The sequence below is a fragment of the Salmo salar genome, chromosome ssa01 (assembly GCF_905237065.1).
Source record: "Salmo salar chromosome ssa01, Ssal_v3.1, whole genome shotgun sequence".
In the NCBI taxonomy this organism is placed as follows: domain Eukaryota; kingdom Metazoa; phylum Chordata; class Actinopteri; order Salmoniformes; family Salmonidae; genus Salmo; species Salmo salar.
Window position 1 is genome coordinate 22,288,231 of NC_059442.1, and position 72,089 is coordinate 22,360,319.

Consider the following 72,089-nt stretch of genomic DNA (forward strand, 5'->3'; position numbering starts at 1 on the left):
GACCAACGGTCCTCAGGTCAGCTGGTCCCAGAGGAGCCAGGACTTCACCAGGTCTTCACCTTTCTCCCTTTAAAATAACAGCAGTGGCCACCCGGCCATGCCTTTGTAAAAACCAGGATGTTCCTCAATGTGGATCACAGTGAGTAACAGCCCTTGTAAAAACCAGGCTGTTCCTCAAGGTGGATCACAGTGAGTAACAGCTGCTGGTAAAACTGTAAGCATAGTGTGTAGTAATGTTAAGATGTAAATATTTTAAACAGAGTAATTGAGGCTATTTCTTTCCCTTTTCATATTCAGAGGCATGGCTGAATATACACAGTAGTGCCTATACGACCAATATATGTTCTTAATGAGAGCATGGCATTGCCAGAAAGTACTGTATTCCAATATATGAACTACATGTTCCAATTGTTATGAGTTTTAAGTGTCCTTGTCCCTTGAAAATATGGCATTAGTATTTCTGAACCCAGAACTTTGAAGGATCTAGTATATAAAAGATACAGTAAGTATTGTATTTGGTTCCCGTAAAAAAAAAAAAAACACAATCCTGTCACTTTAAACATCCTATTTTCCCTAACCCTAACCCTAAACCTAACCTTAACCCTAACCCTAACCCTAAACCTAACCCTAACCTTAACCCTAACCCTAAACCTAACCCTAACCTTACCCTAACCCCAAAACCAAACCTTAACCCTAAACCTAACCCTAGCTCCTAACCCTAAAAGTAACCCTAGCTCCTAACACTAATTCTAACCCTAACACTAATTCTAACCTTAACCGTAAACGTCCTAGAAATAGCATTTGACCTTGTGGGGACTAACAAAATGTTCCCAGTTGGTCAAATCTTTGTTCATTTACTATTCTTGTGGGGATGTATGGTCCCATGCACGCATACACACACACACACACACACACACACACACACACACACACACACACACACACACACACACACACACACACACACACACACACACACACACACACACACACACACACACACACACACACACACTGTACATACACACACGCATGAACCAACACAGCCATGCACACTCGTGAACACAAATACACACACACAATCTCCAATGAACACACTCACACAATCTCACACATAGACAAACACACACACACTCTCCTTTTCTTATTTTTGGAGGCACAGAGAGGCCTTCTGCCCAATATACAGCTTGCTTCCAGCTTTATACTGCCTGGCCTCCAATCAAAATGGCTTTATAACAGTTAAAAAATCTCAAGGGCTGACAAAGTCCAAAAAGAAACAGGGGAAAAAGCGGCATTGGCAGCCAACCACACATATTCACTGAGCTCATCCCACCAAGCAGCAGTAAATCATTATGAAAGCAAAAGTCAGTGTGGTAAATACAATAATCTAAGACCAATCAAACACACATTTCTCAGAATGGGCTTCTCACATATAACTGTCACTAACTGTCATGTCAATGGCTATTGCTCTCGCCAGCTTTCACAGGCTGCTGATGTTTCAAACAGAGGACAAAGGTACTGTAAGGTTGAAAGAGTTCCCAATAAAAGAGAGAACCCGAGCCCCTTGGTCTCTTTAATCAGATTCACCCTGGTGGCGTGGAGCGGATTGACAGCCGTTTGTTCAGGGACTATTGTGGGCTCCGAGAGTCCGTAAATTCCCACTGGAAGCAGAGAGGAGATGATGAATTGGTTCTTAGCGAATGGGGAGTGGTAATCCCGATCCTTGACACACTGTATGGTAGTAATCAGCAGTATATGTTGTCAAAATGGAAATGGCCTGTTCCTGTTAGTAGAATACGAATGTGGTTCTTTCTTCAAAGGCCTGCTTCAAGAGGCCAGTTGGCTTGTTCTTTCCATGCCCCTGGGAAGTTTTTCCTGTATGACAAGTTTTATGTCTAAACAGGCTGATAAAAAGAGGAGACCACGTGATTTAGGGACTATAAAGTGTTTTGATATGGGGAACACAAGATATTTGGTTAACATCGGTTACGTTGAGGTCAGTATTAGTTCAGTCATTTGTTTCAGGGAACCTCACATTCCCTTTGTAAATTTGAAGAATGGTGATTGATCCAACAGTAGGACTGTGCATCTCGGCTGATCACATTTTCCCATGCTGAGTAAAGAATTGTTTAATCATGAAGCCAAAAAGTAACAAGCCACCAGTCAATAACAAACATAACACAATACTCCAAAGCCTGGCCTGCGCAGTGTGCCCAGAGAAATAAAGTGCATAGAAGCAGCAGGAGCGTGCTCTACTCTCCCAGAATGCACCCTGCTCTCTGGATAGTATTAGTAGTATTTGTGGTAGAATCTTTAGGGGCTCTGTCAGTGACACAGGCATCAGGAGGCACCTCGTTTCCTCTGGGCATTGATATTCCTTTGCCTCTGGCTCCAGAGGGGCTACTGGCTTGAGTGGTTAGTTAGCCTTCAGATGGAAGATGCAGCTCTCTGCCAAGTTTAGCCCAGCCCAACAAAACACATAACACTGGCTGCCATATTTCAGTTGGCTGGTTGGCTGACTAAACAGGAGGGAAAGGGAAAGGCACAGACTGTGGGATCACAGCGGGACAGGGCTGGGTAGACAGTGGCCATCTTCTCTGTTTCTGCCTCTGCCCTGTGATCTGGAGACCAACCCAGATACTGTATCAGAAACTGTTGAGTGCTGTTGACTCTGTGAGTAAGGGGACGTGTACATGCAACAGTATTTACTTCGTCACTGACTCACATTGGGTGGTCCTGCTCGCTGGATACAATGGCTCCACCAGACAGTATTCACTGTTCACTGAACACGCTCATAGCACAAGCCATAAAATATAAGTCAGTGAGGGCTTCCAAGATGTATACATTATTCATATATTTCCATACTGGAAAGTTTTTATTCATATGTCCATACTGATTTGCTGTTGTCTACAACCAAGTTCCATTAAAATCCACCCCCACCTCTTTATAGTAAAACAGATTTTATTTGTTGTGTAAGTTTATTCCTGATAATATCCCTTACTATCTCTGTTGATCTATTACCAGCTAATTTATTTCTGTCAAAACAGTCAAAAGTTTAATTGCATTATATATTTGCCCTAAGTGAAGTTCAAGTGCAGGATATTATTTTTAAGGAAACGATCTTTCATGTCCACTAATTGGTAGACAGATACTGTTTCTATATTGCCTCCACATAAGCCTCAGGATAGCTCACAGAAAATCCGCTTTGCCAAAGCTGCAGTGCTTTACCTGGCTGTAACCCTGAGGGGGAATGAGACTTGAAATAGACCAACTTTGTGTATGCCTTCACAAATGTCACTTCCTTTTTTCGTGCCTATTTTGAGATATAAATCAAGGTCAAATGATTTGTACAAAACATGTTTTCATAAATGTTTGAAATATCTATAAATGAGCCAATGTCATAACAGTTTATGTGTGCTGAATGTACAGTAAAAAAAAAAGGTTGTATAAATGTAACAGTATATATTATATTATGTTCATTCAACTTTTTAAAATTGCTGTAAATTATTTGCTAGCATATCAAACTCCCACCAACAAAAATCTGCTTCCCTCAGGGGCGAAAATCTGATATCAACTTTGGGGGGGACAATTACATGAAATTTTCTCAAGAGCAATTCCTGAGGGGGACACCAAAAGTAGTGCTGTAACACATAGCCTACATTGTAATATGGTAAATGTATATTGAGGAACCAAAGAAATAAGGTGTTTGCCGTACTCCTAACTACCGGTACCCAAAACTACACAACTACTCACAACAGCAATACCATTGCCTTTAACAAATCTTAGTTCAGTCACCAGTTTAAGTTGAGAGTGGGGGTATCCATGGCATTTTCCAATTATGTTCCTATTTTACAAGTCAAAAAAATGGAGAACCTTTCATAATGTTGCCAAACAAAGACTCAACAAACTTACCTGAGACTCCGTCTCTGCCAGTCTGTCCCTGCATATCTGTCCCCAACTCTGCTGTCTGTGTGCCATCTGTTGCCTGCTCTGCCTAATGACATCATTGTGAAACATTTCCATTAGAATTTCATTTCTTTCTTATGAACATTTTATCAACTAGTCTTTGAGATATTAGGCTACTAGGGTTCTTACTTTGCGTTTTGGTGTACTGAAAAATACTCTGATGTCCGTCTTTTATTTTTCTGCCATTTTTCTACCTGGCTGGCTGGCTACACACACACACAGTGTGTAGGTTATTTACAGTAGGAGATGGGCTTCTATCATCTTATCTTTTATCATTCTATTTGGGCTTCGATCTAAAAGGTAGCTAGCAAATGTGAAACGGATTAAAATGACAAGAGTTGACAGCTGTATGAGTTCACCATTTACACAACATATGCTGCAACCTTTTGTAATTTTAATAGTTTGTTTCATATTGGCTGGCTTACAACAATAGCTGAATTTGCAAAGCAAGCGAGCACCAATTCCGTTTCAGTGGTGTTTGCTATAATCTTTGCTACCCGGGTTAAATAAAATAAATAAATAAAAGTTCCCTTGCGACAATTTAGCTTTTGCAACGAGACCATTAAATATATTTAAGACAATGGTAGAAGAAGAGTGTAGTTCTGTTCAGTTTGGACTTCAGTTTATCGCTAACCTTATCACAGGGACTTTGAAGCACTAACTTACATCATCTGCATGCTGATCTCGGAATAAATTGACGATAGCAAAGATTCCATCTTTGACGAGGCCACATAAATGGAATAGGTACTAGCTAGCTTAATAGTTAATATTTGCACGCTAGCTCTGCATATTCAGCTAGTGTGTGTGCGCGATTGACTGGATTAACTTTACGTCAGTTACGTTCATTGAGTGCCTTTCAGACAGTAGACACAACCCCTCTGTTACCTTGCCAGTGGATCAAACCATTGTGAGGAAAAGGGTGGGGGGGTCGCAATCTTTTGAAACTTAAAAACGCGCTATTAAGTGTCTATAATCAGCACAATTGCTTTCATTGCGTATTATTAATATTATTTAAATTACATAGTTATGTTTCAGTGATATATTGGGGGGGACAAATCATATTTTTCCCAGGATGGGGGGGTCGTGTCCCCCCCATCCCCCCCGGGATTTCCGCCCCTGGCTTCCCTACTAAATTCTCTCCAACCCAACCTGTTCTCACAGGTTATTCTTCCTGATCTTTTACTGAATACAAGCAGGCACCCACACAAGCCCACAAACCCACACGCACACACCACACACACTCCAATGTAGATGTAACTAGAAGAGTTCCTGAAGCATATGGATGCCATTTGTAAGAAGCAGTGAGATGTATAGGTCAGTCTGCCCTTTGGTATCTCTCTATCCCTCTGTTTTCACATTACTTGTAAATTATAGTGTCCTCCAGAACCAAATGAACATAAATCAGCTCTGTGAATGTGAACAAGTTTTCCCATCTGTCATAAAACAATGATTTAAAGTCCAGGTTGTCAAAATACGGCACTGTGAATTCACCATGCGTCCCAGCAGTAGAAACACAAAGCACCGTCTCATTGGGATCATTTATGGCCTTAGAGGGAGCTGAGGGTGATTAGAGCTCTGGCCACCGACAGGCAGAAAAACAGTAGGTGCACCAATAAGGACGGCTGGAAAACAGTGTGGTCAAATTTATCAAGCAATTCAACAAAATCTTCTGTTTGAAGAGGGGAGCGAGATATTCTGCATGTTTAGTATACTAGTACATCTCTGGAACATTCGGTCATACAGTATTTGTGAGTTTTGGAGTTTCTACATTAAATACTCGTACCCAAGGACCTGTGATGTATTGGACGCTGTGCTTGTCTATGGCCAAATAAAATACACAACTGGAGTTTCCTGGATTTTAAGCAAGATATTTGTGTAAACGATGCCACTGTGTCTCTATGAAATTGTTTCTTTTGGAGGTGGAGTTTTGGGATGAAAGGTGTATTTGTATTTAATATGGATCCCCAGTAGTTGCTTCCAAAGCAGCAGCTACTCTTCCTGGGGTCCAGCAAAATGAAGGCAGTTATATACACTTAAAAACATTTCATTACATTTCACAACAGATTTCACAACACATTAAGTGTGTGCCCTCAGGCCCCTACTCTACTACCACATATCTGTGTGTGTCTAGTGCGTATGTTATCGTGTGTGTGTATGCGTGTGTCTGTGCCTGTGTGTTTCCCTTCACAGTCTTGTTGTTCCATAAGGTATATTTTTATTTGTTGTTTTTCTGTTTTTACTGCTTGCATTAGTTACTTGATGTGGAATAGAGTTCCATGTAGTCATGGCTCTGTGTAGTACTGTGCGCCTCCCATAGTCTGTTCTGGACTTTGGGACGGTTTGTCGGTGGGGGTTCACGTACTGTATCAACAAACAAATAGGTGCTGTGGAAATGCTGGACCTTACATTGAAGGGTATTGGGGATGCTTTTATGAGCCATGGGGCATTTTATATATTATGATTAACCTCTTTCTCTAGCAGAAAGGAAGAGGAAATGCAGGGGTTGGTCTCATGAAATTACAGTCAGTTACATTTATTGGAGAAGTGAGCTTGGTCTCTTCCAATCCTTTTACTTATTGACACATTCATGTGTATTGAAAACCCCCCACAGATTTCCAACATAACCGTTGGTGGTCGCAGCAGCATAGAGTAGCCAGCCACCAATCAATAGGAAATGTTTCTTTATCACCTTCCTTTTGATTCATGCTTCCTTTTTGGATTCCATCCTCATTCAGAGGCATTCATGCCTGCTAGGGCTAGAGGGGGCTGTTGGGCCAGTTTGTGTTTTGTCCACTGAGTATCTGTTCTGAGCGCTGAGAAGTCAGAACAATTGACAGTTCAACCTTAGAGCCTCTCAGTCCCTCTGTTCCAAAACCATGTTGTTAGGATTTCAATAGAAAATTAATAGGGGTTAACAGACCAGAGCGAAAATAGAAATGGATGATTTCATTTGTTTCGCTCGTGCCCAACTACATAGGTTTTCAGTAATGAAAAGCTTTGATCCATGCAGTGTTAAATGTTCACCCTTTGACAGAAATCTCTCATATCTGGACCCTCTCCCCTCCTGGTCTAAAGGAAGATACTTTGTCAGAGCAGGTGTTGTTTTTGCATCTATTTTTACAACTGCTTTTTAGGTCCCTGGCCAGTCATTGGCTGCGTGAGAGGGAACACTGTTCTGGCCCCCACATGAGTTTTAATGCCTTCCCATGGTCTGCTACAGGTGTTTTGTTAGTGAAGCTTCACACTGTAGTGAGGTGGAAAGGAGCTGTGATGTTTCCTGCCAAACCATCGCTCTGAATGACGACACACATGCTGTTTATTTCCTGGTTCATGTGTATATCATTCTATTGGGGGTTCATATAGATTGTGAATCGAACAAAGGATTAAAACATTTCAAATACATACAGTGTGAGCTCATCTAACAGCTCTCTGAAATTTCCTATGACCCAAAGTATACAATACTGTAACTTCCCTCTCTCTGTAGTCTACAGTGGATACTGCATTTCCCCTAATGTGCATTCTCTTCTAGGGCCTGACACACATTAAGTAATTCTCCACAAGCTTATTTGAGTTAATTGTGCAGCGGCCTGGCAATCTCCTGAACCATCCAAGCATCGGTTCCCCTGGGGATCCTCTCCACGTCCATCAGCCAATCAGAGGGGGTTCTGCATTGCTACTGGCGGTTCACTCCGGGATCCAAACGCTGTTCTGGACAAGTAGTTGCTTATTCCTCAGGAGAGACCCAATGTTCTCCCAGGGACTTTTAAATGTCAAGTGGAGAGAGGTTCCGTTCCTCTGCAGAGACGACTATATGGGCTCCTAGTATCTGTTTAAACAGCAGGTAGCCTAACTCTCCTCTGTTTGTGTCCATGGTTTCATTCTCCAGTTGGGGGATTTTCCCATAGTATCCATCTCACTAAAGGGCCTGGAAATATGTCTGGTTTTTAGGAGGCAGGCTGATGGAAATATAAACACACTTTTGAAAACCGTAAAATCCATATGAGAGCAGATACAATATGGGAAACAAATGTACCACATTGAGGAGTATCATAAATTAAAATTACCATGAATTTCTTGAGATATGGAGAAAACAAGAGGATCTATTCATACAAACTAACCATAACCCTAACCCTAACCCTAGATTCATGTCCACGCCCTGTTCAACCATAACCCTAACCCTAGATTCATGTCCACACACTGTTCAACCATAACCCTAACCCTAGATTCATGTCCACACTACGGATCAACCATAACCCTAACCCTAGATTCATGTCCACACCCTGTTCAACCATAACCCTAACCCTAGATTCATGTCCACGCCCGGTTCAACCATAACCCTAACCCTAGATTAATGTCCACGCCCTGTTCAACCATAACCCTAACCCTAGATTCATGTCCACGCCCTGTTCAACCATAACCCTAACCCTAGATTCATGTCCACGCCCTGTTCAACCATAACCCTAACCCTAGATTCATGTCCACGCCCTGTTCAACCATAACCCTAACCCTAGATTCATGTCCACGCCCTGTTCAACCATAACCCTAACCCTAGATTCATGTCCACGCCCTGTTCAACCATAACCCTAACCCTATATTCATGTCCACGCCCGGATCAACCATAACCCTAACCCTAGATTCATGTCCACACCCTGTTCAACCATAACCCTAACCCTAGATTCATGTCCACACTCCAGCTCAACCATAACCCTAACCCTAGATTCATGTCCACGCCCTGTTCAACCATAACCCTAACCCTAGATTCATGTCCACACTCCAGCTCAACCATAACCCTACCCCTAGATTCATGTCCACACTCTGTTCAACCATAACCCTAACCCTAGATTCATGTCCACACCCTGTTCAACCATAACCCTAACCCTAGATTCATGTCCACACCCTGTTCAACCATAACCCTAACCCTAGATTCATGTCCACGCCCTGTTCAACCATAACCCTAACCCCTAGATTCATGTCCACGCCCTGTTCAACCATAACCCTAACCCTAGATTCATGTCCACGCCCGGTTCAACCATAACCCTAACCCTAGATTCATGTCCACGCCCGGTTCAACCATAACCCTAACCCTAGATTCATGTCCACACCCGGTTCAACCATAACCATAACCCTAGATTCATGTCCACACCCTGTTCAAACATAACCCTAACCCTAGATTCATGTCCACGCCCTGTTCAACCATAACCCTAACCCTAGATTCATGTCCACACCCTGTTCAACCATAACCCTAACCCTAGATTCATGTCCACACTACGGATCAACCATAACCCTAACCCTAGATTCATGTCCACACCCTGTTCAACCATAACCCTAACCCTAGATTCATGTCCACACTACGGATCAACCATAACCCTAACCCTAGATTCATGTCCACGCCCTGTTCAACCATAACCATAACCCTAGATTCATGTCCACACTCCAGCTCAACCATAACTCTAACCCTAGATTCATGTCCACGCCCTGTTCAACCATAACCCTAACCCTAGATTCATGTCCACACTCTGTTCAACCATAACCCTAACCCTAGATTCATGTCCACACCCTGTTCAACCATAACCCTAACCCTAGATTCATGTCCACACCCTGTTCAACCATAACCCTAACCCCTAGATTCATGTCCACGCCCTGTTCAACCATAACCCTAACCCCTAGATTCATGTCCACGCCCTGTTCAACCATAACCCTAACCCTAGATTCATGTCCACACCCGGTTCAACCATAACCCTAACCCTAGATTCATGTCCACGCCCTGTTCAACCATAACCATAACCCTAGATTCATGTCCACACCCTGTTCAACCATAACCCTAACCCTAGATTCATGTCCACGCCCTGTTCAACCATAACCCTAACCCTAGATTCATGTCCACGCCCTGTTCAACCATAGCCCTAACCCTAGATTCATGTCCACACTACGGATCAACCATAACCCTAACCCTAGATTCATGTCCACACCATGTTCAACCATAACCCTAACCCTAGATTCATGTCCACGCCCTGTTCAACCATAACCCTAACCCTAGATTCATGTCCACACTACGGATCAACCATAACCCTAACCCTAGATTCATGTCCACACCCTGTTCAACCATAACCCTAACCCTATATTCATGCCCACACCCTGTTCAACCATAACCCTAACCCTAGATTCATGTCCACACCCTGTTCAACCATAACCCTAACCCTAGATTCATGTCCACGCACGGTTCAACCATAACCCTAACCCTAGATTCATGTCCACACTCCGGCTCAACCATAACCCTAACCCTAGATTCATGTCCACGCCCTGTTCAACCATAACCCTAACCCTAGATTCATGTCCACGGCTTGTTCAACCATAACCCTAACCCTAGATTCATGTCCACACCCTGTTCAACCATAACCCTACCCCTAGATTCATGTCCACACTACGGATCAACCATAACCCTAACCCTAGACTCATGTCCACACCCTGTTCAACCATAACCCTAACCCTAGATTCATGTCCACACTACGGATCAACCATAACCATAACCCTAGATTCATATCCACGCCCTGTTCAACCATAACCCTAACCCTAGATTCATGTCCACGCCCGGTTCAACCATAACCCTAACCCTAGATTCATGTCCACGCCCTGTTCAACCATAACCCTAACCCTAGATTCATGTCCACGCCCTGTTCAACCATAACCCTAACCCTAGATTCATGTCCACGCCCTGTTCAACCATAACCCTAACCCTAGATTCATGTCCACGCCCTGTTCAACCATAACCCTAACCCTAGATTCATGTCCACGCCCTGTTCAACCATAACCCTAACCCTAGATTCATGTCCACACCCTGTTCAACCATAACCCTAACCCTAGATTCATGTCCACGCCCGGTTCAACCATAACCCTAACCCTAGATTCATGTCCACGCCCGGTTCAACCATAACCCTAACCCTAGATTCATGTCCACACCCTGTTCAACCATAACCCTAACCCTAGATTCATGTCCACACTACGGATCAACCATAACCCTAACCCTAGATTCATGTCCACGCCCTGTTCAACCATAACCCTAACCCTAGATTCATGTCCTCACTCCAGCTCAACCATAACCCTAACCCTAGATTCATGTCCACGCCCTGTTCAACCATAACCCTAACCCTAGATTCATGTCCACACTCCAGCTCAACCATAACCATAACCCTAGATTCATGTCCACGCCCTGTTCAACCATAACCCTAACCCTAGATTCATGTCCACACTACGGATCAACCATAACCCTAACCCTAGATTCATGTCCACACCCTGTTCAACCATAACCCTAACCCTAGATTCATGTCCACGCCCTGTTCAACCATAACCCTAACCCTAGATTCATGTCCACACTACGGATCAACCATAACCCTAACCCTAGATTCATGTCCACACTACGGATCAACCATAACCCTAACCCTAGATTCATGTCCACACCCTGTTTAACCATAACCCTAACCCTAGATTCATGTCCACACCCTGTTCAACCATAACCCTAACCCTAGATTCATGCCCACACCCTGTTCAACCATAACCCTAACCCTAGATTCATGTCCACGCCCTGTTCAACCATAACCCTAGATTCATGTCCACACCCGGTTCAACCATAACCCTAACCCTAGATTCATGACCACGCCCTGTTCAACCATAACCCTAACCCTATATTCATGTCCACACCCTGTTCAACCATAACCCTAACCCTAGATTCATGTCCACACCCTGTTCAACCATAACCCTAACCCTAGATTCATGTCCACGCCCGGTTCAACCATAACCCTAACCCTAGATTCATGTCCACACTCCAGCTCAACCATAACCCTAACCCTAGATTCATGTCCACGCCCTGTTCAACCATAATCCTAACCCTAGATTCATGTCCACGCCCTGTTCAACCATAACCCTAACCCTAGATTCATGTCCACGCCCTGTTCAACCATAACCCTAACCCTAGATTCATGTCCACACTACGGATCAACCATAACCCTAACCCTAGATTCATGTCCACACCCTGTTCAACCATAACCCTAACCCTAGATTCATGCCCACACCCTGTTCAACCATAACCCTAACCCTAGATTCATGTCCACGCCCTCTTCAACCATAACCATAACCCTAGATTCATGTCCACACCCGGTTCAACCATAACCCTAACCCTAGATTCATGTCCACGCCCTGTTCAACCATAACCCTAACCCTAGATTCATGTCCACACCCTGTTCAACCATAACCCTAACCCTAGATTCATGTCCACACCCTGTTCAACCATAACCCTAACCCTAGATTCATGTCCACGTCCGGTTCAACCATAACCCTAACCCTAGATTCATGTCCACACTCCGGCTCAACCATAACCCTAACCCTAGATTCATGTCCACGCCCTGTTCAACCATAACCCTAACCCTAGATTCATGTCCACGCCCTGTTCAACCATAACCCTAACCCTAGATTCATGTCCACACCCTGTTCAACCATAACCCTACCCCTAGATTCATGTCCACACTACGGATCAACCATAACCCTAACCCTAGATTCATGTCCACACCCTGTTCAACCATAACCCTAACCCTAGATTCATGTCCACACTACGGATCAACCATAACCATAACCCTAGATTCATGTCCACGCCCTGTTCAACCATAACCCTAACCCTAGATTCATGTCCACGCCCGGTTCAACCATAACCCTAACCCTAGATTCATGTCCACGCCCTGTTCAACCATAACCCTAACCCTAGATTCATGTCCACACCCTGTTCAACCATAACCCTAACCCTAGATTCATGTCCACGCCCGGTTCAACCATAACCCTAACCCTAGATTCATGTCCACACCCTGTTCAACCATAACCCTAACCCTAGATTCATGTCCACACTACGGTTCAACCATAACCCTAACCCTAGATTCATGTCCACACCCTGTTCAACCATAACCCTAACCCTAGATTCATGTCCACACCCTGTTCAACCATAACCCTACCCCTAGATTCATGTCCACACTACGGATCAACCATAACCCTAACCCTAGATTCATGTCCACGCCCTGTTCAACCATAACCCTAACCCTAGATTCATGTCCACACTACGGATCAACCATAACCCTAACCCTAGATTCATGTCCACACTCCAGCTCAACCATAACCCTAACCCTAGATTCATGTCCACGCCCTGTTCAACAATAACCCTAACCCTAGATTCATGTCCACACTCCAGCTTAACCATAACCCTAACCCTAGATTCATGTCCACGCCCTGTTCAACCATAACCCCAACCCTAGATTCATGTCCACACTCCAGCTCAACCATAACCATAACCCTAGATTCAAGTCCACGCCCTGTTCAACCATAACCCTAACCCTAGATTCATGTCCACACTACGGATCAACCATAACCCTAACCCTAGATTCATGTCCACACCCTGTTCAACCATAACCCTAGATTCATGTCCACGCCCTGTTCAACCATAACCCTAACCCTAGATTCATGTCCACACTACAGATCAACCATAACCCTAACCCTAGATTCATGTCCACACCCTGTTCAACCATAACCCTAACCCTAGATTCATGCCCACACCCTGTTCAACCATAACCCTAACCCTAGATTCATGTCCACGCCCTGTTCAACCATAACCATAACCCTAGATTCATGTCCACACCCGGTTCAACCATAACTCTAACCCTAGATTCATGTCCACGCCCTGTTCAACCATAACCCTAACCCTAGATTCATGTCCACACCCTGTTCAACCATAACCCTAACCCTAGATTCATGTCCACACCCTGTTCAACCATAACCCTAACCCTAGATTAATGTCCACGCCCGGTTCAACCATAACCCTAACCCTAGATTCATGTCCACACTCCGGCTCAACCATAACCCTAACCCTAGATTCATTTCCACGCCCTGTTCAACCATAACCCTAACCCTAGATTCATGTCCACGCCCTGTTCAACCATAACCCTAACCCTAGATTCATGTCCACACTACGGATCAACCATAACCCTAACCCTAGATTCATGTCCCCACCCTGTTCAACCATAACCCTAACCCTAGATTCATGCCCACACCCTGTTCAACCATAACCCTAACCCTAGATTCATGTCCACGCCCTGTTCAACCATAACCATAACCCTAGATTCATGTCCACACCCGGTTCAACCATAACCCTAACCCTAGATTCATGTCCAAGCCCTGTTCAACCATAACCCTAACCCTAGATTCATGTCCACACCCTGTTCAACCATAACCCTAACCCTAGATTCATGTCCACGCCCTGTTCAACCATAACCCGAACCCTAGATTCATGTCCACGCCCTGTTCAACCATAACCCTAACCCTAGATTCATGTCCACACCCTGTTCAACCATAACCCTAACCCTAGATTCATGTCCACACTACGGATCAACCATAACCCTAACCCTAGATTCATGTCCACACCCTGTTCAACCATAACCCTAACCCTAGATTCATGTCCACACTACGGATCAACCATAACCATAACCCTAGATTCATGTCCACGCCCTGTTCAACCATAACCCTAACCCTAGATTCATGTCCACACTCCAGCTCAACCATAACCCTAACCCTAGATTCATGTCCACGCCCTGTTCAACCATAACCCTAACCCTAGATTCATGTCCACACTCCAGCTCAACCATAACCATAACCCTAGATTCATGTCCACGCCCTGTTCAACCATAACCCTAACCCTAGATTCATGTCCACGCCCTGTTCAACCATAACCCTAACCCTAGATTCATGTCCACGCCCTGTTCAACCATAACCCTAACCCTAGATTCATGTCCACGCCCTGTTCAACCATAACCCTAACCCTAGATTCATGTCCACGCCCTGTTCAACCATAACCCTAACCCTAGATTCATGTCCACGCCCTGTTCAACCATAACCCTAACCCTAGATTCATGTCCACACCCTGTTCAACCATAACCCTAACCCTAGATTCATGTCCACGCCCGGTTCAACCATAACCCTAACCCTAGATTCATGTCCACGCCCGGTTCAACCATAACCCTAACCCTAGATTCATGTCCACACCCTGTTCAACCATAACCCTAACCCTAGATTCATGTCCACACCACGGATCAACCATAACCCTAACCCTAGATTCATGTCCACGCCCTGTTCAACCATAACCCTAACCCTAGATTCATGTCCTCACTCCAGTTCAACCATAACCCTAACCCTAGATTCATGTCCACGCCCTGTTCAACCATAACCCTAACCCTAGATTCATGTCCACACTCCAGCTCAACCATAACCATAACCCTAGATTCATGTCCACGCCCTGTTCAACCATAACCCTAACCCTAGATTCATGTCCACACTACGGATCAACCATAACCCTAACCCTAGATTCATGTCCACACCCTGTTCAACCATAACCCTAACCCTAGATTCATGTCCACACCCTGTTCAACCATAACCCTAACCCTAGATTCATGTCCACACCACTGTTCAACCATAACCCTAACCCTAGATTCATGTCCACGCCCGGATCAACCATAACCCTAACCCTAGATTCATGTCCACACCCTGTTCAACCATAACCCTAACCCTAGATTCATGTCCACACCCTGTTCAACCATAACCCTAACCCTAGATTCATGTCCACACCCTGTTCAACCATAACCCTAACCCTAGATTCATGTCCACGCCCGGTTCAACCATAACCCTAACCCTAGATTCATGTCCACACCCTGTTCAACCATAACCCTAACCCTAGATTCATGTCCACACCCTGTTCAACCATAACCCTAACCCTAGATTCATGTCCACACCCTGTTCAACCATAACCCTAACCCTAGATTCATGTCCACGCCCGGTTCAACCATAACCCTAACCCTAGATTCATGTCCACACTCCGGCTCAACCATAACCCTAACCCTAGATTCATGTCCACGCCCTGTTCAACCATAATCCCTAACCCTAGATTCATGTCCACGCCCTGTTCAACCATAACCCTAACCCTAGATTCATGTCCACGCCCTGTTCAACCATAACCCTAACCCTAGATTCATGTCCACACTACGGTTCAACCATAACCCTAACCCTAGATTCATGTCCACACCCTGTTCAACCATAACCCTAACCCTAGATTCATGTCCACGCCCTGTTCAACCATAACCCTAACCCTAGATTCATGTCCACACCCGGTTCAACCATAACCCTAACCCTAGATTCATGTCCACGCCCTGTTCAACCATAACCCTAACCCTAGATTCATGTCCACACCCTGTTCAACCATAACCCTAACCCTAGATTCATGTCCACACCCTGTTCAACCATAACCCTAACCCTAGATTCATGTCCACGCCCGGTTCAACCATAACCCTAACCCTAGATTCATGTCCACACTCCGGCTCAACCATAACCCTAACCCTAGATTCATGTCCACGCCCTGTTCAACCATAACCCTAACCCTAGATTCATGTCCACGCCCTGTTCAACCATAACCCTAACCCTAGATTCATGTCCACACCCTGTTCAACCATAACCCTACCCCTAGATTCATGTCCACACCACGGATCAACCATAACCCTAACCCTAGATTCATGTCCACACCCTGTTCAACCATAACCCTAACCCTAGATTCATGTCCACACCACGGATCAACCATAACCCTAACCCTAGATTCATGTCCACGCCCTGTTCAACCATAACCCTAACCCTAGATTCATGTCCACGCCCGGTTCAACCATAACCCTAACCCTAGATTCATGTCCACGCCCTGTTCAACCATAACCCTAACCCTAGATTCATGTCCACACCCTGTTCAACCATAACCCTAACCCTAGATTCATGTCCACGCCCGGTTCAACCATAACCCTAACCCTAGATTCATGTCCACACCCTGTTCAACCATAACCCTAACCCTAGATTCATGTCCACACCACGGTTCAACCATAACCCTAACCCTAGATTCATGTCCACACCCTGTTCAACCATAACCCTAACCCTAGATTCATGTCCACACCCTGTTCAACCATAACCCTACCCCTAGATTCATGTCCACGCCACGGATCAACCATAACCCTAACCCTAGATTCATGTCCACGCCCTGTTCAACCATAACCCTAACCCTAGATTCATGTCCACGCCCTGTTCAACCATAACCCTAACCCTAGATTCATGTCCACACTCCAGCTCAACCATAACCCTAACCCTAGATTCATGTCCACGCCCTGTTCAACCATAACCCCAACCCTAGATTCATGTCCACACTCCAGCTCAACCATAACCCTAACCCTAGATTCATGTCCACGCCCTGTTCAACCATAACCCCTAACCCTAGATTCATGTCCACACCACGGATCAACCATAACCCTAACCCTAGATTCATGTCCACGCCCTGTTCAACCATAACCCTAACCGATTCATGTCCACGCCCTGTTCAACCATAACCCTAACCCTAGATTCATGTCCACACTACTGATCAACCATAACCCTAACCCTAGATTCATGTCCACACCCTGTTCAACCATAACCCTAACCCTAGATTCATGCCCACACCCTGTTCAACCATAACCCTAACCCTAGATTCATGTCCACGCCCTGTTCAACCATAACCATAACCCTAGATTCATGTCCACACCCGGTTCAACCATAACCCTAACCCTAGATTCATGTCCACGCCCTGTTCAACCATAACCCTAACCCTAGATTCATGTCCACACCCGGTTCAACCATAACCCTAACCCTAGATTCATGTCCACACCCTGTTCAACCATAACCCTAACCCTAGATTCATGTCCACGCCCGGTTCAACCATAACCCTAACCCTAGATTCATGTCCACACTCCGGCTCAACCATAACCCTAACCCTAGATTCATTTCCACACCCTGTTCAACCATAACCCTAACCCTAGATTCATGTCCACGCCCTGTTCAACCATAACCCTAACCCTAGATTCATGTCCACACCACGGATCAACCATAACCCTAACCCTAGATTCATGTCCCCGCCCTGTTCAACCATAACCCTAACCCTAGATTCATGCCCACACCCTGTTCAACCATAACCCTAACCCTAGATTCATGTCCACGCCCTGTTCAACCATAACCATAACCCTAGATTCATGTCCACACCCGGTTCAACCATAACCCTAACCCTAGATTCATGTCCACGCCCTGTTCAACCATAACCCTAACCCTAGATTCATGTCCACACCCTGTTCAACCATAACCCTAACCCTAGATTCATGTCCACGCCCTGTTCAACCATAACCCGAACCCTAGATTCATGTCCACGCCCTGTTCAACCATAACCCTAACCCTAGATTCATGTCCACACCCTGTTCAACCATAACCCTAACCCTAGATTCATGTCCACACTACGGATCAACCATAACCCTAACCCTAGATTCATGTCCACACCCTGTTCAACCATAACCCTAACCCTAGATTCATGTCCACACTACGGATCAACCATAACCATAACCCTAGATTCATGTCCACGCCCTGTTCAACCATAACCCTAACCCTAGATTCATGTCCACACTCCAGCTCAACCATAACCCTAACCCTAGATTCATGTCCACGCCCTGTTCAACCATAACCCTAACCCTAGATTCATGTCCACACTCCAGCTCAACCATAACCATAACCCTAGATTCATGTCCACGCCCTGTTCAACCATAACCCTAACCCTAGATTCATGTCCACACTACGGATCAACCATAACCCTAACCCTAGATTCATGTCCACACCCTGTTCAACCATAACCCTAACCCTAGATTCATGTCCACGCCCTGTTCAAGCATAACCCTAACCCTAGATTCATGTCCACACTACGGATCAACCATAACCCTAACCCTAGATTCATGTCCACACCCTGTTCAACCATAACCCTAACCCTAGATTCATGCCCACACCCTGTTCAACCATAACCCTAACCCTAGATTCATGTCCACGCCCTGTTCAACCATAACCATAACCCTAGATTCATGTCCACACCCGGTTCAACCATAACCCTAACCCTAGATTCATGTCCACGCCCTGTTCAACCATAACCCTAACCCTAGATTCATGTCCACACCCTGTTCAACCATAACCCTAACCCTAGATTCATGTCCACACCCTGTTCAACCATAACCCTAACCCTAGATTTATGTCCACGCCCGGTTCAACCATAACCCTAACCCTAGATTCATGTCCACACTCCGGCTCAACCATAACCCTAACCCTAGATTCATGTCCACGCCCTGTTCAACCATAACCCTAACCCTAGATTCATGTCCACGCCCTGTTCAACCATAACCCTAACCCTAGATTCATGTCCACACTACGGATCAACCATAACCCTAACCCTAGATTCATGTCCCCACCCTGTTCAACCATAACCCTAACCCTAGATTCATGTCCACACCCTGTTCAACCATAACCCTAACCCTAGATTCATGTCCACGCCCGGTTCAACCATAACCCTAACCCTAGATTCATGTCCACACTCCGGCTCAACCATAACCCTAACCCTAGATTCATGTCCACGCCCTGTTCAACCATAACCCTAACCCTAGATTCATGTCCACGCCCTGATCAACCATAACCCTAACCCCTAGATTCATGTCCACACCACGGATCAACCATAACCCTAACCCTAGATTCATGTCCACACCCTGTTCAACCATAACCCTAACCCTAGATTCATGTCCACACTACGGATCAACCATAACCATAACCCTAGATTCATGTCCACGCCCTGTTCAACCATAACCCTAACCCTAGATTCATGTCCACACTGCAGCTCAACCATAACTCTAACCCTAGATTCATGTCCACGCCCTGTTCAACCATAACCCTAACCCTAGATTCATGTCCACACTCCAGCTCAACCATAACCATAACCCTAGATTCATGTCCACGCCCTGTTCAACCATAACCCTAACCCTAGATTCATGTCCACACTACGGATCAACCATAACCCTAACCCTAGATTCATGTCCACACCCTGTTCAACCATAACCCTAACCCTAGATTCATGTCCACGCCCTGTTCAACCATAACCCTAACCCTAGATTCATGTCCACACTACGGATCAACCATAACCCTAACCCTAGATTCATGTCCACACCCTGTTCAACCATAACCCTAACCCTAGATTCATGCCCACAGCCTGTTCAACCATAACCCTAACCCTAGATTCATGTCCACGCCCTGTTCAACCATAACCATAACCCTAGATTCATGTCCACACCCGGTTCAACCATAACCCTAACCCTAGATTCATGTCCACGCCCTGTTCAACCATAACCCTAACCCTAGATTCATGTCCACACCCTGTTCAACCATAACCCTAACCCTAGATTCATGTCCACACCCTGTTCAACCATAACCCTAACCCTAGATTCATGTCCACGCCCGGTTCAACCATAACCCTAACCCTAGATTCATGTCCACACTCCGGCTCAACCATAACCCCAACCCTAGATTCATGTCCACGCCCTGTTCAACCATAACCCTAACCCTAGATTCATGTCCACGCCCTGTTCAACCATAACCCTAACCCTAGATTCATGTCCACACTACGGATCAACCATAACCCTAACCCTAGATTCATGTCCACACCCTGTTCAACCATAACCCTAACCCTAGATTCATGCCCACACCCTGTTCAACCATAACCCTAACCCTAGATTCATGTCCACGCCCTGTTCAACCATAACCATAACCCTAGATTCATGTCCACACCCGGTTCAACCATAACCCTAACCCTAGATTCATGTCCACGCCCTGTTCAACCATAACCCTAACCCTAGATTCATGTCCACACCCTGTTCAACCATAACCCTAACCCTAGATTCATGTCCACACCCTGTTCAACCATAACCCTAACCCTAGATTCATGTCCACACTCCGGCTCAACCATAACCCTAACCCTAGATTCATGTCCACGCCCTGTTCAACCATAACCCTAACCCTAGATTCATGTCCACGCCCTGTTCAACCATAACCCTAACCCTAGATTCATGTCCACACCCTGTTCAACCATAACCCTACCCCTAGATTCATGTCCACACTACGGATCAACCATAACCCTAACCCTAGATTCATGTCCACACCCTGTTCAACCATAACCCTAACCCTAGATTCATGTCCACACTACGGATCAACCATAACCATAACCCTAGATTCATGTCCACGCCCTGTTCAACCATAACCCTAACCCTAGATTCATGTCCACACTCCAGCTCAACCATAACCCTAACCCTAGATTCATGTCCACGCCCTGTTCAACCATAACCCTAACCCTAGATTCATGTCCACACTCCGGCTCAACCATAACCATAACCCTAGATTCATGTCCACGCCCTGTTCAACCATAACCCTAACCCTAGATTCATGTCCACACTCCGGATCAACCATAACCCTAACCCTAGATTCATGTCCACACCCTGTTCAACCATAACCCTAACCCTAGATTCATGTCCACGCCCTGTTCAACCATAACCCTAACCCTAGATTCATGTCCACACTACGGATCAACCATAACCCTAACCCTAGATTCATGTCCACACCCTGTTCAACCATAACCCTAACCCTAGATTCATGCCCACAGCCTGTTCAACCATAACCCTAACCCTAGATTCATGTCCACGCCCTGTTCAACCATAACCATAACCCTAGATTCATGTCCACACCCGGTTCAACCATAACCCTAACCCTAGATTCATGTCCACGCCCTGTTCAACCATAACCCTAACCCTAGATTCATGTCCACACCCTGTTCAACCATAACCCTAACCCTAGATTCATGTCCACACCCTGTTCAACCATAACCCTAACCCTAGATTCATGTCCACGCCCGGTTCAACCATAACCCTAACCCTAGATTCATGTCCACACTCCGGCTCAACCATAACCCCAACCCTAGATTCATGTCCACGCCCTGTTCAACCATAACCCTAACCCTAGATTCATGTCCACGCCCTGTTCAACCATAACCCTAACCCTAGATTCATGTCCACACTACGGATCAACCATAACCCTAACCCTAGATTCATGTCCACACCCTGTTCAACCATAACCCTAACCCTAGATTCATGCCCACACCCTGTTCAACCATAACCCTAACCCTAGATTCATGTCCACACCCGGTTCAACCATAACCCTAACCCTAGATTCATGTCCACACCCTGTTCAACCATAACCCTAACCCTAGATTCATGTCCACACCCTGTTCAACCATAACCCTAACCCTAGATTCATGTCCACACCCTGTTCAACCATAACCCTAACCCTAGATTCATGTCCACACTCCGGCTCAACCATAACCCTAACCCTAGATTCATGTCCACGCCCTGTTCAACCATAACCCTAACCCTAGATTCATGTCCACGCCCTGTTCAACCATAACCCTAACCCTAGATTCATGTCCACACCCTGTTCAACCATAACCCTACCCCTAGATTCATGTCCACACTACGGATCAACCATAACCCTAACCCTAGATTCATGTCCACACCCTGTTCAACCATAACCCTAACCCTAGATTCATGTCCACACTACGGATCAACCATAACCATAACCCTAGATTCATGTCCACGCCCTGTTCAACCATAACCCTAACCCTAGATTCATGTCCACACTCCAGCTCAACCATAACTCTAACCCTAGATTCATGTCCACGCCCTGTTCAACCATAACCCTAACCCTAGATTCATGTCCACACTCCAGCTCAACCATAACCATAACCCTAGATTCATGTCCACGCCCTGTTCAACCATAACCCTAACCCTAGATTCATGTCCACACTACGGATCAACCATAACCCTAACCCTAGATTCATGTCCACACCCTGTTCAACCATAACCCTAACCCTAGATTCATGTCCACGCCCTGTTCAACCATAACCCTAACCCTAGATTCATGTCCACACTACGGATCAACCATAACCCTAACCCTAGATTCATGTCCACACCCTGTTCAACCATAACCCTAACCCTAGATTCATGCCCACAGCCTGTTCAACCATAACCCTAACCCTAGATTCATGTCCACGCCCTGTTCAACCATAACCATAACCCTAGATTCATGTCCACACCCGGTTCAACCATAACCCTAACCCTAGATTCATGTCCACGCCCTGTTCAACCATAACCCTAACCCTAGATTCATGTCCACACCCTGTTCAACCATAACCCTAACCCTAGATTCATGTCCACGCCCGGTTCAACCATAACCCTAACCCTAGATTCATGTCCACACTCCGGCTCAACCATAACCCCAACCCTAGATTCATGTCCACGCCCTGTTCAACCATAACCCTAACCCTAGATTCATGTCCACGCCCTGTTCACCCATAACCCTAACCCTAGATTCATGTCCACACTACGGATCAACCATAACCCTAACCCTAGATTCATGTCCACACCCTGTTCAACCATAACCCTAACCCTAGATTCATGCCCACACCCTGTTCAACCATAACCCTAACCCTAGATTCATGTCCACGCCCTGTTCAACCATAACCATAACCCTAGATTCATGTCCACACCCGGTTCAACCATAACCCTAACCCTAGATTCATGTCCACGCCCTGTTCAACCATAACCCTAACCCTAGATTCATGTCCACACCCTGTTCAACCATAACCCTAACCCTAGATTCATGTCCACACCCTGTTCAACCATAACCCTAACCCTAGATTCATGTCCACGCCCGGTTCAACCATAACCCTAACCCTAGATTCATGTCCACACTCCGGCTCAACCATAACCCTAACCCTAGATTCATGTCCACGCCCTGTTCAACCATAACCCTAACCCTAGATTCATGTCCACGCCCTGTTCAACCATAACCCTAACCCTAGATTCATGTCCACACCCTGTTCAACCATAACCCTACCCCTAGATTCATGTCCACACTACGGATCAACCATAACCCTAACCCTAGATTCATGTCCACACCCTGTTCAACCATAACCCTAACCCTAGATTCATGTCCACACTACGGATCAACCATAACCATAACCCTAGATTCATGTCCACGCCCTGTTCAACCATAACCCTAACCCTAGATTCATGTCCACGCCCGGTTCAACCATAACCCTAACCCTAGATTCATGTCCACGCCCTGTTCAACCATAACCCTAACCCTAGATTCATGTCCACACCCTGTTCAACCATAACCCTAACCCTAGATTCATGTCCACGCCCGGTTCAACCATAACCCTAACCCTAGATTCATGTCCACACCCTGTTCAACCATAACCCTAACCCTAGATTCATGTCCACACTACGGATCAACCATAACCCTAACCCTAGATTCATGTCCACGCCCTGTTCAACCATAACCTACCTAGATTCATGTCCACGCCCTGTTCAACCATAACCCTAACCCTAGATTCATGTCCACGCCCTGTTCAACCATAACCCTAACCCTAGATTCATGTCCACACCCTGTTCAACCATAACCCTAACCCTAGATTCATGTCCACGCCCGGTTCAACCATAACCCTAACCCTAGATTCATGTCCACACCCCGGCTCAACCATAACCCTAACCCTAGATTCATGTCCACACCCTGTTCAACCATAACCCTAACCCTAGATTCATGTCCACGCCCTGTTCAACCATAACCCTAACCCTAGATTCATGTCCACACCCTGTTCAACCATAACCCTAACCCTAGATTCATGTCCACACTACGGATCAACCATAACCCTAACCCTAGATTCATGTCCACGCCCTGTTCAACCATAACCCTAACCCTAGATTCATGTCCACACTACGGATCAACCATAACCCTAACCCTAGATTCATGTCCACGCCCTGTTCAACCATAACCCTAACCCTAGATTCATGCCCACACCCTGTTCAACCATAACCCTAACCCTAGATTCATGTCCACGCCCTGTTCAACCATAACCATAACCCTAGATTCATGTCCACACCCGGTTCAACCATAACCCTAACCCTAGATTCATGTCCACACCCTGTTCAACCATAACCCTAACCCTAGATTCATGTCCACACCCTGTTCAACCATAACCCTAACCCTAGATTCATGTCCACACCCTGTTCAACCATAACCCTAACCCTAGATTCATGTCCACGCCCGGTTCAACCATAACCCTAACCCTAGATTCATGTCCACACTCCGGCTCAACCATAACCCTAACCCTAGATTCATGTCCACGCCCTGTTCAACCATAACCCTAACCCTAGATTCATGTCCACGCCCTGATCAACCATAACCCTAACCCTAGATTCATGTCCACACCCTGTTCAACCATAACCCTACCCCTAGATTCATGTCCACACTACGGATCAACCATAACCCTAACCCTAGATTCATGTCCACACCCTGTTCAACCATAACCCTAACCCTAGATTCATGTCCACACTACGGATCAACCATAACCATAACCCTAGATTCATGTCCACGCCCTGTTCAACCATAACCCTAACCCTAGATTCATGTCCACACTCCAGCTCAACCATAACCCTAACCCTAGATTCATGTCCACGCCCTGTTCAACCATAACCCTAACCCTAGATTCATGTCCACACTCCAGCTCAACCATAACCATAACCCTAGATTCATGTCCACGCCCTGTTCAACCATAACCCTAACCCTAGATTCATGTCCACACTACGGATCAACCATAACCCTAACCCTAGATTCATGTCCACACCCTGTTCAACCATAACCCTAACCCTAGATTCATGTCCACGCCCTGTTCAACCATAACCCTAACCCTAGATTCATGTCCACACTACGGATCAACCATAACCCTAACCCTAGATTCATGTCCACACCCTGTTCAACCATAACCCTAACCCTAGATTCATGCCCACAGCCTGTTCAACCATAACCCTAACCCTAGATTCATGTCCACGCCCTGTTCAACCATAACCATAACCCTAGATTCATGTCCACACCCGGTTCAACCATAACCCTAACCCTAGATTCATGTCCACGCCCTGTTCAACCATAACCCTAACCCTAGATTCATGTCCACACCCTGTTCAACCATAACCCTAACCCTAGATTCATGTCCACACCCTGTTCAACCATAACCCTAACCCTAGATTCATGTCCACGCCCGGTTCAACCATAACCCTAACCCTAGATTCATGTCCACACTCCGGCTCAACCATAACCCCAACCCTAGATTCATGTCCACGCCCTGTTCAACCATAACCCTAACCCTAGATTCATGTCCACGCCCTGTTCAACCATAACCCTAACCCTAGATTCATGTCCACACTACGGATCAACCATAACCCTAACCCTAGATTCATGTCCACACCCTGTTCAACCATAACCCTAACCCTAGATTCATGCCCACACCCTGTTCAACCATAACCCTAACCCTAGATTCATGTCCACGCCCTGTTCAACCATAACCATAACCCTAGATTCATGTCCACACCCGGTTCAACCATAACCCTAACCCTAGATTCATGTCCACGCCCTGTTCAACCATAACCCTAACCCTAGATTCATGTCCACACCCTGTTCAACCATAACCCTAACCCTAGATTCATGTCCACACCCTGTTCAACCATAACCCTAACCCTAGATTCATGTCCACACTCCTGCTCAACCATAACCCTAACCCTAGATTCATGTCCACGCCCTGTTCAACCATAACCCTAACCCTAGATTCATGTCCACGCCCTGTTCAACCATAACCCTAACCCTAGATTCATGTCCACACCCTGTTCAACCATAACCCTAACCCTAGATTCATGTCCACACTACGGATCAACCATAACCCTAACCCTAGATTCATGTCCACACCCTGTTCAACCATAACCCTAACCCTAGATTCATGTCCACACTACGGATCAACCATAACCATAACCCTAGATTCATGTCCACGCCCTGTTCAACCATAACCCTAACCCTAGATTCATGTCCACACTCCCGCTCAACCATAACTCTAACCCTAGATTCATGTCCACGCCCTGTTCAACCATAACCCTAACCCTAGATTCATGTCCACACTCCAGCTCAACCATAACCATAACCCTAGATTCATGTCCACGCCCTGTTCAACCATAACCCTAACCCTAGATTCATGTCCACACTACGGATCAACCATAACCCTAACCCTAGATTCATGTCCACACCCTGTTCAACCATAACCCTAACCCTAGATTCATGTCCACGCCCTGTTCAACCATAACCCTAACCCTAGATTCATGTCCACACTACGGATCAACCATAACCCTAACCCTAGATTCATGTCCACACCCTGTTCAACCATAACCCTAACCCTAGATTCATGCCCACACCCTGTTCAACCATAACCCTAACCCTAGATTCATGTCCACGCCCTGTTCAACCATAACCATAACCCTAGATTCATGTCCACACCCGGTTCAACCATAACCCTAACCCTAGATTCATGTCCACGCCCTGTTCAACCATAACCCTAACCCTAGATTCATGTCCACACCCTGTTCAACCATAACCCTAACCCTAGATTCATGTCCACACCCTGTTCAACCATAACCCTAACCCTAGATTCATGTCCACGCCCGGTTCAACCATAACCCTAACCCTAGATTCATGTCCACACTCCGGCTCAACCATAACCCCAACCCTAGATTCATGTCCACGCCCTGTTCAACCATAACCCTAACCCTAGATTCATGTCCACGCCCTGTTCACCCATAACCCTAACCCTAGATTCATGTCCACACTACGGATCAACCATAACCCTAACCCTAGATTCATGTCCACACCCTGTTCAACCATAACCCTAACCCTAGATTCATGCCCACACCCTGTTCAACCATAACCCTAACCCTAGATTCATGTCCACGCCCTGTTCAACCATAACCATAACCCTAGATTCATGTCCACACCCGGTTCAACCATAACCCTAACCCTAGATTCATGTCCACGCCCTGTTCAACCATAACCCTAACCCTAGATTCATGTCCACACCCTGTTCAACCATAACCCTAACCCTAGATTCATGTCCACACCCTGTTCAACCATAACCCTAACCCTAGATTCATGTCCACGCCCGGTTCAACCATAACCCTAACCCTAGATTCATGTCCACACTCCGGCTCAACCATAACCCTAACCCTAGATTCATGTCCACGCCCTGTTCAACCATAACCCTAACCCTAGATTCATGTCCACGCCCTGTTCAACCATAACCCTAACCCTAGATTCATGTCCACACCCTGTTCAACCATAACCCTACCCCTAGATTCATGTCCACACTACGGATCAACCATAACCCTAACCCTAGATTCATGTCCACGCCCTGTTCAACCATAACCCTAACCCTAGATTCATGTCCACGCCCTGTTCAACCATAACCCTAACCCTAGATTCATGTCCACACCCTGTTCAACCATAACCCTAACCCTAGATTCATGTCCACACCCGGTTCAACCATAACCCTAACCCTAGATTCATGTCCACGCTCCGGCTCAACCATAACCCTAACCCTAGATTCATGTCCACGCCCTGTTCAACCATAACCCTAACCCTAGATTCATGTCCACGCCCTGTTCAACCATAACCCTAACCCTAGATTCATGTCCACACCCTGTTCAACCATAACCCTAACCCTAGATTCATGTCCACACTACGGATCAACCATAACCCTAACCCTAGATTCATGTCCACACCCTGTTCAACCATAACCCTAACCCTAGATTCATGTCCACACTACGGATCAACCATAACCCTAACCCTAGATTCATGTCCACGCCCTGTTCAACCATAACCCTAACCCTAGATTCATGTCCACACTCAGTTCAACCATAACCCTAACCCTAGATTCATGTCCACGCCCTGTTCAACCATAACCCTAACCCTAGATTCATGTCCACACTCCAGCTCAACCATAACCCTAACCCTAGATTCATGTCCACGCCCTGTTCAACCATAACCCTAACCCTAGATTCATGTACACACTCCGGTTCAACCATAACCCTAACCCTAGATTCATGTCCACACCCTGTTCAACCATAACCCTAACCCTAGATTCATGTCCACGCCCTGTTCAACCATAACCCTAACCCTAGATTCATGTCCACACTACGGATCAACCATAACCCTAACCCTAGATTCATGTCCACACCCTGTTCAACCATAACCCTAACCCTAGATTCATGCCCACACCCTGTTCAACCATAACCCTAACCCTAGATTCATGTCCACGCCCTGTTCAACCATAACCATAACCCTAGATTCATGTCCACACCCGGTTCAACCATAACCCTAACCCTAGATTCATGTCCACGCCCTGTTCAACCATAACCCTAACCCTAGATTCATGTCCACGCCCTGTTCAACCATAACCCTAACCCTAGATTCATGTCCACGCCCTGTTCAACCATAACCCTAACCCTAGATTCATGTCCACGCCCGGTTCAACCATAACCCTAACCCTAGATTCATGTCCACACTCCGGCTCAACCATAACCCTAACCCTAGATTCATGTCCACGCCCTGTTCAACCATAACCCTAACCCTAGATTCATGTCCACGCCCTGTTCAACCATAACCCTAACCCTAGATTCATGTCCACACTACGGATCAACCATAACCCTAACCCTAGATTCATGTCCACACCCTGTTCAACCATAACCCTAACCCTAGATTCATGCCCACACCCTGTTCAACCATAACCCTAACCCTAGATTCATGTCCACGCCCTGTTCAACCATAACCATAACCCTAGATTCATGTCCACACCCGGTTCAACCATAACCCTAACCCTAGATTCATGTCCACGCCCTGTTCAACCATAACCCTAACCCTAGATTCATGTCCACGCCCTGTTCAACCATAACCCTAACCCTAGATTCATGTCCACGCCCTGTTCAACCATAACCCTAACCCTAGATTCATGTCCACGCTCCGGCTCAACCATAACCCTAACCCTAGATTCATGTCCACACCCTGTTCAACCATAACCCTAACCCTAGATTCATGTCCACGCCCTGTTCAACCATAACCCTAACCCTAGATTCATGTCCACACCCTGTTCAACCATAACCCTACCCCTAGATTCATGTCCACACTACGGATCAACCATAACCCTAACCCTAGATTCATGTCCACACCCTGTTCAACCATAACCCTAACCCTAGATTCATGTCCACACTACGGATCAACCATAACCATAACCCTAGATTCATGTCCACGCCCTGTTCAACCATAACCCTAACCCTAGATTCATGTCCACACTCCCGCTCAACCATAACCCTAACCCTAGATTCATGTCCACGCCCTGTTCAACCATAACCCTAACCCTAGATTCATGTCCACGCTCCAGCTCAACCATAACCCTAACCCTAGATTCATGTCCACGCCCTGTTCAACCATAACCCTAACCCTAGATTCATGTCCACACTACGGATCAACCATAACCCTAACCCTAGATTCATGTCCACGCCCTGTTCAACCATAACCCTAACCCTAGATTCATGTCCACGCCCTGTTCAACCATAACCCTAACCCTAGATTCATGTCCACACTACGGATCAACCATAACCCTAACCCTAGATTCATGTCCACACCCTGTTCAACCATAACCCTAACCCTAGATTCATGCCCACACCCTGTTCAACCATAACCCTAACCCTAGATTCATGTCCACGCCCTGTTCAACCATAACCATAACCCTAGATTCATGTCCACCCCCGGTTCAACCATAACCCTAACCCTAGATTCATGTCCACGCCCTGTTCAACCATAACCCTAACCCTAGATTCATGTCCACACCCTGTTCAACCATAACCCTAACCCTAGATTCATGTCCACACCCTGTTCAACCATAACCCTAACCCTAGATTCATGTCCACGCCCGGTTCAACCATAACCCTAACCCTAGATTCATGTCCACACTCCGGCTCAACCATAACCCTAACCCTAGATTCATGTCCACGCCCTGTTCAACCATAACCCTAACCCTAGATTCATGTCCACGCCCTGTTCACCCATAACCCTAACCCTAGATTCATGTCCACACTACGGATCAACCATAACCCTAACCCTAGATTCATGTCCACACCCTGTTCAACCATAACCCTAACCCTAGATTCATGCCCACACCCTGTTCAACCATAACCCTAACCCTAGATTCATTTCCACGCCCTGTTCAACCATAACCATAACCCTAGATTCATGTCCACACCCGGTTCAACCATAACCCTAACCCTAGATTCATGTCCACGCCCTGTTCAACCATAACCCTAACCCTAGATTCATGTCCACACCCTGTTCAACCATAACCCTAACCCTAGATTCATGTCCACACCCTGTTCAACCATAACCCTAACCCTAGATTCATGTCCACGCCCGGTTCAACCATAACCCTAACCCTAGATTCATGTCCACACTCCGGCTCAACCATAACCCTAACCCTAGATTCATGTCCACGCCCTGTTCAACCATAACCCTAACCCTAGATTCATGTCCACGCCCTGTTCAACCATAACCCTAACCCTAGATTCATGTCCACGCCCTGTTCAACCATAACCCTAACCCTAGATTCATGTCCACACTACGGATCAACCATAACCCTAACCCTAGATTCATGTCCACGCCCTGTTCAACCATAACCCTAACCCTAGATTCATGTCCACGCCCTGTTCACCCATAACCCTAACCCTAGATTCATGTCCACGCCACGGTTCAACCATAACCCTAACCCTAGATTCATGTCCACACCCTGTTCAACCATAACCCTAACCCTAGATTCATGCCCACACCCTGTTCAACCATAACCCTAACCCTAGATTCATTTCCACGCCCTGTTCAACCATAACCATAACCCTAGATTCATGTCCACACCCGGTTCAACCATAACCCTAACCCTAGATTCATGTCCACGCCCCTGTTCAACCATAACCCTACCCAGATTCATGTCCACACCCTGTTCAACCATAACCCTAACCCTAGATTCATGTCCACACCCTGTTCAACCATAACCCTAACCCTAGATTCATGTCCACGCCCGGTTCAACCATAACCCTAACCCTAGATTCATGTCCACACTCCGGCTCAACCATAACCCTAACCCTAGATTCATGTCCACACCCTGTTCAACCATAACCCTAACCCTAGATTCATGTCCACGCCCTGTTCAACCATAACCCTAACCCTAGATTCATGTCCACGCCCTGTTCAACCATAACCCTAACCCCTAGATTCATGTCCACACTACGGATCAACCATAACCCTAACCCTAGATTCATGTCCACACCCTGTTCAACCATAACCCTAACCCTAGATTCATGTCCACACTCGGATCAACCATAACCATAACCCTAGATTCATGTCCACGCCCTGTTCAACCATAACCCTAACCCTAGATTCATGTCCACGCCCGGTTCAACCATAACCCTAACCCTAGATTCATGTCCACACCCTGTTCAACCATAACCCTAACCCTAGATTCATGTCCACACCCTGTTCAACCATAACCCTAACCCTAGATTCATGTCCACACCCTGTTCAACCATAACCCTAACCCTAGATTCATGTCCACACTACGGATCAACCATAACCCTAACCCTAGATTCATGTCCACGCCCTGTTCAACCATAACCCTAGATTCATGTCCACGCCCTGTTCAACCATAACCCTAACCGTAGATTCATGTCCACGCCCTGTTCAACCATAACCCTAACCCTAGATTCATGTCCACGCCCTGTTCAACCATAACCCTAACCCTAGATTCATGTCCACGCCCGGTTCAACCATAACCCTAACCCTAGATTCATGTCCACACTCCGGCTCAACCATAACCCTAACCCTAGATTCATGTCCACGCCCTGTTCAACCATAACCCGAACCCTAGATTCATGTCCACGCCCTGTTCAACCATAACCCTAACCCTAGATTCATGTCCACACCCTGTTCAACCATAACCCTAACCCTAGATTCATGTCCACACTACGGATCAACCATAACCCTAACCCTAGATTCATGTCCACACCCTGTTCAACCATAACCCTAACCCTAGATTCATGTCCACACTACGGATCAACCATAACGATAACCCTAGATTCATGTCCACGCTCTGTTCAACCATAACCCTAACCCTAGATTCATGTCCACACTCCAGCTCAACCATAACCCTAACCCTAGATTCATGTCCACGCCCTGTTCAACCATAACCCTAACCCTAGATTCATGTCCACACTCCAGCTCAACCATAACCATAACCCTAGATTCATGTCCACGCCCTGTTCAACCATAACCCTAACCCTAGATTCATGTCCACACTACGGATCAACCATAACCCTAACCCTAGATTCATGTCCACACCCTGTTCAACCATAACCCTAACCCTAGATTCATGTCCACGCCCCTGTTCAACCATAACCCTAACCCTAGATTCATGTCCACACTACGGATCAACCATAACCCTAACCCTAGATTCATGTCCACACTACGGATCAACCATAACCCTAACCCTAGATTCATGTCCACGCCCTGTTCAACCATAACCCTAACCCTAGATTCATGTCCACACTCCAGTTCAACCATAACCCTAACCCTAGATTCATGTCCACACTCCAGCTCAACCATAACCCTACCCCTAGATTCATGTCCACGCCCTGTTCAACCATAACCCTACCCCTAGATTCATGTCCACACTACGGATCAACCATAACCCTAACCCTAGATTCATGTCCACGCCCTGTTCAACCATAACCCTAACCCTAGATTCATGTCCACACTACGGTTCAACCATAACCCTAACCCTAGATTCATGTCCACGCCCTGTTCAACCATAACCCTAACCCTAGATTCATGTCCACGCCCTGTTCAACCATAACCCTAACCCTAGATTCATGTCCACGCCCTGTTCAACCATAACCCTAACCCTAGATTCATGTCCACGCCCGGTTCAACCATAACCCTAACCCTAGATTCATGTCCACACTCCGGCTCAACCATAACCCTAACCCTAGATTCATGTCCACGCCCTGTTCAACCATAACCCGAACCCTAGATTCATGTCCACGCCCTGTTCAACCATAACCCTAACCCTAGATTCATGTCCACACCCTGTTCAACCATAACCCTAACCCTAGATTCATGTCCACACTACGGATCAACCATAACCCTAACCCTAGATTCATGTCCACACCCTGTTCAACCATAACCCTAACCCTAGATTCATGTCCACACTACGGATCAACCATAACCATAACCCTAGATTCATGTCCACGCCCTGTTCAACCATAACCCTAACCCTAGATTCATGTCCACGCCCTGTTCAACCATAACCCTAACCCTAGATTCATGTCCACGCCCTGTTCAACCATAACCCTAACCCTAGATTCATGTCCACACCCTGTTCAACCATAACCCTAACCCTAGATTCATGTCCACGCCCGGTTCAACCATAACCCTAACCCTAGATTCATGTCCACACTCCGGCTCAACCATAACCCTAACCCTAGATTCATGTCCACGCCCTGTTCAACCATAACCCGAACCCTAGATTCATGTCCACGCCCTGTTCAACCATAACCCTAACCCTAGATTCATGTCCACACCCTGTTCAACCATAACCCTACCCCTAGATTCATGTCCACACTACGGATCAACCATAACCCTAACCCTAGATTCATGTCCACACCCTGTTCAACCATAACCCTAACCCTAGATTCATGTCCACACTACGGATCAACCATAACCATAACCCTAGATTCATGTCCACGCCCTGTTCAACCATAACCCTAACCCTAGATTCATGTCCACGCCCGGTTCAACCATAACCCTAACCCTAGATTCATGTCCACGCCCTGTTCAACCATAACCCTAACCCTAGATTCATGTCCACACCCTGTTCAACCATAACCCTAACCCTAGATTCATGTCCACGCCCGGTTCAACCATAACCCTAACCCTAGATTCATGTCCACACCCTGTTCAACCATAACCCTAACCCTAGATTCATGTCCACACTACGGATCAACCATAACCCTAACCCTAGATTCATGTCCACGCCCTGTTCAACCATAACCTCCTAGATTCATGTCCACGCCCTGTTCAACCATAACCCTAACCCTAGATTCATGTCCACGCCCTGTTCAACCATAACCCTAACCCTAGATTCATGTCCACGCCCTGTTCAACCATAACCCTAACCCTAGATTCATGTCCACGCCCGGTTCAACCATAACCCTAACCCTAGATTCATGTCCACACTCCGGCTCAACCATAACCCTAACCCTAGATTCATGTCCACGCCCTGTTCAACCATAACCCGAACCCTAGATTCATGTCCACGCCCTGTTCAACCATAACCCTAACCCTAGATTCATGTCCACACCCTGTTCAACCATAACCCTAACCCTAGATTCATGTCCACACTACGGATCAACCATAACCCTAACCCTAGATTCATGTCCACACCCTGTTCAACCATAACCCTAACCCTAGATTCATGTCCACACTACGGATCAACCATAACGATAACCCTAGATTCATGTCCACGCCCTGTTCAACCATAACCCTAACCCTAGATTCATGCCCACACCCTGTTCAACCATAACCCTAACCCTAGATTCATGTCCACGCCCTGTTCAACCATAACCATAACCCTAGATTCATGTCCACACCCGGTTCAACCATAACCCTAACCCTAGATTCATGTCCACCCCCTGTTCAACCATAACCCTAACCCTAGATTCATGTCCACACCCTGTTCAACCATAACCCTAACCCTAGATTCATGTCCACACCCTGTTCAACCATAACCCTAACCCTAGATTCATGTCCACGCCCGGTTCAACCATAACCCTAACCCTAGATTCATGTCCACACTCCGGCTCAACCATAACCCTAACCCTAGATTCATGTCCACGCCCTGTTCAACCATAACCCTAACCCTAGATTCATGTCCACGCCCTGATCAACCATAACCCTAACCCTAGATTCATGTCCACACCCTGTTCAACCATAACCCTACCCCTAGATTCATGTCCACACTACGGATCAACCATAACCCTAACCCTAGATTCATGTCCACACCCTGTTCAACCATAACCCTAACCCTAGATTCATGTCCACACTACGGATCAACCATAACCATAACCCTAGATTCATGTCCACGCCCTGTTCAACCATAACCCTAACCCTAGATTCATGTCCACACTGCAGCTCAACCATAACTCTAACCCTAGATTCATGTCCACGCCCTGTTCAACCATAACCCTAACCCTAGATTCATGTCCACACTCCAGCTCAACCATAACCCTAACCCTAGATTCATGTCCACGCCCTGTTCAACCATAACCCTAACCCTAGATTCATGTCCACACTACGGATCAACCATAACCCTAACCCTAGATTCATGTCCACACCCTGTTCAACCATAACCCTAACCCTAGATTCATGTCCACGCCCTGTTCAACCATAACCCTAACCCTAGATTCATGTCCACGCCACGGATCAACCATAACCCTAACCCTAGATTCATGTCCACACCCTGTTCAACCATAACCCTAACCCTAGATTCATGCCCACAGCCTGTTCAACCATAACCCTAACCCTAGATTCATGTCCACGCCCTGTTCAACCATAACCATAACCCTAGATTCATGTCCACACCCGGTTCAACCATAACCCTAACCCTAGATTCATGTCCACGCCCTGTTCAACCATAACCCTAACCCTAGATTCATGTCCACACCCTGTTCAACCATAACCCTAACCCTAGATTCATGTCCACACCCTGTTCAACCATAACCCTAACCCTAGATTCATGTCCACGCCCGGTTCAACCATAACCCTAACCCTAGATTCATGTCCACACTCCGGCTCAACCATAACCCCAACCCTAGATTCATGTCCACGCCCTGTTCAACCATAACCCTAACCCTAGATTCATGTCCACGCCCTGTTCAACCATAACCCTAACCCTAGATTCATGTCCACACTACGGATCAACCATAACCCTAACCCTAGATTCATGTCCACACCCTGTTCAACCATAACCCTAACCCTAGATTCATGCCCACACCCTGTTCAACCATAACCCTAACCCTAGATTCATGTCCACGCCCTGTTCAACCATAACCATAACCCTAGATTCATGTCCACACCCGGTTCAACCATAACCCTAACCCTAGATTCATGTCCACGCCCTGTTCAACCATAACCCTAACCCTAGATTCATGTCCACACCCTGTTCAACCATAACCCTAACCCTAGATTCATGTCCACACCCTGTTCAACCATAACCCTAACCCTAGATTCATGTCCACACTCCGGCTCAACCATAACCCTAACCCTAGATTCATGTCCACGCCCTGTTCAACCATAACCCTAACCCTAGATTCATGTCCACGCCCTGTTCAACCATAACCCTAACCCTAGATTCATGTCCACACCCTGTTCAACCATAACCCTACCCCTAGATTCATGTCCACACTACGGATCAACCATAACCCTAACCCTAGATTCATGTCCACACCCTGTTCAACCATAACCCTAACCCTAGATTCATGTCCACACTACGGATCAACCATAACCATAACCCTAGATTCATGTCCACGCCCTGTTCAACCATAACCCTAACCCTAGATTCATGTCCACACTCCAGCTCAACCATAACCCTAACCCTAGATTCATGTCCACGCCCTGTTCAACCATAACCCTAACCCTAGATTCATGTCCACACTCCAGCTCAACCATAACCATAACCCTAGATTCATGTCCACGCCCTGTTCAACCATAACCCTAACCCTAGATTCATGTCCACACTACGGATCAACCATAACCCTAACCCTAGATTCATGTCCACACCCTGTTCAACCATAACCCTAACCCTAGATTCATGTCCACGCCCTGTTCAACCATAACCCTAACCCTAGATTCATGTCCACACTACGGATCAACCATAACCCTAACCCTAGATTCATGTCCACGCCCTGTTCAACCATAACCCTAACCCTAGATTCATGCCCACAGCCTGTTCAACCATAACCCTAACCCTAGATTCATGTCCACGCCCTGTTCAACCATAACCATAACCCTAGATTCATGTCCACACCCGGTTCAACCATAACCCTAACCCTAGATTCATGTCCACGCCCTGTTCAACCATAACCCTAACCCTAGATTCATGTCCACACCCTGTTCAACCATAACCCTAACCCTAGATTCATGTCCACACCCTGTTCAACCATAACCCTAACCCTAGATTCATGTCCACGCCCGGTTCAACCATAACCCTAACCCTAGATTCATGTCCACACTCCGGCTCAACCATAACCCCAACCCTAGATTCATGTCCACGCCCTGTTCAACCATAACCCTAACCCTAGATTCATGTCCACGCCCTGTTCACCCATAACCCTAACCCTAGATTCATGTCCACACTACGGATCAACCATAACCCTAACCCTAGATTCATGTCCACACCCTGTTCAACCATAACCCTAACCCTAGATTCATGCCCACACCCTGTTCAACCATAACCCTAACCCTAGATTCATGTCCACGCCCTGTTCAACCATAACCATAACCCTAGATTCATGTCCACACCCGGTTCAACCATAACCCTAACCCTAGATTCATGTCCACGCCCTGTTCAACCATAACCCTAACCCTAGATTCATGTCCACACCCTGTTCAACCATAACCCTAACCCTAGATTCATGTCCACGCCCTGTTCAACCATAACCCTAACCCTAGATTCATGTCCACGCCCGGTTCAACCATAACCCTAACCCTAGATTCATGTCCACGCCCTGTTCAACCATAACCCTAACCCTAGATTCATGTCCACGCCCTGTTCAACCATAACCCTAACCCTAGATTCATGTCCACACCCTGTTCAACCATAACCCTACCCCTAGATTCATGCCCACACCCTGTTCAACCATAACCCTAACCCTAGATTCATGTCCACACCCTGTTCAACCATAACCCTAACCCTAGATTCATGTCCACACCCGGTTCAACCATAACCCTAACCCTAGATTCATGTCCACGCCCTGTTCAACCATAACCCTAACCCTAGATTCATGTCCACACCCTGTTCAACCATAACCCTAACCCTAGATTCATGTCCACGCCCTGTTCAACCATAACCCTAACCCTAGATTCATGTCCACGCCCGGTTCAACCATAACCCTAACCCTAGATTCATGTCCACACTCCGGCTCAACCATAACCCCAACCCTAGATTCATGTCCACGCCCTGTTCAACCATAACCCTAACCCTAGATTCATGTCCACGCCCTGTTCAACCATAACCCTAACCCTAGATTCATGTCCACACTACGGATCAACCATAACCCTAACCCTAGATTCATGTCCACGCCCTGTTCAACCATAACCATAACCCTAGATTCATGCCCACACCCTGTTCAACCATAACCCTAACCCTAGATTCATGTCCACGCCCTGTTCAACCATAACCCTAACCCTAGATTCATGTCCACACCCGGTTCAACCATAACCCTAACCCTAGATTCATGTCCACGCCCTGTTCAACCATAACCCTAACCCTAGATTCATGTCCACACCCTGTTCAACCATAACCCTAACCCTAGATTCATGTCCACACCCTGTTCAACCATAACCCTAACCCTAGATTCATGTCCACACCCGGCTCAACCATAACCCTAACCCTAGATTCATGTCCACGCCCTGTTCAACCATAACCCTAACCCTAGATTCATGTCCACGCCCTGTTCAACCATAACCCTAACCCTAGATTCATGTCCACACCCTGTTCAACCATAACCCTAACCCTAGATTCATGTCCACACTACGGTTCAACCATAACCCTAACCCTAGATTCATGTCCACACCCTGTTCAACCATAACCCTAACCCTAGATTCATGTCCACACCACGGATCAACCATAACCCTAACCCTAGATTCATGTCCACGCCCTGTTCAACCATAACCCTAACCCTAGATTCATGTCCACACCCTGTTCAACCATAACCCTAACCCTAGATTCATGTCCACACCCTGTTCAACCATAACCCTAACCCTAGATTCATGTCCACGCCCGGTTCAACCATAACCCTAACCCTAGATTCATGTCCACACTCCGGCTCAACCATAACCCCAACCCTAGATTCATGTCCACGCCCTGTTCAACCATAACCCTAACCCTAGATTCATGTCCACGCCCTGTTCACCCATAACCCTAACCCTAGATTCATGTCCACACTACGGTTCAACCATAACCCTAACCCTAGATTCATGTCCACACCCTGTTCAACCATAACCCTAACCCTAGATTCATGCCCACACCCTGTTCAACCATAACCCTAACCCTAGATTCATGTCCACGCCCTGTTCAACCATAACCCTAACCCTAGATTCATGTCCACACCCGGTTCAACCATAACCCTAACCCTAGATTCATGTCCACGCCCTGTTCAACCATAACCCTAACCCTAGATTCATGTCCACGCCCTGTTCAACCATAACCCTAACCCTAGATTCATGTCCACACCCTGTTCAACCATAACCCTAACCCTAGATTCATGTCCACGCCCGGTTCAACCATAACCCTAACCCTAGATTCATGTCCACACTCCGGCTCAACCATAACCCTAACCCTAGATTCATGTCCACGCCCTGTTCAACCATAACCCTAACCCTAGATTCATGTCCACGCCCTGTTCAACCATAACCCTAACCCTAGATTCATGTCCACACCCTGTTCAACCATAACCCTACCCCTAGATTCATGTCCACACTACGGATCAACCATAACCCTAACCCTAGATTCATGTCCACACCCTGTTCAACCATAACCCTAACCCTAGATTCATGTCCACACTACGGATCAACCATAACCATAACCCTAGATTCATGTCCACGCCCTGTTCAACCATAACCCTAACCCTAGATTCATGTCCACGCCCGGTTCAACCATAACCCTAACCCTAGATTCATGTCCACGCCCTGTTCAACCATAACCCTAACCCTAGATTCATGTCCACACCCTGTTCAACCATAACCCTAACCCTAGATTCATGTCCACGCCCGGTTCAACCATAACCCTAACCCTAGATTCATGTCCACACCCTGTTCAACCATAACCCTAACCCTAGATTCATGTCCACACTACGGATCAACCATAACCCTAACCCTAGATTCATGTCCACGCCCTGTTCAACCATAACCCTAGATTCATGTCCACGCCCTGTTCAACCATAACCCTAACCGTAGATTCATGTCCACGCCCTGTTCAACCATAACCCTAACCCTAGATTCATGTCCACGCCCTGTTCAACCATAACCCTAACCCTAGATTCATGTCCACGCCCGGTTCAACCATAACCCTAACCCTAGATTCATGTCCACACTCCGGCTCAACCATAACCCTAACCCTAGATTCATGTCCACGCCCTGTTCAACCATAACCCGAACCCTAGATTCATGTCCACGCCCTGTTCAACCATAACCCTAACCCTAGATTCATGTCCACACCCTGTTCAACCATAACCCTAACCCTAGATTCATGTCCACACTACGGATCAACCATAACCCTAACCCTAGATTCATGTCCACACCCTGTTCAACCATAACCCTAACCCTAGATTCATGTCCACACTACGGATCAACCATAACGCTAACCCTAGATTCATGTCCACGCTCTGTTCAACCATAACCCTAACCCTAGATTCATGTCCACACTCCAGCTCAACCATAACCCTAACCCTAGATTCATGTCCACGCCCTGTTCAACCATAACCCTAACCCTAGATTCATGTCCACACTCCAGCTCAACCATAACCATAACCCTAGATTCATGTCCACGCCCTGTTCAACCATAACCCTAACCCTAGATTCATGTCCACACTACGGATCAACCATAACCCTAACCCTAGATTCATGTCCACACCCTGTTCAACCATAACCCTAACCCTAGATTCATGTCCACGCCCTGTTCAACCATAACCCTAACCCTAGATTCATGTCCACACTACGGATCAACCATAACCCTAACCCTAGATTCATGTCCACACTACTGATCAACCATAAACCTAACCCTAGATTCATGTCCACGCCCTGTTCAACCATAACCCTAACCCTAGATTCATGTCCACACTCCAGCTCAACCATAACCCTACCCCTAGATTCATGTCCACACTCCAGCTCAACCATAACCCTACCCCTAGATTCATGTCCACACTCTGTTCAACCATAACCCTACCCCTAGATTCATGTCCACACTACGGATCAACCATAACCCTAACCCTAGATTCATGTCCACGCCCTGTTCAACCATAACCCTAACCCTAGATTCATGTCCACACTACGGATCAACCATAACCCTAACCCTAGATTCATGTCCACGCCCTGTTCAACCATAACCATAACCCTAGATTCATGTCCACGCCCTGTTCAACCATAACCCTAACCCTAGATTCATGTCCACGCCCTGTTCAACCATAACCCTAACCCTAGATTCATGTCCACGCCCGGTTCAACCATAACCCTAACCCTAGATTCATGTCCACACTCCGGCTCAACCATAACCCTAACCCTAGATTCATGTCCACGCCCTGTTCAACCATAACCCGAACCCTAGATTCATGTCCACGCCCTGTTCAACCATAACCCTAACCCTAGATTCATGTCCACACCCTGTTCAACCATAACCCTAACCCTAGATTCATGTCCACACTACGGATCAACCATAACCCTAACCCTAGATTCATGTCCACACCCTGTTCAACCATAACCCTAACCCTAGATTCATGTCCACACTACGGATCAACCATAACCATAACCCTAGATTCATGTCCACGCCCTGTTCAACCATAACCCTAACCCTAGATTCATGTCCACACTCCAGCTCAACCATAACCCTAACCCTAGATTCATGTCCACGCCCTGTTCAACCATAACCCTAACCCTAGATTCATGTCCACGCCCTGTTCAACCATAACCCTAACCCTAGATTCATGTCCACGCCCTGTTCAACCATAACCCTAACCCTAGATTCATGTCCACACTACGGATCAACCATAACCCTAACCCTAGATTCATGTCCACACCCTGTTCAACCATAACCCTAACCCTAGATTCATGTCCACACCCTGTTCAACCATAACCCTAACCCTAGATTCATGTCCACGCCCTGTTCAACCATAACCATAACCCTAGATTCATGTCCACACCCGGTTCAACCATAACCCTAACCCTAGATTCATGTCCACGCCCTGTTCAACCATAACCCTAACCCTAGATTCATGTCCACACCCTGTTCAACCATAACCCTAACCCTAGATTCATGTCCACACCCTGTTCAACCATAACCCTAACCCTAGATTCATGTCCACGCCCGGTTCAACCATAACCCTAACCCTAGATTCATGTCCACACTCCGGCTCAACCATAACCCTAACCCTAGATTCATGTCCACGCCCTGTTCAACCATAACCCTAACCCTAGATTCATGTCCACGCCCTGTTCAACCATAACCCTAACCCTAGATTCATGTCCACACCCTGTTCAACCATAACCCTACCCCTAGATTCATGTCCACACTACGGATCAACCATAACCCTAACCCTAGATTCATGTCCACGCCCTGTTCAACCATAACCCTAACCCTAGATTCATGTCCACACTACGGATCAACCATAACCATAACCCTAGATTCATGTCCACGCCCTGTTCAACCATAACCCTAACCCTAGATTCATGTCCACGCCCGGTTCAACCATAACCCTAACCCTAGATTCATGTCCACGCCCTGTTCAACCATAACCCTAACCCTAGATTCATGTCCACACCCTGTTCAACCATAACCCTAACCCTAGATTCATGTCCACGCCCGGTTCAACCATAACCCTAACCCTAGATTCATGTCCACACCCTGTTCAACCATAACCCTAACCCTAGATTCATGTCCACACTCCAGCTCAACCATAACCCTACCCCTAGATTCATGTCCACACTCCAGCTCAACCATAACCCTACCCCTAGATTCATGTCCACACTACGGATCAACCATAACCCTAACCCTAGATTCATGTCCACGCCCTGTTCAACCATAACCCTAACCCTAGATTCATGTCCACACTACGGATCAACCATAACCCTAACCCTAGATTCATGTCCACGCCCTGTTCAACCATAACCATAACCCTAGATTCATGTCCACGCCCTGTTCAACCATAACCCTAACCGTAGATTCATGTCCACGCCCTGTTCAACCATAACCCTAACCCTAGATTCATGTCCACGCCCTGTTCAACCATAACCCTAACCCTAGATTCATGTCCACGCCCGGTTCAACCATAACCCTAACCCTAGATTCATGTCCACACTCCGGCTCAACCATAACCCTAACCCTAGATTCATGTCCACGCCCTGTTCAACCATAACCCGAACCCTAGATTCATGTCCACGCCCTGTTCAACAATAACCCTAACCCTAGATTCATGTCCACACCCTGTTCAACCATAACCCTAACCCTAGATTCATGTCCACACTACGGATCAACCATAACCCTAACCCTAGATTCATGTCCACACCCTGTTCAACCATAACCCTAACCCTAGATTCATGTCCACACTACGGATCAACCATAACGATAACCCTAGATTCATGTCCACGCCCTGTTCAACCATAACCCTAACCCTAGATTCATGTCCACACTCCAGCTCAACCATAACCCTAACCCTAGATTCATGTCCACGCCCTGTTCAACCATAACCCTAACCCTAGATTCATGTCCACACTCCAGCTCAACCATAACCATAACCCTAGATTCATGTCCACGCCCTGTTCAACCATAACCCTAACCCTAGATTCATGTCCACACTACGGATCAACCATAACCCTAACCCTAGATTCATGTCCACACCATGTTCAACCATAACCCTAACCCTAGATTCATGTCCACTCCCTGTTCAACCATAACCCTAACCCTAGATTCATGTCCACACTACGGATCAACCATAACCCTAACCCTAGATTCATGTCCACACTACGGATCAACCATAACCCTAACCCTAGATTCATGTCCACGCCCTGTTCAACCATAACCCTAACCCTAGATTCATGTCCACACTCCAGCTCAACCATAACCCTACCCCTAGATTCATGTCCACACTCCAGCTCAACCATAACCCTACCCCTAGATTCATGTCCACACTCTGTTCAACCATAACCCTACCCCTAGATTCATGTCCACACTACGGATCAACCATAACCCTAACCCTAGATTCATGTCCACGCCCTGTTCAACCATAACCCTAACCCTAGATTCATGTCCACACTACGGATCAACCATAACCCTAACCCTAGATTCATGTCCACGCCCTGTTCAACCATAACCATAACCCTAGATTCATGTCCACGCCCTGTTCAACCATAACCCTAACCCTAGATTCATGTCCACGCCCTGTTCAACCATAACCCTAACCCTAGATTCATGTCCACGCCCTGTTCAACCATAACCCTAACCCTAGATTCATGTCCACGCCCGGTTCAACCATAACCCTAACCCTAGATTCATGTCCACACTCCGGTTCAACCATAACCCTAACCCTAGATTCATGTCCACGCCCTGTTCAACCATAACCCGAACCCTAGATTCATGTCCACGCCCTGTTCAACCATAACCCTAACCCTAGATTCATGTCCACACCCTGTTCAACCATAACCCTAACCCTAGATTCATGTCCACACTACGGATCAACCATAACCCTAACCCTAGATTCATGTCCACACTACGGATCAACCATAACCATAACCCTAGATTCATGTCCACGCCCTGTTCAACCATAACCCTAACCCTAGATTCATGTCCACACTCCAGCTCAACCATAACCCTAACCCTAGATTCATGTCCACGCCCTGTTCAACCATAACCCTAACCCTAGATTCATGTCCACACTCCAGCTCAACCATAACCATAACCCTAGATTCATGTCCACGCCCTGTTCAACCATAACCCTAACCCTAGATTCATGTCCAAATTACGGATCAACCATAACCCTAACCCTAGATTCATGTCCACACCCTGTTCAACCATAACCCTAGATTCATGTCCACGCCCTGTTCAACCATAACCCTAACCCTAGATTCATGTCCACACTACAGATCAACCATAACCCTAACCCTAGATTCATGTCCACACCCTGTTCAACCATAACCCTAACCCTAGATTCATGCCCACACCCTGTTCAACCATAACCCTAACCCTAGATTCATGTCCACGCCCTGTTCAACCATAACCATAACCCTAGATTCATGTCCACACCCGGTTCAACCATAACTCTAACCCTAGATTCATGTCCACGCCCTGTTCAACCATAACCCTAACCCTAGATTCATGTCCACACCCTGTTCAACCATAACCCTAACCCTAGATTCATGTCCACACCCTGTTCAACCATAACCCTAACCCTAGATTCATGTCCACGCCCGGTTCAACCATAACCCTAACCCTAGATTCATGTCCACACTCCGGCTCAACCATAACCCTACCCCTAGATTCATGTCCACACTCTGTTCAACCATAACCCTACCCCTAGATTCATGTCCACACTCTGTTCAACCATAACCCTACCCCTAGATTCATGTCCACACTACGGATCAACCATAACCCTAACCCTAGATTCATGTCCACGCCCTGTTCAACCATAACCCTAACCCTAGATTCATGTCCACACTACGGATCAACCATAACCCTAACCCTAGATTCATGTCCACGCCCTGTTCAACCATAACCCTAACCCTAGATTCATGTCCACGCCCTGTTCAACCATAACCCTAACCCTAGATTCATGTCCACGCCCTGTTCAACCATAACCCTAACCCTAGATTCATGTCCACGCCCGGTTCAACCATAACCCTAACCCTAGATTCATGTCCACGCTCCGGCTCAACCATAACCCTAACCCTAGATTCATGTCCACGCCCTGTTCAACCATAACCCGAACCCTAGATTCATGTCCACGCCCTGTTCAACCATAACCCTAACCCTAGATTCATGTCCACACCCTGTTCAACCATAACCCTAACCCTAGATTCATGTCCACACTACGGATCAACCATAACCCTAACCCTAGATTCATGTCCACACCCTGTTCAACCATAACCCTAACCCTAGATTCATGTCCACACTACGGATCAACCATAACCATAACCCTAGATTCATGTCCACGCCCTGTTCAACCATAACCCTAACCCTAGATTCATGTCCACACTCCAGCTCAACCATAACCCTAACCCTAGATTCATGTCCACGCCCTGTTCAACCATAACCCTAACCCTAGATTCATGTCCACGCCCTGTTCAACCATAACCCTAACCCTAGATTCATGTCCACGCCCTGTTCAACCATAACCCTAACCCTAGATTCATGTCCACACTACGGATCAACCATAACCCTAACCCTAGATTCATGTCCACACCCTGTTCAACCATAACCCTAACCCTAGATTCATGTCCACACCCTGTTCAACCATAACCCTAACCCTAGATTCATGTCCACGCCCTGTTCAACCATAACCATAACCCTAGATTCATGTCCACACCCGGTTCAACCATAACCCTAACCCTAGATTCATGTCCACGCCCTGTTCAACCATAACCCTAACCCTAGATTCATGTCCACACCCTGTTCAACCATAACCCTAACCCTAGATTCATGTCCACGCCCTGTTCAACCATAACCCTAACCCTAGATTCATGTCCACGCCCGGTTCAACCATAACCCTAACCCTAGATTCATGTCCACACTCCGGCTCAACCATAACCCTAACCCTAGATTCATGTCCACGCCCTGTTCAACCATAACCCTAACCCTAGATTCATGTCCACGCCCTGTTCAACCATAACCCTAACCCTAGATTCATGTCCACACCCTGTTCAACCATAACCCTACCCCTAGATTCATGTCCACACTACGGATCAACCATAACCCTAACCCTAGATTCATGTCCACACCCTGTTCAACCATAACCCTAACCCTAGATTCATGTCCACACTACGGATCAACCATAACCATAACCCTAGATTCATGTCCACGCCCTGTTCAACCATAACCCTAACCCTAGATTCATGTCCACGCCCGGTTCAACCATAACCCTAACCCTAGATTCATGTCCACGCCCTGTTCAACCATAACCCTAACCCTAGATTCATGTCCACACCCTGTTCAACCATAACCCTAACCCTAGATTCATGTCCACGCCCGGTTCAACCATAACCCTAACCCTAGATTCATGTCCACACCCTGTTCAACCATAACCCTAACCCTAGATTCATGTCCACACTACGGATCAACCATAACCCTAACCCTAGATTCATGTCCACGCCCTGTTCAACCATAACCCTAACCCTAGATTCATGTCCACACTCCAGCTCAACCATAACCCTACCCCTAGATTCATGTCCACACTCCAGCTCAACCATAACCCTACCCCTAGATTCATGTCCACACTACGGATCAACCATAACCCTAACCCTAGATTCATGTCCACGCCCTGTTCAACCATAACCCTAACCCTAGATTCATGTCCACACTACGGATCAACCATAACCCTAACCCTAGATTCATGTCCACGCCCTGTTCAACCATAACCCTAACCCTAGATTCATGTCCACGCCCTGTTCAACCATAACCCTAACCGTAGATTCATGTCCACGCCCTGTTCAACCATAACCCTAACCCTAGATTCATGTCCACGCCCTGTTCAACCATAACCCTAACCCTAGATTCATGTCCACGCCCTGTTCAACCATAACCCTAACCCTAGATTCATGTCCACACTCCGGCTCAACCATAACCCTAACCCTAGATTCATGTCCACGCCCTGTTCAACCATAACCCGAACCCTAGATTCATGTCCACGCCCTGTTCAACCATAACCCTAACCCTAGATTCATGTCCACACCCTGTTCAACCATAACCCTAACCCTAGATTCATGTCCACACTACGGATCAACCATAACCCTAACCCTAGATTCATGTCCACACCCTGTTCAACCATAACCCTAACCCTAGATTCATGTCCACACTACGGTTCAACCATAACGCTAACCCTAGATTCATGTCCACGCCCTGTTCAACCATAACCCTAACCCTAGATTCATGTCCACACTCCAGCTCAACCATAACCCTAACCCTAGATTCATGTCCACGCCCTGTTCAACCATAACCCTAACCCTAGATTCATGTCCACACTCCAGCTCAACCATAACCATAACCCTAGATTCATGTCCACGCCCTGTTCAACCATAACCCTAACCCTAGATTCATGTCCACACTACGGATCAACCATAACCCTAACCCTAGATTCATGTCCACACCATGTTCAACCATAACCCTAACCCTAGATTCATGTCCACTCCCTGTTCAACCATAACCCTAACCCTAGATTCATGTCCACACTACGGATCAACCATAACCCTAACCCTAGATTCATGTCCACACTACGGATCAACCATAACCCTAACCCTAGATTCATGTCCACGCCCTGTTCAACCATAACCCTAACCCTAGATTCATGTCCACACTCCAGCTCAACCATAACCCTACCCCTAGATTCATGTCCACACTCCTGCTCAACCATAACCCTACCCCTAGATTCATGTCCACACTCTGTTCAACCATAACCCTACCCCTAGATTCATGTCCACACTACGGATCAACCATAACCCTAACCCTAGATTCATGTCCACGCCCTGTTCAACCATAACCCTAACCCTAGATTCATGTCCACACTACGGATCAACCATAACCCTAACCCTAGATTCATGTCCACGCCCTGTTCAACCATAACCATAACCCTAGATTCATGTCCACGCCCTGTTCAACCATAACCCTAACCCTAGATTCATGTCCACGCCCTGTTCAACCATAACCCTAACCCTAGATTCATGTCCACGCCCTGTTCAACCATAACCCTAACCCTAGATTCATGTCCACGCCCGGTTCAACCATAACCCTAACCCTAGATTCATGTCCACACTCCGGTTCAACCATAACCCTAACCCTAGATTCATGTCCACGCCCTGTTCAACCATAACCCGAACCCTAGATTCATGTCCACGCCCTGTTCAACCATAACCCTAACCCTAGATTCATGTCCACACCCTGTTCAACCATAACCCTAACCCTAGATTCATGTCCACACTACGGATCAACCATAACCCTAACCCTAGATTCATGTCCACGCCCTGTTCAACCATAACCCTAACCCTAGATTCATGTCCACACTACGGATCAACCATAACCATAACCCTAGATTCATGTCCACGCCCTGTTCAACCATAACCCTAACCCTAGATTCATGTCCACACTCCAGCTCAACCATAACCATAACCCTAGATTCATGTCCACGCCCTGTTCAACCATAACCCTAACCCTAGATTCATGTCCAAATTACGGATCAACCATAACCCTAACCCTAGATTCATGTCCACACCCTGTTCAACCATAACCCTAGATTCATGTCCACGCCCTGTTCAACCATAACCCTAACCCTAGATTCATGTCCACACTACAGATCAACCATAACCCTAACCCTAGATTCATGTCCACACCCTGTTCAACCATAACCCTAACCCTAGATTCATGCCCACACCCTGTTCAACCATAACCCTAACCCTAGATTCATGTCCACGCCCTGTTCAACCATAACCCTAACCCTAGATTCATGTCCACACCCTGTTCAACCATAACCCTAACCCTAGATTCATGTCCACGCCCTGTTCAACCATAACCCTAACCCTAGATTCATGTCCACACCCTGTTCAACCATAACCCTAACCCTAGATTCATGTCCACACCCTGTTCAACCATAACCCTAACCCTAGATTCATGTCCACGCCCTGTTCAACCATAACCCTAACCCTAGATTCATGTCCACACCCGGCTCAACCATAACCCTAACCCTAGATTCATGTCCACGCCCTGTTCAACCATAACCCTAACCCTAGATTCATGTCCACGCCCTGTTCAACCATAACCCTAACCCTAGATTCATGTCCACGCTACGGATCAACCATAACCCTAACCCTAGATTCATGTCCACGCCCTGTTCAACCATAACCCTAACCCTAGATTCATGCCCACACCCTGTTCAACCATAACCCTAACCTTAGATTCATGTCCACGCCCTGTTCAACCATAACCATAACCCTAGATTCATGTCCACACCCGGTTCAACCATAACCCTAACACTAGATTCATGTCCAAGCCCTGTTCAACCATAACCCTAACCCTAGATTCATGTCCACACCCTGTTCAACCATAACCCTAACCCTAGATTCATGTCCACACCCTGTTCAACCATAACCCTAACCCTAGATTCATGTCCACGCCCGGTTCAACCATAACCCTAACCCTAGATTCATGTCCACACTCCGGCTCAACCATAACCCTAACCCTAGATTCATGTCCACGCCCTGTTCAACCATAACCCGAACCCTAGATTCATGTCCACGCCCTGTTCAACCATAACCCTAACCCTAGATTCATGTCCACACCCTGTTCAACCATAACCATAACCCTAGATTCATGTCCACGCCCTGTTCAACCATAACCCTAACCCTAGATTCATGTCCACGCCCTGTTCAACCATAACCCTAACCCTAGATTCATGTCCACGCCCTGTTCAACCATAACCCTAACCCTAGATTCATGTCCACACCCGGTTCAACCATAACCCTAACCCTAGATTCATGTCCACGCCCGGTTCAACCATAACCCTAACCCTAGATTCATGTCCACGCCCTGTTCAACCATAACCCTAACCCTAGATTCATGTCCACGCCCTGTTCAACCATAACCCTAACCCTAGATTCATGTCCACGCCCTGTTCAACCATAACCCTAACCCTAGATTCATGTCCACGCCCTGTTCAACCATAACCCTAACCCTAGATTCATGTCCACACTCTGTTCAACCATAACCATAACCCTAGATTCATGTCCACGCCCTGTTCAACCATAACCCTAACCCTAGATTCATGTCCACACTCCTGCTCAACCATAACCCTAACCCTAGATTCATGTCCACGCCCTGTTCAACCATAACCCTAACCCTAGATTCATGTCCACACTCCAGCTCAACCATAACCCTAACCCTAGATTCATGTCCACGCCCTGTTCAACCATAACCCTAACCCTAGATTCATGTCCACACTACGGATCAACCATAACCCTAACCCTAGATTCATGTCCACGCCCTGTTCAACCATAACCCTAACCCTAGATTCATGTCCACGCCCTGTTCAACCATAACCCTAACCCTAGATTCATGTCCACACTACGGATCAACCATAACCCTAACCCTAGATTCATGTCCACACCCTGTTCAACCATAACCCTAACCCTAGATTCATGTCCACGCCCTGTTCAACCATAACCCTAACCCTAGATTCATGTCCACGCCCTGTTCAACCATAACCCTAACCCTAGATTCATGTCCACGCCCGGTTCAACCATAACCCTAACCCTAGATTCATGTCCACGCCCTGTTCAACCATAACCCTAACCCTAGATTCATGTCCACACCCTGTTCAACCATAACCCTAACCCTAGATTCATGTCCACACCCTGTTCAACCATAACCCTAACCCTAGATTCATGTCCACGCCCTGTTCAACCATAACCCTAACCCTAGATTCATGTCCACACCCGGTTCAACCATAACCCTAACCCTAGATTCATGTCCACGCCCTGTTCAACCATAACCCTAACCCTAGATTCATGTCCACGCCCTGTTCAACCATAACCCTAACCCTAGATTCATGTCCACGCCCGGTTCAACCATAACCCTAACCCTAGATTCATGTCCACACCCTGTTCAACCATAACCCTAACCCTAGATTCATGTCCACACCCTGTTCAACCATAACCCTAACCCTAGATTCATGTCCACGCCCTGTTCAACCATAACCCTAACCCTAGATTCATGTCCACACCCTGTTCAACCATAACCCTAACCCTAGATTCATGTCCACGCTCGGATCAACCATAACCCTAACCCTAGATTCATGTCCACGCCCTGTTCAACCATAACCCTAACCCTAGATTCATGTCCACACCCGGTTCAACCATAACCCTAACCCTAGATTCATGTCCACGCCCTGTTCAACCATAACCCTAACCCTAGATTCATGTCCACACTCCAGCTCAACCATAACCCTAACCCTAGATTCATGTCCACGCCCTGTTCAACCATAACCCTAACCCTAGATTCATGTCCACACCCTGTTCAACCATAACCCTAACCCTAGATTCATGTCCACACCCTGTTCAACCATAACCCTAACCCTAGATTCATGTCCACACCCTGTTCAACCATAACCCTAACCCTAGATTCATGTCCACGCCCTGTTCAACCATAACCCTAACCCTAGATTCATGTCCACGCCCTGTTCAACCATAACCCTAACCCTAGATTCATGTCCACGCCCGGTTCAACCATAACCCTAACCCTAGATTCATGTCCACACCACTGTTCAACCATAACCCTAACCCTAGATTCATGTCCACGCCCTGTTCAACCATAACCCTAACCCTAGATTCATGGCCACGCCCTGTTCAACCATAACCCTAACCCCTAGATTCATGTCCACGCCCTGTTCAACCATAACCCTAACCCTAGATTCATGTCCACACCCTGTTCAACCATAACCCTAACCCTAGATTCATGTCCACACTACGGATCAACCATAACCCTAACCCTAGATTCATGTCCACGCCCTGTTCAACCATAACCCTAACCCTAGATTCATGTCCACACTACGGATCAACCATAACCCTAACCCTAGATTCATGTCCACGCCCTGTTCAACCATAACCATAACCCTAGATTCATGTCCACGCCCTGTTCAACCATAACCCTAACCCTAGATTCATGTCCACGCCCTGTTCAACCATAACCCTAACCCTAGATTCATGTCCACGCCCTGTTCAACCATAACCCTAACCCTAGATTCATGTCCACGCCCTGTTCAACCATAACCCTAACCCTAGATTCATGTCCACGCCCTGTTCAACCATAACCCTAACCCTAGATTCATGTCCACACCCTGTTCAACCATAACCCTAACCCTAGATTCATGTCCACGCCCTGTTCAACCATAACCCTAACCCTAGATTCATGTCCACACCCTGTTCAACCATAACCCTAACCCTAGATTCATGTCCACGCTACGGATCAACCATAACCCTAACCCTAGATTCATGTCCACGCCCTGTTCAACCATAACCCTAACCCTAGATTCATGTCCACACTCCGGATCAACCATAACCCTAACCCTAGATTCATGTCCACGCCCTGTTCAACCATAACCCTAACCCTAGATTCATGTCCACACCCTGCTCAACCATAACCCTAACCCTAGATTCATGTCCACGCCCTGTTCAACCATAACCCTAACCCTAGATTCATGTCCACACTACGGATCAACCATAACCCTAACCCTAGATTCATGTCCACGCCCTGTTCAACCATAACCCTAACCCTAGATTCATGTCCACGCCCTGTTCAACCATAACCCTAACCCTAGATTCATGTCCACGCCACGGATCAACCATAACCCTAACCCTAGATTCATGTCCACACCCTGTTCAACCATAACCCTAACCCTAGATTCATGCCCACACCCTGTTCAACCATAACCCTAACCCTAGATTCATGTCCACGCCCTGTTCAACCATAACCCTAACCCTAGATTCATGTCCACACCCGGTTCAACCATAACCCTAACCCTAGATTCATGTCCACGCCCTGTTCAACCATAACCCTAACCCTAGATTCATGTCCACACCCTGTTCAACCATAACCCTAACCCTAGATTCATGTCCACGCCCTGTTCAACCATAACCCTAACCCTAGATTCATGTCCACGCCCGGTTCAACCATAACCCTAACCCTAGATTCATGTCCACACTCCGGTTCAACCATAACCCTAACCCTAGATTCATGTCCACGCCCTGTTCAACCATAACCCTAACCCTAGATTCATGTCCACGCCCTGTTCAACCATAACCCTAACCCTAGATTCATGTCCACACTACGGATCAACCATAACCCTAACCCTAGATTCATGTCCACACCCTGTTCAACCATAACCCTAACCCTAGATTCATGTCCACGCCCTGTTCAACCATAACCCTAACCCTAGATTCATGTCCACACCCTGTTCAACCATAACCATAACCCTAGATTCATGTCCACGCCCGGTTCAACCATAACCCTAACCCTAGATTCATGTCCACGCCCTGTTCAACCATAACCCTAACCCTAGATTCATGTCCACACCCTGTTCAACCATAACCCTAACCCTAGATTCATGTCCACACCCTGTTCAACCATAACCCTAACCCTAGATTCATGTCCACGCCCGGTTCAACCATAACCCTAACCCTAGATTCATGTCCACACTCCGGCTCAACCATAACCCTAACCCTAGATTCATGTCCACGCCCTGTTCAACCATAACCCTAACCCTAGATTCATGTCCACGCCCTGTTCAACCATAACCCTAACCCTAGATTCATGTCCACGCCCTGTTCAACCATAACCCTAACCCTAGATTCATGTCCACACCCTGTTCAACCATAACCCTAACCCTAGATTCATGTCCACGCCCTGTTCAACCATAACCCTAACCCTAGATTCATGTCCACGCCCTGTTCAACCATAACCCTAACCCTAGATTCATGTCCACGCCCTGTTCAACCATAACCCTAACCCTAGATTCATGTCCACGCCCGGTTCAACCATAACCCTAACCCTAGATTCATGTCCACGCCCTGTTCAACCATAACCCTAACCCTAGATTCATGTCCACACCCTGTTCAACCATAACCCTAACCCTAGATTCATGTCCACGCCCTGTTCAACCATAACCCTAACCCTAGATTCATGTCCACACTCGGATCAACCATAACCCTAACCCTAGATTCATGTCCACACCCTGTTCAACCATAACCCTAACCCTAGATTCATGTCCACACTACGGATCAACCATAACCCTAACCCTAGATTCATGTCCACGCCCTGTTCAACCATAACCCTAACCCTAGATTCATGTCCACACTCCTGTTCAACCATAACCCTAACCCTAGATTCATGTCCACGCCCTGTTCAACCATAACCCTAACCCTAGATTCATGTCCACGCCCTGTTCAACCATAACCCTAACCCTAGATTCATGTCCACGCCCTGTTCAACCATAACCCTAACCCTAGATTCATGTCCACGCCCGGTTCAACCATAACCCTAACCCTAGATTCATGTCCACGCCCTGTTCAACCATAACCCTAACCCTAGATTCATGTCCACACCCTGTTCAACCATAACCCTAACCCTAGATTCATGTCCACACTACAGATCAACCATAACCCTAACCCTAGATTCATGTCCACGCCCTGTTCAACCATAACCCTAACCCTAGATTCATGCCCACACCCTGTTCAACCATAACCCTAACCCTAGATTCATGTCCACGCCCTGTTCAACCATAACCCTAACCCTAGATTCATGTCCACACCCGGTTCAACCATAACCCTAACCCTAGATTCATGTCCACGCCCTGTTCAACCATAACCCTAACCCTAGATTCATGTCCACGCCCTGTTCAACCATAACCCTAACCCTAGATTCATGTCCACACCCTGTTCAACCATAACCCTAACCCTAGATTCATGTCCACGCCCTGTTCAACCATAACCCTAACCCTAGATTCATGTCCACACCCGGTTCAACCATAACCCTAACCCTAGATTCATGTCCACGCCCTGTTCAACCATAACCCTAACCCTAGATTCATGTCCACGCCCTGTTCAACCATAACCCTAACCCTAGATTCATGTCCACACTACGGATCAACCATAACCCTAACCCTAGATTCATGTCCACACCCTGTTCAACCATAACCCTAACCCTAGATTCATGCCCACGCCCTGTTCAACCATAACCCTAACCCTAGATTCATGTCCACGCCCTGTTCAACCATAACCCTAACCCTAGATTCATGTCCACACCCGGTTCAACCATAACCCTAACCCTAGATTCATGTCCACGCCCTGTTCAACCATAACCCTAACCCTAGATTCATGTCCACACCCTGTTCAACCATAACCCTAACCCTAGATTCATGTCCACGCCCTGTTCAACCATAACCCTAACCCTAGATTCATGTCCACGCCCGGTTCAACCATAACCCTAACCCTAGATTCATGTCCACGCTCCGGTTCAACCATAACCCTAACCCTAGATTCATGTCCACGCCCTGTTCAACCATAACCCGAACCCTAGATTCATGTCCACGCCCTGTTCAACCATAACCCTAACCCTAGATTCATGTCCACGCCCTGTTCAACCATAACCCTAACCCTAGATTCATGTCCACACTACGGATCAACCATAACCCTAACCCTAGATTCATGTCCACACCCTGTACAACCATAACCCTAACCCTAGATTCATGTCCACACTACGGATCAACCATAACCATAACCCTAGATTCATGTCCACGCCCTGTTCAACCATAACCCTAACCCTAGATTCATGTCCACGCTCCAGTTCAACCATAACCCTAACCCTAGATTCATGTCCACGCCCTGTTCAACCATAACCCTAACCCTAGATTCATGTCCACGCTCCAGCTCAACCATAACCCTAACCCTAGATTCATGTCCACGCCCTGTTCAACCATAACCCTAACCCTAGATTCATGTCCACACTACGGATCAACCATAACCCTAACCCTAGATTCATGTCCACACCCTGTTCAACCATAACCCTAACCCTAGATTCATGTCCACGCCCTGTTCAACCATAACCCTAACCCTAGATTCATGTCCACACTACGGATCAACCATAACCCTAACCCTAGATTCATGTCCACACCCTGTTCAACCATAACCCTAACCCTAGATTCATGCCCACACCCTGTTCAACCATAACCCTAACCCTAGATTCATGTCCACGCCCTGTTCAACCATAACCATAACCCTAGATTCATGTCCACACCCGTTCAACCATAACCCTAACCCTAGATTCATGTCCACGCCCTGTTCAACCATAACCCTAACCCTAGATTCATGTCCACACCCTGTTCAACCATAACCCTAACCCTAGATTCATGTCCACGCCCTGTTCAACCATAACCCTAACCCTAGATTCATGTCCACGCCCGGTTCAACCATAACCCTAACCCTAGATTCATGTCCACACCCGGCTCAACCATAACCCTAACCCTAGATTCATGTCCACGCCCTGTTCAACCATAACCCTAACCCTAGATTCATGTCCACGCCCTGTTCAACCATAACCCTAACCCTAGATTCATGTCCACACTACGGATCAACCATAACCCTAACCCTAGATTCATGTCCCCACCCTGTTCAACCATAACCCTAACCCTAGATTCATGCCCACGCCCTGTTCAACCATAACCCTAACCCTAGATTCATGTCCACGCCCTGTTCAACCATAACCCTAACCCTAGATTCATGTCCACACCCGGTTCAACCATAACCCTAACCCTAGATTCATGTCCACGCCCTGTTCAACCATAACCCTAACCCTAGATTCATGTCCACACCCTGTTCAACCATAACCCTAACCCTAGATTCATGTCCACACCCTGTTCAACCATAACCCTAACCCTAGATTCATGTCCACGCCCGGTTCAACCATAACCCTAACCCTAGATTCATGTCCACGCCCTGCTCAACCATAACCCTAACCCTAGATTCATGTCCACGCCCTGTTCAACCATAACCCGAACCCTAGATTCATGTCCACGCCCTGTTCAACCATAACCCTAACCCTAGATTCATGTCCACACCCTGTTCAACCATAACCCTAACCCTAGATTCATGTCCACACTACGGATCAACCATAACCCTAACCCTAGATTCATGTCCACACCCTGTTCAACCATAACCCTAACCCTAGATTCATGTCCACACTACGGATCAACCATAACCATAACCCTAGATTCATGTCCACGCCCTGTTCAACCATAACCCTAACCCTAGATTCATGTCCACGCTCCAGCTCAACCATAACCCTAACCCTAGATTCATGTCCACGCCCTGTTCAACCATAACCCTAACCCTCGATTCATGTCCACGCTCCAGTTCAACCATAACCATAACCCTAGATTCATGTCCACGCCCTGTTCAACCATAACCCTAACCCTAGATTCATGTCCACACTACGGATCAACCATAACCCTAACCCTAGATTCATGTCCACGCCCTGTTCAACCATAACCCTAACCCTAGATTCATGTCCACGCCCTGTTCAACCATAACCCTAACCCTAGATTCATGTCCACACTACGGATCAACCATAACCCTAACCCTAGATTCATGTCCACGCCCTGTTCAACCATAACCCTAACCCTAGATTCATGCCCACGCCCTGTTCAACCATAACCCTAACCCTAGATTCATGTCCACGCCCTGTTCAACCATAACCCTAACCCTAGATTCATGTCCACGCCCTGTTCAACCATAACCCTAACCCTAGATTCATGTCCACGCCCTGTTCAACCATAACCCTAACCCTAGATTCATGTCCACTCCCGGTTCAACCATAACCCTAACCCTAGATTCATGTCCACGCTCCGGTTCAACCATAACCCTAACCCTAGATTCATGTCCACGCCCTGTTCAACCATAACCCTAACCCTAGATTCATGTCCACGCCCTGTTCAACCATAACCCTAACCCTAGATTCATGTCCACACTCGGATCAACCATAACCCTAACCCTAGATTCATGTCCCCGCCCTGTTCAACCATAACCCTAACCCTAGATTCATGCCCACACCCTGTTCAACCATAACCCTAACCCTAGATTCATGTCCACGCCCTGTTCAACCATAACCCTAACCCTAGATTCATGTCCACACCCGGTTCAACCATAACCCTAACCCTAGATTCATGTCCACGCCCTGTTCAACCATAACCCTAACCCTAGATTCATGTCCACACCCTGTTCAACCATAACCCTAACCCTAGATTCATGTCCACACCCTGTTCAACCATAACCCTAACCCTAGATTCATGTCCACACCCTGTTCAACCATAACCCTACCCCTAGATTCATGTCCACACTACGGATCAACCATAACCCTAACCCTAGATTCATGTCCACGCCCTGTTCAACCATAACCCTAACCCTAGATTCATGTCCACACTACGGATCAACCATAACCCTAACCCTAGATTCATGTCCACGCCCTGTTCAACCATAACCCTAACCCTAGATTCATGTCCACGCTCCTGTTCAACCATAACCCTAACCCTAGATTCATGTCCACGCCCTGTTCAACCATAACCCTAACCCTAGATTCATGTCCACGCTCCTGCTCAACCATAACCCTAACCCTAGATTCATGTCCACGCCCTGTTCAACCATAACCCTAACCCTAGATTCATGTCCACACCACGGATCAACCATAACCCTAACCCTAGATTCATGTCCACGCCCTGTTCAACCATAACCCTAACCCTAGATTCATGTCCACGCCCTGTTCAACCATAACCCTAACCCTAGATTCATGTCCACACTCTGATCAACCATAACCCTAACCCTAGATTCATGTCCACACCCTGTTCAACCATAACCCTAACCCTAGATTCATGCCCACACCCTGTTCAACCATAACCCTAACCCTAGATTCATGTCCACGCCCTGTTCAACCATAACCCTAACCCTAGATTCATGTCCACACCCGGTTCAACCATAACCCTAACCCTAGATTCATGTCCACACCCTGTTCAACCATAACCCTAACCCTAGATTCATGTCCACACCCTGTTCAACCATAACCCTAACCCTAGATTCATGTCCACGCCCTGTTCAACCATAACCCTAACCCTAGATTCATGTCCACGCCCTGTTCAACCATAACCCTAACCCTAGATTCATGTCCACACCCCGGATCAACCATAACCCTAACCCTAGATTCATGTCCACGCCCTGTTCAACCATAACCCTAACCCTAGATTCATGTCCACGCCCTGTTCAACCATAACCCTAACCCTAGATTCATGTCCACACTACGGATCAACCATAACCCTAACCCTAGATTCATGTCCACGCCCTGTTCAACCATAACCCTAACCCTAGATTCATGCCCACACCCTGTTCAACCATAACCCTAACCCTAGATTCATGTCCACGCCCTGTTCAACCATAACCCTAACCCTAGATTCATGTCCACACCCGGTTCAACCATAACCCTAACCCTAGATTCATGTCCACGCCCTGTTCAACCATAACCCTAACCCTAGATTCATGTCCACACCCTGTTCAACCATAACCCTAACCCTAGATTCATGTCCACACCCTGTTCAACCATAACCCTAACCCTAGATTCATGTCCACGCCCTGTTCAACCATAACCCTAACCCTAGATTCATGTCCACACTCCGGTTCAACCATAACCCTAACCCTAGATTCATGTCCACGCCCTGTTCAACCATAACCCTAACCCTAGATTCATGTCCACGCCCTGTTCAACCATAACCCTAACCCTAGATTCATGTCCACACCCTGTTCAACCATAACCCTACCCCTAGATTCATGTCCACACCACGGTTCAACCATAACCCTAACCCTAGATTCATGTCCACGCCCTGTTCAACCATAACCCTAACCCTAGATTCATGTCCACACCCTGATCAACCATAACCATAACCCTAGATTCATGTCCACGCCCTGTTCAACCATAACCCTAACCCTAGATTCATGTCCACGCCCTGTTCAACCATAACCCTAACCCTAGATTCATGTCCACGCCCTGTTCAACCATAACCCTAACCCTAGATTCATGTCCACACCCTGTTCAACCATAACCCTAACCCTAGATTCATGTCCACGCCCGGTTCAACCATAACCCTAACCCTAGATTCATGTCCACACCCTGTTCAACCATAACCCTAACCCTAGATTCATGTCCACACCCGGATCAACCATAACCCTAACCCTAGATTCATGTCCACGCCCTGTTCAACCATAACCCTAACCCTAGATTCATGTCCACACCCTGCTCAACCATAACCCTAACCCTAGATTCATGTCCACACTCCGGCTCAACCATAACCCTAACCCCTAGATTCATGTCCACGCCCTGTTCAACCATAACCCTAACCCTAGATTCATGTCCACACTACGGATCAACCATAACCCTAACCCTAGATTCATGTCCACGCCCTGTTCAACCATAACCATAACCCTAGATTCATGTCCACGCCCTGTTCAACCATAACCCTAACCCTAGATTCATGTCCACGCCCTGTTCAACCATAACCCTAACCCTAGATTCATGTCCACGCCCTGTTCAACCATAACCCTAACCCTAGATTCATGTCCACGCCCTGTTCAACCATAACCCTAACCCTAGATTCATGTCCATGCCCTGTTCAACCATAACCCTAGATTCATGTCCACACCCTGTTCAACCATAACCCTAACCCTAGATTCATGTCCACACCCTGTTCAGCCATAACCCTAACCCTAGATTCATGTCCACGCCCTGTTCAACCATAACCCTAGATTCATGTCCACACCCTGTTTAACCATAACCCTAACCCTAGATTCATGTCCACGCCCTGTTCAACCATAACCCTAACCCTAGATTCATGTCCACGCCCTGTTCAACCATAACCCTAACCCTAGATTCATGTCCACGCCCTGTTCAACCATAACCCTAACCCCTAGATTCATGGCCACGCCCTGTTCAACCATAACCCTAACCCCTAGATTCATGTCCACGCCCTGTTCAACCATAACCCTAACCCTAGATTCATGTCCACGCCCTGTTCAACCATAACCCTAACCCTAGATTCATGTCCACGCCCGGTTCAACCATAACCCTAACCCTAGATTCATGTCCACACCCTGTTCAACCATAACCCTAACCCTAGATTCATGTCCACACTACGGATCAACCATAACCCTAACCCTAGATTCATGTCCACGCCCTGTTCAACCATAACCCTAACCCTAGATTCATGTCCACACTACGGATCAACCATAACCCTAACCCTAGATTCATGTCCACGCCCTGTTCAACCATAACCCTAACCCTAGATTCATGTCCACACCCTGTTCAACCATAACCCTAACCCTAGATTCATGTCCACACCCTGTTCAACCATAACCCTAACCCTAGATTCATGTCCACGCCCTGTTCAACCATAACCCTAACCCTAGATTCATGTCCACACCCTGTTCAACCATAACCCTAACCCTAGATTCATGTCCACGCCCTGTTCAACCATAACCCTAACCCTAGATTCATGTCCACACTCTGATCAACCATAACCCTAACCCTAGATTCATGTCCACGCCCTGTTCAACCATAACCCTAACCCTAGATTCATGTCCACACTCTGATCAACCATAACCCTAACCCTAGATTCATGTCCACGCCCTGTTCAACCATAACCCTAACCCTAGATTCATGTCCACGCCCTGTTCAACCATAACCCTAACCCCAGATTCATGTCCACGCCCTGTTCAACCATAACCCTAACCCTAGATTCATGTCCACGCCCGGTTCAACCATAACCCTAACCCTAGATTCATGTCCACGCCCTGTTCAACCATAACCCTAACCCTAGATTCATGTCCACACCCTGTTCAACCATAACCCTAGATTCATGTCCACGCCCTGTTCAACCATAACCCTAACCCTAGATTCATGTCCACACCCTGTTCAACCATAACCCTAACCCTAGATTCATGTCCACGCCCTGTTCAACCATAACCCTAACCCTAGATTCATGTCCACGCCCTGTTCAACCATAACCCTAACCCTAGATTCATGTCCACACTACGGATCAACCATAACCCTAACCCTAGATTCATGTCCACACCCTGTTCAACCATAACCCTAACCCTAGATTCATGTCCACACTCCAGCTCAACCATAACCCTAACCCTAGATTCATGTCCACGCCCTGTTCAACCATAACCCTAACCCTAGATTCATGTCCACGCCCTGTTCAACCATAACCCTAACCCTAGATTCATGTCCACACCCTGTTCAACCATAACCCTAACCCTAGATTCATGTCCACGCCCTGTTCAACCATAACCCTAACCCTAGATTCATGTCCACACCCTGTTCAGCCATAACCCTAACCCTAGATTCATGTCCACGCCCTGTTCAACCATAACCCTAACCCTAGATTCATGTCCACGCCCTGTTCAACCATAACCCTAACCCTAGATTCATGTCCACGCCCTGTTCAACCATAACCCTAACCCTAGATTCATGTCCACGCCCTGTTCAACCATAACCCTAACCCTAGATTCATGTCCACGCCCTGTTCAACCATAACCCTAACCCTAGATTCATGTCCACGCCCTGTTCAACCATAACCCTAACCCTAGATTCATGTCCACGCCCTGTTCAACCATAACCCTAACCCTAGATTCATGTCCACGCCCTGTTCAACCATAACCCTAACCCTAGATTCATGTCCACACCCTGTTCAACCATAACCCTAACCCTAGATTCATGTCCACGCCCTGTTCAACCATAACCCTAACCCTAGATTCATGTCCACGCCCTGTTCAACCATAACCCTAACCCTAGATTCATGTCCACGCCCGGTTCAACCATAACCCTAACCCTAGATTCATGTCCACGCCCTGTTCAACCATAACCCTAACCCTAGATTCATGTCCACGCCCTGTTCAACCATAACCCTAACCCTAGATTCATGTCCACACCCTGTTCAACCATAACCCTAACCCTAGATTCATGTCCACACCACTGTTCAACCATAACCCTAACCCTAGATTCATGTCCACACCCTGTTCAACCATAACCCTAACCCTAGATTCATGTCCACACCACTGATCAACCATAACCCTAACCCTAGATTCATGTCCACGCCCTGTTCAACCATAACCCTAACCCTAGATTCATGTCCACACTACGGATCAACCATAACCCTAACCCTAGATTCATGTCCATGCCCTGTTCAACCATAACCCTAACCCTAGATTCATGTCCACACCCGGATCAACCATAACCCTAACCCTAGATTCATGTCCACGCCCTGTTCAACCATAACCCTAACCCTAGATTCATGTCCACGCCCTGTTCAACCATAACCCTAACCCTAGATTCATGTCCACGCCCTGTTCAACCATAACCCTAACCCTAGATTCATGTCCACGCCCTGTTCAACCATAACCCTAACCCTAGATTCATGTCCACGCCCTGTTCAACCATAACCCTAACCCTAGATTCATGTCCATGCCCTGTTCAACCATAACCCTAACCCTAGATTCATGTCCACGCCCTGTTCAACCATAACCCTAACCCTAGATTCATGTCCACGCCCTGTTCAACCATAACCCTAACCCTAGATTCATGTCCACGCCCTGTTCAACCATAACCCTAGATTCATGTCCACACCCTGTTTAACCATAACCCTAACCCTAGATTCATGTCCACGCCCTGTTCAACCATAACCCTAACCCTAGATTCATGTCCACGCCCTGTTCAACCATAACCCTAACCCTAGATTCATGTCCACGCCCTGTTCAACCATAACCCTAACCCCTAGATTCATGGCCACGCCCTGTTCAACCATAACCCTAACCCCTAGATTCATGTCCACGCCCTGTTCAACCATAACCCTAACCCTAGATTCATGTCCACACCCTGTTCAACCATAACCCTAACCCTAGATTCATGTCCACACTCCAGCTCAACCATAACCCTAACCCTAGATTCATGTCCACGCCCTGTTCAACCATAACCCTAACCCTAGATTCATGTCCACACTCCAGCTCAACCATAACCCTAACCCTAGATTCATGTCCACGCCCTGTTCAACCATAACCCTAACCCTAGATTCATGTCCACACTACGGATCAACCATAACCCTAACCCTAGATTCATGTCCACACCCTGTTCAACCATAACCCTAACCCTAGATTCATGTCCACGCCCTGTTCAACCATAACCCTAACCCTAGATTCATGTCCACGCCCTGTTCAACCATAACCCTAACCCTAGATTCATGTCCACGCCCTGTTCAACCATAACCCTAACCCTAGATTCATGTCCACACCCTGTTCAACCATAACCCTAACCCTAGATTCATGTCCACGCCCTGTTCAACCATAACCCTAACCCTAGATTCATGTCCACGCCCTGTTCAACCATAACCCTAACCCTAGATTCATGTCCACGCCCTGTTCAACCATAACCCTAACCCTAGATTCATGTCCACGCCCTGTTCAACCATAACCCTAACCCTAGATTCATGTCCACGCCCTGTTCAACCATAACCCTAACCCTAGATTCATGTCCACGCCCTGTTCAACCATAACCCTAACCCTAGATTCATGTCCACGCCCTGTTCAACCATAACCCTAACCCTAGATTCATGTCCACGCCCTGTTCAACCATAACCCTAACCCTAGATTCATGTCCACACCCTGTTCAACCATAACCCTAACCCTAGATTCATGTCCACACCCTGATCAACCATAACCCTAACCCTAGATTCATGTCCACGCCCTGTTCAACCATAACCCTAACCCTAGATTCATGTCCACACCCTGTTCAACCATAACCCTAACCCTAGATTCATGTCCACACCCTGTTCAACCATAACCCTAACCCTAGATTCATGTCCACGCCCTGTTCAACCATAACCCTAACCCTAGATTCATGTCCACACCCTGTTCAACCATAACCCTAACCCTAGATTCATGTCCACGCCCTGTTCAACCATAACCCTAACCCTAGATTCATGTCCACGCCCTGTTCAACCATAACCCTAACCCTAGATTCATGTCCACGCCCTGTTCAACCATAACCCTAACCCTAGATTCATGTCCACACCCTGTTCAACCATAACCCTAACCCTAGATTCATGTCCACGCCCTGTTCAACCATAACCCTAGATTCATGTCCACACCCTGTTCAACCATAACCCTAACCCTAGATTCATGTCCACACCCTGTTCAGCCATAACCCTAACCCTAGATTCATGTCCACGCCCTGTTCAACCATAACCCTAGATTCATGTCCACGCCCTGTTCAACCATAACCCTAACCCTAGATTCATGTCCACGCCCTGTTCAACCATAACCCTAACCCTAGATTCATGTCCACGCCCTGTTCAACCATAACCCTAACCCTAGATTCATGTCCACGCCCTGTTCAACCATAACCCTAACCCTAGATTCATGTCCACACCCTGTTCAACCATAACCCTAACCCTAGATTCATGTCCACACCCTGTTCAACCATAACCCTAACCCTAGATTCATGTCCACGCCCTGTTCAACCATAACCCTAACCCTAGATTCATGTCCACACCCTGTTCAACCATAACCCTAACCCTAGATTCATGTCCACGCCCTGTTCAACCATAACCCTAACCCTAGATTCATGTCCACACCCTGTTCAACCATAACCCTAACCCTAGATTCATGTCCACGCCCTGTTCAACCATAACCCTAACCCTAGATTCATGTCCACACCCTGTTCAACCATAACCCTAACCCTAGATTCATGTCCACGCCCTGTTCAACCATAACCCTAACCCTAGATTCATGTCCACACCCTGTTCAACCATAACCCTAACCCTAGATTCATGTCCACACCCTGTTCAACCATAACCCTAACCCTAGATTCATGTCCACGCCCTGTTCAACCATAACCCTAACCCTAGATTCATGTCCACACCCGGTTCAACCATAACCCTAACCCTAGATTCATGTCCACGCCCTGTTCAACCATAACCCTAACCCTAGATTCATGTCCACACCCTGTTCAACCATAACCCTAACCCTAGATTCATGTCCACGCCCGGTTCAACCATAACCCTAACCCTAGATTCATGTCCACGCCCTGTTCAACCATAACCCTAACCCTAGATTCATGTCCACACCCTGTTCAACCATAACCCTAACCCTAGATTCATGTCCACACCCTGTTCAACCATAACCCTAACCCTAGATTCATGTCCACGCCCTGTTCAACCATAACCCTAACCCTAGATTCATGTCCACACCCTGTTCAACCATAACCCTAACCCTAGATTCATGTCCACACCCTGTTCAACCATAACCCTAACCCTAGATTCATGTCCACGCCCTGTTCAACCATAACCCTAACCCTAGATTCATGTCCACGCCCTGTTCAACCATAACCCTAACCCTAGATTCATGTCCACACCCTGTTCAACCATAACCCTAACCCTAGATTCATGTCCACGCTCTGTTCAACCATAACCCTAACCCTAGATTCATGTCCACGCCCTGTTCAACCATAACCCTAACCCTAGATTCATGTCCACACTACGGATCAACCATAACCCTAACCCTAGATTCATGTCCACACCCTGTTCAACCATAACCCTAACCCTAGATTCATGTCCACGCCCTGTTCAACCATAACCCTAACCCTAGATTCATGTCCACACCCTGTTCAACCATAACCCTAACCCTAGATTCATGTCCACGCCCGGTTCAACCATAACCCTAACCCTAGATTCATGTCCACACTCCGGCTCAACCATAACCCTAACCCTAGATTTATGTGTACGCCCTGTTCAACCATAACCCTAACCCTAGATTCATGTCCACGCCCTGTTCAACCATAACCCTAACCCTAGATTCATGTCCACGCCCGGTTCAACCATAACCCTAACCCTAGATTCATGTCCACACCCTGTTCAACCATAACCCTAACCCTAGATTCATGTCCACACCCTGTTCAACCATAACCCTAACCCTAGATTCATGTCCACACCCTGTTCAGCCATAACCCTACCCCTAGATTCATGTCCACTCCCTGTTCAACCATAACCCTAACCCTAGATTCATGTCCACACCCTGTTCAACCATAACCCTAACCCTAGATTCATGTCCACACCCTGTTCAGCCATAACCCTAACCCTAGATTCATGTCCACTCCCTGTTCAACCATAACCCTAACCCTAGATTCATGCCCACACCCTGTTCAACCATAACCCTAACCCTTAGATTCATTTCCATACTCCGGCTCAACCATAACCCTAACCCTAGATTCATGTCCACGCCCGGTTCAACCATAACCCTAACCCTAGATTCATGTCCACGCCCTGTTCAACCATAACCCTAACCCTAGATTCATGTCCACGCCCTGTTCAACCATAACCCTAACCCTAGATTCATGTCCACACCCTGTTCAACCATAACCCTAACCCTAGATTCATGTCCACGCCCTGTTCAACCATAACCCTAACCCTAGATTCATGTCCACACTCCAGCTCAACCATAACCCTAACCCTAGATTCATGTCCACGCCCTGTTCAACCATAACCCTAACCCTAGATTCATGGCCACACCCAGTTCAACCATAACCCTAACCCTAGATTCATGTCCACGCCCTGTTCAACCATAACCCTAACCCTAGATTCATGTCCACACCCTGTTCAACCATAACCCTAACCCTAGATTCATGTCCACGCCCTGTTCAACCATAACCCTAACCCTAGATTCATGTCCACGCCCTGTTCAACCATAACCCTAACCCTAGATTCATGTCCACACTCCGGCTCAACCATAACCCTAACCCTAGATTCATGTCCACACCCTGTTCAACCATAACCCTAACCCTAGATTCATGTCCACGCCCTGTTCAACCATAACCCTAGATTCATGTCCATGCCCTGTTCAACCATAACCCTAACCCTAGATTCATGTCCACACCCTGTTCAACCATAACCATAACCCTAGATTCATGTCCACACCCTGTTCAACCATAACCCTAACCCTAGATTCATGTCCACACCCTGTTCAACCATAACCATAACCCTAGATTCATGTCCACACTCCAGCTCATGGATCTAATATCCGACAGTGAAATACAAATATGAAAACCTCTTCCTATCTCTTATTTGTTCCACATCTGGAAATAAATGTGGACTTACTTTGTTATATCTCAGCAGAAGCCATTTTATGAGTGACAATAAAGTTAACCTCTATGGGCTAGGTGGGACGCTAGCGTGCCACCCGTGGTGCACTCCATCAACAGCAGGTGCATTTCAAGAGCGGCAAATTTGAATCCAAATAAATGTCAAAATTCAAATTTTTCAAACATACAACTATTTTACACCCTTTGAAAGATAAACATCTCCTTAATCTAACCACGTTTTACGATTTCAAAAAGGTTTTACGGCGAAAGCATAAATTTAGAGTATGTTAGGACAGTACATTTACAAGAGTTGTGTGTAATGTTTTGTCAATTCAAAGACTGGGTCACCAAAACCATAAAACCAGCTAAAATGATGCACTAACCTTTTACAATCTCCATCAGATGACACTCCTAGGACATTATGTTAGACAATGCATGCATTTTTAGTTCTATCAAGTTCATATTTATATCCAAAAACAGCGTTTTACTATGGCATTGATGTTGAGGAAATCGTTTCCCTCCAATAACCGGCAGTCAAGTCAGCGTCACAAATTAAATAATTAAAATTAGAAAACATTGGTAAAATATTATATTGTCATTTAAAGAATTATAGATTTACATCTCTTGAACGCAATCAACTTGCCAGATTTAAAAATAACCTTACTGGGAAATCACACTTTGCAATAATCTGAGCACTGCGCCCAGAAAAATACGCGTTGCGATACAGACTAGACGTCATGTTGGGGAGATCTAAAATCGAAAATACTATGTAAATAATCCATTACCTTTGATTCTCTTCATCAGATGTCACTTCCAGGTATCACAGGTCCATAACGAATGTAGTTTTGTTCAAAAAAGCTCATCATTTATGTCCAAAAATCTCCGTCTTGTTAGCACATGATCTAAGCCAGCCGGACTTCTCGTCATGAACGAGGGGAAAAAATATATTTACGTTCGTTCAAACATGTCAAACGTTGTATAGCATAAATCATTAGGGCCTTTTTTAACCAGAACATGAATAATATTCAAGGTGGACGAATGCATACTCTTTTATAACGTATTGGAACGAGGGTACCCAACATGAACTCGCGCGCCAGGTGTCTAATGGGACATCATCGTTCCATGGCTCTTGTTCGGTCAGATCTCCCTCCAGAAGACTCAAAACACTTTGTAAAGGCTGGTGACATCTAGTGGAAGCAATAGGAAGTGCCAAAATATTCCTCAGCCCCTGTGTTTTTCAATGGGATAGGTTTAAAGGCAATACAACACATCAGGTATCCACTTCCTGTCAGAAAATGTCTCAGGGTTTTGCCTGCCAAATGAGTTCTGTTATACTCACAGACACCATTCAAACAGTTTTAGAAAATTTAGGGTGTTTTCTATCCATATGTAATAAGTATATGCATATTCTAGTTACTGGGTAGGAGTGGTAACCAGATTAAATCGGGTATGTTTTTTTTATCCAGCCGTGTCAATACTGCCCCCTAGCCCTGACATTCCTCCTTGTTTCAAATCCCCCTCCATGTAAGAATAATGCATACAGGGCTTTCCTCACTTCCCTCTCTATCTTGACTTGGAGAACCTAGGCAACCTGGGAGAGAGTGTGGATGAGTGTGGATGCTCAGGCAGTCTAGACTAGAGGGATCCCTCCCCTCCTCTGGCAAAGTAGCCTGGTGGCTTCTATTGCAACGCATGTCAACACCCTTGACAGCAAAAAAGCACTTAGGGACCTGGAGATCACTTTACCATTCCTCAAGTAAGACAGATGGAAAAGGAGGTGGGGTGTGTGGGGGTGGGGGGTTGAACTGATGAACACAAGCCAGGAGGTGGCGGTGTACGTGCTGAGTTAAGACAAGTGAAGATGGCAAGTGCCTCTAGGACAGTGTTTTACTGTCTGTGTGTTCCATACCTCTGATGATACAGTACTATCCACACTGACTAGAATAGTCATTTATATTGAGAATATGAACCTTGTAATTTCTTGACTCCACACAAAACCTACTGCATAGCCTGTAATTCCGTCCCTATAATGTCCTCTATAAAATACTTATAAAATACTTTTTCTACCAAAACAAGAGGCTCTTTTATAGACAGCGGGATGGCACTAACATCGCTCAATGCTAAACCTCTACATAGTCTTCAATCTGTGTAGCCTCCTATACATTTCAAAGGAATACAGACAAGCACAACAAAATGCTCTGCATGGACGAAGACC